The sequence below is a fragment of the Leucopleurus acutus genome, assembly GCF_964270905.1.
Source record: "Leucopleurus acutus genome assembly, chromosome: 7".
NCBI lineage: Eukaryota > Metazoa > Chordata > Mammalia > Artiodactyla > Delphinidae > Leucopleurus > Leucopleurus acutus.
This window is the reverse complement of record NC_139150.1, coordinates 91493592-91563421: the sequence shown is the minus strand read 5'-3', so window position 1 is coordinate 91563421 and position 69830 is coordinate 91493592.

The following is a 69830-nucleotide window of genomic DNA, read 5'->3' as shown; positions in this document are numbered from 1 at the left end:
AAGGACACTGAGGACCCCCGGGCTCCCCTGAGCTGAAGAGCCACATTCACACCCCTAGACACTTCGGAGTACCCGTGTGCGTGCCGAGTGAAGGGCAGCAGCTTTCACGCTGCCTCGGGGGAGCTAGATTGCCTCAGCTCACCAACAGCCTCAGGAACATATTCGTAGCTCTAGTTGCAGAAGGCCATGGAAGTGTGCCTCATTACCGTAGTCAGAGCTGTACTGAGAGAAGCACTTTGCTTACAATTCCCTCCAGGACCTCATACCTGAAGTCAACCTAACTCAAGGAGAATGTCGGCTTGGGGAGGGCGGGGGTGGTGGGGGGAGGGATTCCAAGTGCAACCAGAGCACAGTTTCTGGTGTAAAGCCACAGGCTTTGGGACGATTCGCAGGACCCAAGAAACCTAGCGCATTCTTTCGTTCAGGCCGTTCACCTCAGGAAGAATACCCTGCATAGAAAAGTTGACTGTGGAAGGACTCCGTGAGAAGCTAGGTCTCTTTGACTTGGTAGAAACCACGGAAGAGTCTGCCCCATGTCAACCTGGAAATGGCCGTTTGAGACAAGCCTTGCTTTCCCGCCTTGAAAGCTGCATTTATGCGGCCCCGAAGCTACCTGGAAAGCACTGCTGTGGCCCGGATTCTCATCCGTGCAGGCGTGGCTCTGAGAAGAGAAAGAGTTTCCATGAAAGAAACAGGGTGCCTTCCCGTTGCTGTTTGGGAGCTCATCCTCCCTGCCCTATAGTTACCTTAAAACTCCACTGAGCAGAAGCCTCAAATGAAGGCCCTGAATTGCAGGCAGAATGGTAGGCGCGCGGCAGTTTCCATGAGGCAGTAGTCGTTGCCCTTCCTTAGTGTAACGCTGCTAAGCTTCTCAGGATTCCTAGGCGCCTCGCGTCGGCCCGTGTCTCTGTACGAGGACGCTGTGTAGTCCACGGACCCCTGGGCCTCCCGAGCAACGTCCAGCCCAGGAAGCCCTTCGGAGTACCCCTGTGCGTACGCCTATTGATCGGCAGCATTTGCACACGCCCTTGGGAGAGCTAGATTTCCTCAGCTCTCCAGCAGCTTGCGGAACACGGTTCTAGCCAGTGCAGCGTGCCGTGGACTTCGGCCTCATCGCCCTTGTCTGAGCTGCACTGAGAAAATCCCTCTGCTTTTCAGTATCCCTAGCACCTCATCTCTGAAGTCACCCCACCGCAAGGAGGCATTCAACTAGTGCTCCCACTGCAACTAGAGCACCGTTCTCCGTGTAACACGGCCGGACTTTGGAAGCTGCCCTTCTAGGAACTCATACCCGAAGTCACCGTATCTCAGGGGGAAAGGCGGGCTTGCCTTCCAACTTCCACGAAAGCACAGGTCTCTGTGTAACACTTCAGGCTTTTAGTAGAGGCAAGGGAGCCTAGGAGACCAAAGGCATTCCTTGGTCTAGGCAGTTTGGTACACCCAGAGCACCCTGTGAAGAACGCTTGAAGCAAGTATGTACTAGGTCGCTTTTGCCTTGGATAGAAAGCACAGATACTTATGCTCCGTGTCATCCTGGGGCTGGTGCCCGATGGGACCAGCCTTGTTTCCGCACCTTGAAGAATCCTCTATTGCGCCTTGAAGCTCCCTGAGAAACACTGCTGTTGCCGGGCCTCTTCTCACGGCAGGCATGGCTGTGAGAGGGAAGAGACGGTTTCACATGGAACCGGGGCACTCCACTTTCTCGGTCAGAGCTCATCCTGGCCTGTTGTATAGCTAAGGGGAAACTCCAAGTGAGGCCTAGCTTCGAAGGAGCACCCTGATATGCCACGCAGCAGGGTAGGAGTGCAGCAGCTTCCCTGAGGCCTTAGTTCTCTCTTCTGCTTCAGTGGAAGGGTTGGAAGCTCTTCGGGACTCCTAGACTCCTCCCGGCGGCACCCGTTTCCGTACAAGGACACGGAGTACCCCGAGGCTCTCCCGAGTCGAAGAGCAACATTCAGACCCGGAGGCACTTTGGAATACTCGCGTGTGTGCCGAGCGAAGGGCAGCAGCTTGCACACCGCCTCGGGGGAGCTAGATTTCCTCAGCACACCAACAGCCTCGGGAACACTGTGGTAGCTTGGGCAGCAGGCCACGGAAGGCTGCATCATTACTGTAGTCGGAGCTGCGCTGAGCAAAACGTCTTGCTTACAATTCCTTCTAGGACCTCATGCCTGAAGTCAGCCTACCTCAAGGAGTAAGTCGGCTTGCCGTCCAAGGGCCTCTAGAGCACAGTTTCTAGGGTAACGCTGCAGGCATTCGGAAGATGCACGTGGGCCTACGACACCTAAGGCGTTCTTTCATTTAAGCAGTTCGCTACACGCGGGGCACCCTGCCTAGAGAAGATGATTCTCGAGGGACCCAGTGAGCAGCTAGGTCTCTTTGGACTTGTTAGAAACCACAGACGCTTCTTCTGCACGTAAACCTGGAAAAGGCAGCCCTCTGAGGCAAGCCTGGTCTTCCCGGCTTGAAAGCTCCATTCATGCGGCCTTGAAGCTTCCTGAACAACGCTGTGGTTGCTGGACTTGTACTCACTGCAGGCATGGCTCTGGAAGCAGCAGAGTTTTCTCGAAAGGAAGAGGGTGCTTTCAGGCCCTGGGCGGGAGCATACCCTGCCCTGCTCTAGAGCGAAGGGGAATCCCGACGTGGGCCGTAGCCTCTACCTAAGGCCCTGATTTGCCATCCAGAAGGGTAGTTTTGCGGCCTTTTCCTTGAGGCCTTTGTCGCACTCCTGCCCTCGTGTAACGGTACTAATCCTGTCAGGACTCCTGGCCCCCTCGCGTCAGCACCCGTGTCCCTACAAGAACTCTGAGTACCCTCAGGCTCCCCTGGGCCTGCTGGGCCACACTCAGACACGTAGGCCCTTCTGGGTGCCCCTGGCTAGGCCCAGTGAAGCGTAACACGCTGCACTCTCTCCTGGGGGGAGCTAGATTGCTTCAGCTCACCAACGGATTCAGGAACACGGTTCTAGCAAGTCCAGCATGCCACGGAAGTCGGCCACATTGCCCTGGTCCGAGCTGTACTGAGAAGAACTCTGCGCTTGCTAGTCCCTCTAGGCACTCACACCTGAAGTCACCGTAGCTCAGGTGCAAAGGCGGCCCGCGTTACAAATTCCGCCAAAGCGCAGATCTCTGTGGAACACTTCAGGGTTTCGGTAGATGCACGGGACCCTGCGAGACCTAGGGCACTCTGTGGTCCCGGCAGTTCGCTACACGCAGAACGTCCTGTGTAAGGAAAGTTGAATCAGGGAAGAGCCAAGTATGTCGCTAGGTCTCTTTTGACTTGACAGAAGTGCCTTGACAGGCACTTACGCTGCGTGTCTTCCTGGAGCTGCTGCCTGATGGGTCTGGCCTCGTTTCGGCACCTTGAGAGGTCCTGTTAACGCGCCTCGCAGCTCCCTGGAAAACACTGCTGTTGTCGGGCCTCCTCTCACGGCAGGCATGGCTGCGAGAGGGAAAAGACGGTTTCGCGAGGAACCGGGGCATTCCAGTTTCTCGGTCAGAGCTCATCCTGTCCTGTTCGGTAGCTAAGGGGAAGCTCCAAGTGAGGCCTAGCTTCGAAGGAGGGCCCTGACATGCCGTGCAGCAGGGTAGGAGTGCAGCAGCTCCCAGGAGGCCTTAGCTCTCTCTTCTGCTTCAGTGGAACGGTAGTAAGCTTTCCGGGTCTCCCAGACTCCTCGCGGCAGCACCCGTTTCCGTACAAGGACACTGAGGACCCCCGGGCTCCCCTGAGCTGAAGAGCCACATTCACACCCCTAGACACTTCGGAGTACCCGTGTGCGTGCCGAGTGAAGGGCAGCAGCTTTCACGCTGCCTCGGGGGAGCTAGATTGCCTCAGCTCACCAACAGCCTCAGGAACATATTCGTAGCTCTAGTTGCAGAAGGCCATGGAAGTGTGCCTCATTACCGTAGTCAGAGCTGTACTGAGAGAAGCACTTTGCTTACAATTCCCTCCAGGACCTCATACCTGAAGTCAACCTAACTCAAGGAGAATGTCGGCTTGGGGAGGGCGGGGGTGGTGGGGGGAGGGATTCCAAGTGCAACCAGAGCACAGTTTCTGGTGTAAAGCCGCAGGCTTTGGGACGATTCGCAGGACCCAAGAAACCTAGCGCATTCTTTCGTTCAGGCCGTTCACCTCAGGAAGAATACCCTGCATAGAAAAGTTGACTGTGGAAGGACTCCGTGAGAAGCTAGGTCTCTTTGACTTGGTAGAAACCACGGAAGAGTCTGCCCCATGTCAACCTGGAAATGGCCGTTTGAGACAAGCCTTGCTTTCCCGCCTTGAAAGCTGCATTTATGCGGCCCCGAAGCTACCTGGAAAGCACTGCTGTGGCCCGGATTCTCATCCGTGCAGGCGTGGCTCTGAGAAGAGAAAGAGTTTCCATGAAAGAAACAGGGTGCCTTCCCGTTGCTGTTTGGGAGCTCATCCTCCCTGCCCTATAGTTACCTTAAAACTCCACTGAGCAGAAGCCTCAAATGAAGGCCCTGAATTGCAGGCAGAATGGTAGGCGCGCGGCAGTTTCCATGAGGCAGTAGTCGTTGCCCTTCCTTAGTGTAACGCTGCTAAGCTTCTCAGGATTCCTAGGCGCCTCGCGTCGGCCCGTGTCTCTGTACGAGGACGCTGTGTAGTCCACGGACCCCTGGGTCTCCCGAGCAACGTCCAGCCCAGGAAGCCCTTCGGAGTACCCCTGTGCGTACGCCTATTGATCGGCAGCATTTGCACACGCCCTTGGGAGAGCTAGATTTCCTCAGCTCTCCAGCAGCTTGCGGAACACGGTTCTAGCCAGTGCAGCGTGCCGTGGACTTCGGCCTCATCGCCCTTGTCTGAGCTGCACTGAGAAAATCCCTCTGCTTTTCAGTATCCCTAGCACCTCATCTCTGAAGTCACCCCACCGCAAGGAGGCATTCAACTAGTGCTCCCACTGCAACTAGAGCACCGTTCTCCGTGTAACACGGCCGGACTTTGGAAGCTGCCCTTCTAGGAACTCATACCCGAAGTCACCGTATCTCAGGGGGAAAGGCGGGCTTGCCTTCCAACTTCCACGAAAGCACAGGTCTCTGTGTAACACTTCAGGCTTTTAGTAGAGGCAAGGGAGCCTAGGAGACCAAAGGCATTCCTTGGTCTAGGCAGTTTGGTACACCCAGAGCACCCTGTGAAGAACGCTTGAAGCAAGTATGTACTAGGTCGCTTTTGCCTTGGATAGAAAGCACAGATACTTATGCTCCGTGTCATCCTGGGGCTGGTGCCCGATGGGACCAGCCTTGTTTCCGCACCTTGAAGAATCCTCTATTGCGCCTTGAAGCTCCCTGAGAAACACTGCTGTTGCCGGGCCTCTTCTCACGGCAGGCATGGCTGTGAGAGGGAAGAGACGGTTTCACATGGAACCGGGGCACTCCACTTTCTCGGTCAGAGCTCATCCTGGCCTGTTGTATAGCTAAGGGGAAACTCCAAGTGAGGCCTAGCTTCGAAGGAGCACCCTGATATGCCACGCAGCAGGGTAGGAGTGCAGCAGCTTCCCTGAGGCCTTAGTTCTCTCTTCTGCTTCAGTGGAAGGGTTGGAAGCTCTTCGGGACTCCTAGACTCCTCCCGGCGGCACCCGTTTCCGTACAAGGACACGGAGTACCCCGAGGCTCTCCCGAGTCGAAGAGCAACATTCAGACCCGGAGGCACTTTGGAATACTCGCGTGTGTGCCGAGCGAAGGGCAGCAGCTTGCACACCGCCTCGGGGGAGCTAGATTTCCTCAGCACACCAACAGCCTCGGGAACACTGTGGTAGCTTGGGCAGCAGGCCACGGAAGGCTGCATCATTACTGTAGTCGGAGCTGCGCTGAGCAAAACGTCTTGCTTACAATTCCTTCTAGGACCTCATGCCTGAAGTCAGCCTACCTCAAGGAGTAAGTCGGCTTGCCGTCCAAGGGCCTCTAGAGCACAGTTTCTAGGGTAACGCTGCAGGCATTCGGAAGATGCACGTGGGCCTACGACACCTAAGGCGTTCTTTCATTTAAGCAGTTCGCTACACGCGGGGCACCCTGCCTAGAGAAGATGATTCTCGAGGGACCCAGTGAGCAGCTAGGTCTCTTTGGACTTGTTAGAAACCACAGACGCTTCTTCTGCACGTAAACCTGGAAAAGGCAGCCCTCTGAGGCAAGCCTGGTCTTCCCGGCTTGAAAGCTCCATTCATGCGGCCTTGAAGCTTCCTGAACAACGCTGTGGTTGCTGGACTTGTACTCACTGCAGGCATGGCTCTGGAAGCAGCAGAGTTTTCTCGAAAGGAAGAGGGTGCTTGCAGGCCCTGGGCGGGAGCATACCCTGCCCTGCTCTAGAGCGAAGGGGAATCCCGACGTGGGCCGTAGCCTCTACCTAAGGCCCTGATTTGCCATCCAGAAGGGTAGTTTTGCGGCCTTTTCCTTGAGGTCTTTGTCGCACTCCTGCCCTCGTGTAACGGTACTAATCCTGTCAGGACTCCTGGCCCCCTCGCGTCAGCACCCGTGTCCCTACAAGAACTCTGAGTACCCTCAGGCTCCCCTGGGCCTGCTGGGCCACACTCAGACACGTAGGCCCTTCTGGGTGCCCCTGGCTAGGCCCAGTGAAGCGTAACACGCTGCACTCTCTCCTGGGGGGAGCTAGATTGCTTCAGCTCACCAACGGATTCAGGAACACGGTTCTAGCAAGTCCAGCATGCCACGGAAGTCGGCCACATTGCCCTGGTCCGAGCTGTACTGAGAAGAACTCTGCGCTTGCTAGTCCCTCTAGGCACTCATACCTGAAGTCACCGTAGCTCAGGTGCAAAGGCGGCCCGCGTTACAAATTCCGCCAAAGCGCAGATCTCTGTGGAACACTTCAGGGTTTCGGTAGATGCACGGGACCCTGCGAGACCTAGGGCACTCTGTGGTCCCGGCAGTTCGCTACACGCAGAACGTCCTGTGTAAGGAAAGTTGAATCAGGGAAGAGCCAAGTATGTCGCTAGGTCTCTTTTGACTTGACAGAAGTGCCTTGACAGGCACTTACGCTGCGTGTCTTCCTGGAGCTGCTGCCTGATGGGTCTGGCCTCGTTTCGGCACCTTGAGAGGTCCTGTTAACGCGCCTCGCAGCTCCCTGGAAAACACTGCTGTTGTCGGGCCTCCTCTCACGGCAGGCATGGCTGCGAGAGGGAAAAGACGGTTTCGCGAGGAACCGGGGCATTCCAGTTTCTCGGTCAGAGCTCATCCTGTCCTGTTCGGTAGCTAAGGGGAAGCTCCAAGTGAGGCCTAGCTTCGAAGGAGGGCCCTGACATGCCGTGCAGCAGGGTAGGAGTGCAGCAGCTCCCAGGAGGCCTTAGCTCTCTCTTCTGCTTCAGTGGAACGGTAGTAAGCTTTCCGGGTCTCCCAGACTCCTCGCGGCAGCACCCGTTTCCGTACAAGGACACTGAGGACCCCCGGGCTCCCCTGAGCTGAAGAGCCACATTCACACCCCTAGACACTTCGGAGTACCCGTGTGCGTGCCGAGTGAAGGGCAGCAGCTTTCACGCTGCCTCGGGGGAGCTAGATTGCCTCAGCTCACCAACAGCCTCAGGAACATATTCGTAGCTCTAGTTGCAGAAGGCCATGGAAGTGTGCCTCATTACCGTAGTCAGAGCTGTACTGAGAGAAGCACTTTGCTTACAATTCCCTCCAGGACCTCATACCTGAAGTCAACCTAACTCAAGGAGAATGTCGGCTTGGGGAGGGCGGGGGTGGTGGGGGGAGGGATTCCAAGTGCAACCAGAGCACAGTTTCTGGTGTAAAGCCGCAGGCTTTGGGACGATTCGCAGGACCCAAGAAACCTAGCGCATTCTTTCGTTCAGGCCGTTCACCTCAGGAAGAATACCCTGCATAGAAAAGTTGACTGTGGAAGGACTCCGTGAGAAGCTAGGTCTCTTTGACTTGGTAGAAACCACGGAAGAGTCTGCCCCATGTCAACCTGGAAATGGCCGTTTGAGACAAGCCTTGCTTTCCCGCCTTGAAAGCTGCATTTATGCGGCCCCGAAGCTACCTGGAAAGCACTGCTGTGGCCCGGATTCTCATCCGTGCAGGCGTGGCTCTGAGAAGAGAAAGAGTTTCCATGAAAGAAACAGGGTGCCTTCCCGTTGCTGTTTGGGAGCTCATCCTCCCTGCCCTATAGTTACCTTAAAACTCCACTGAGCAGAAGCCTCAAATGAAGGCCCTGAATTGCAGGCAGAATGGTAGGCGCGCGGCAGTTTCCATGAGGCAGTAGTCGTTGCCCTTCCTTAGTGTAACGCTGCTAAGCTTCTCAGGATTCCTAGGCGCCTCGCGTCGGCCCGTGTCTCTGTACGAGGACGCTGTGTAGTCCACGGACCCCTGGGCCTCCCGAGCAACGTCCAGCCCAGGAAGCCCTTCGGAGTACCCCTGTGCGTACGCCTATTGATCGGCAGCATTTGCACACGCCCTTGGGAGAGCTAGATTTCCTCAGCTCTCCAGCAGCTTGCGGAACACGGTTCTAGCCAGTGCAGCGTGCCGTGGACTTCGGCCTCATCGCCCTTGTCTGAGCTGCACTGAGAAAATCCCTCTGCTTTTCAGTATCCCTAGCACCTCATCTCTGAAGTCACCCCACCGCAAGGAGGCATTCAACTAGTGCTCCCACTGCAACTAGAGCACCGTTCTCCGTGTAACACGGCCGGACTTTGGAAGCTGCCCTTCTAGGAACTCATACCCGAAGTCACCGTATCTCAGGGGGAAAGGCGGGCTTGCCTTCCAACTTCCACGAAAGCACAGGTCTCTGTGTAACACTTCAGGCTTTTAGTAGAGGCAAGGGAGCCTAGGAGATCAAAGGCATTCCTTGGTCTAGGCAGTTTGGTACACCCAGAGCACCCTGTGAAGAACGCTTGAAGCAAGTATGTACTAGGTCGCTTTTGCCTTGGATAGAAAGCACAGATACTTATGCTCCGTGTCATCCTGGGGCTGGTGCCCGATGGGACCAGCCTTGTTTCCGCACCTTGAAGAATCCTCTATTGCGCCTTGAAGCTCCCTGAGAAACACTGCTGTTGCCGGGCCTCTTCTCACGGCAGGCATGGCTGTGAGAGGGAAGAGACGGTTTCACATGGAACCGGGGCACTCCACTTTCTCGGTCAGAGCTCATCCTGGCCTGTTGTATAGCTAAGGGGAAACTCCAAGTGAGGCCTAGCTTCGAAGGAGCACCCTGATATGCCACGCAGCAGGGTAGGAGTGCAGCAGCTTCCCTGAGGCCTTAGTTCTCTCTTCTGCTTCAGTGGAAGGGTTGGAAGCTCTTCGGGACTCCTAGACTCCTCCCGGCGGCACCCGTTTCCGTACAAGGACACGGAGTACCCCGAGGCTCTCCCGAGTCGAAGAGCAACATTCAGACCCGGAGGCACTTTGGAATACTCGCGTGTGTGCCGAGTGAAGGGCAGCAGCTTGCACACCGCCTCGGGGGAGCTAGATTTCCTCAGCACACCAACAGCCTCGGGAACACTGTGGTAGCTTGGGCAGCAGGCCACGGAAGGCTGCATCATTACTGTAGTCGGAGCTGCGCTGAGCAAAACGTCTTGCTTACAATTCCTTCTAGGACCTCATGCCTGAAGTCAGCCTACCTCAAGGAGTAAGTCGGCTTGCCGTCCAAGGGCCTCTAGAGCACAGTTTCTAGGGTAACGCTGCAGGCATTCGGAAGATGCACGTGGGCCTACGACACCTAAGGCGTTCTTTCATTTAAGCAGTTCGCTACACGCGGGGCACCCTGCCTAGAGAAGATGATTCTCGAGGGACCCAGTGAGCAGCTAGGTCTCTTTGGACTTGTTAGAAACCACAGACGCTTCTTCTGCACGTAAACCTGGAAAAGGCAGCCCTCTGAGGCAAGCCTGGTCTTCCCGGCTTGAAAGCTCCATTCATGCGGCCTTGAAGCTTCCTGAACAACGCTGTGGTTGCTGGACTTGTACTCACTGCAGGCATGGCTCTGGAAGCAGCAGAGTTTTCTCGAAAGGAAGAGGGTGCTTGCAGGCCCTGGGCGGGAGCATACCCTGCCCTGCTCTAGAGCGAAGGGGAATCCCGACGTGGGCCGTAGCCTCTACCTAAGGCCCTGATTTGCCATCCAGAAGGGTAGTTTTGCGGCCTTTTCCTTGAGGCCTTTGTCGCACTCCTGCCCTCGTGTAACGGTACTAATCCTGTCAGGACTCCTGGCCCCCTCGCGTCAGCACCCGTGTCCCTACAAGAACTCTGAGTACCCTCAGGCTCCCCTGGGCCTGCTGGGCCACACTCAGACACGTAGGCCCTTCTGGGTGCCCCTGGCTAGGCCCAGTGAAGCGTAACACGCTGCACTCTCTCCTGGGGGGAGCTAGATTGCTTCAGCTCACCAACGGATTCAGGAAGACGGTTCTAGCAAGTCCAGCATGCCACGGAAGTCGGCCACATTGCCCTGGTCCGAGCTGTACTGAGAAGAACTCTGCGCTTGCTAGTCCCTCTAGGCACTCACACCTGAAGTCACCGTAGCTCAGGTGCAAAGGCGGCCTGCGTTACAAATTCCGCCAAAGCGCAGATCTCTGTGGAACACTTCAGGGTTTCGGTAGATGCACGGGACCCTGCGAGACCTAGGGCACTCTGTGGTCCCGGCAGTTCGCTACACGCAGAACGTCCTGTGTAAGGAAAGTTGAATCAGGGAAGAGCCAAGTATGTCGCTAGGTCTCTTTTGACTTGACAGAAGTGCCTTGACAGGCACTTACGCTGCGTGTCTTCCTGGAGCTGCTGCCTGATGGGACTGGCCTCGTTTCGGCACCTTGAGAGGTCCTGTTAACGCGCCTCGCAGCTCCCTGGAAAACACTGCTGTTGTCGGGCCTCCTCTCACGGCAGGCATGGCTGCGAGAGGGAAAAGACGGTTTCGCGAGGAACCGGGGCATTCCAGTTTCTCGGTCAGAGCTCATCCTGTCCTGTTCGGTAGCTAAGGGGAAGCTCCAAGTGAGGCCTAGCTTCGAAGGAGGGCCCTGACATGCCGTGCAGCAGGGTAGGAGTGCAGCAGCTCCCAGGAGGCCTTAGCTCTCTCTTCTGCTTCAGTGGAACGGTAGTAAGCTTTCCGGGTCTCCCAGACTCCTCGCGGCAGCACCCGTTTCCGTACAAGGACACTGAGGACCCCCGGGCTCCCCTGAGCTGAAGAGCCACATTCACACCCCTAGACACTTCGGAGTACCCGTGTGCGTGCCGAGTGAAGGGCAGCAGCTTTCACGCTGCCTCGGGGGAGCTAGATTGCCTCAGCTCACCAACAGCCTCAGGAACATATTCGTAGCTCTAGTTGCAGAAGGCCATGGAAGTGTGCCTCATTACCGTAGTCAGAGCTGTACTGAGAGAAGCACTTTGCTTACAATTCCCTCCAGGACCTCATACCTGAAGTCAACCTAACTCAAGGAGAATGTCGGCTTGGGGAGGGCGGGGGTGGTGGGGGGAGGGATTCCAAGTGCAACCAGAGCACAGTTTCTGGTGTAAAGCCGCAGGCTTTGGGACGATTCGCAGGACCCAAGAAACCTAGCGCATTCTTTCGTTCAGGCCGTTCACCTCAGGAAGAATACCCTGCATAGAAAAGTTGACTGTGGAAGGACTCCGTGAGAAGCTAGGTCTCTTTGACTTGGTAGAAACCACGGAAGAGTCTGCCCCATGTCAACCTGGAAATGGCCGTTTGAGACAAGCCTTGCTTTCCCGCCTTGAAAGCTGCATTTATGCGGCCCCGAAGCTACCTGGAAAGCACTGCTGTGGCCCGGATTCTCATCCGTGCAGGCGTGGCTCTGAGAAGAGAAAGAGTTTCCATGAAAGAAACAGGGTGCCTTCCCGTTGCTGTTTGGGAGCTCATCCTCCCTGCCCTATAGTTACCTTAAAACTCCACTGAGCAGAAGCCTCAAATGAAGGCCCTGAATTGCAGGCAGAATGGTAGGCGCGCGGCAGTTTCCATGAGGCAGTAGTCGTTGCCCTTCCTTAGTGTAACGCTGCTAAGCTTCTCAGGATTCCTAGGCGCCTCGCGTCGGCCCGTGTCTCTGTACGAGGACGCTGTGTAGTCCACGGACCCCTGGGCCTCCCGAGCAACGTCCAGCCCAGGAAGCCCTTCGGAGTACCCCTGTGCGTACGCCTATTGATCGGCAGCATTTGCACACGCCCTTGGGAGAGCTAGATTTCCTCAGCTCTCCAGCAGCTTGCGGAACACGGTTCTAGCCAGTGCAGCGTGCCGTGGACTTCGGCCTCATCGCCCTTGTCTGAGCTGCACTGAGAAAATCCCTCTGCTTTTCAGTATCCCTAGCACCTCATCTCTGAAGTCACCCCACCGCAAGGAGGCATTCAACTAGTGCTCCCACTGCAACTAGAGCACCGTTCTCCGTGTAACACGGCCGGACTTTGGAAGCTGCCCTTCTAGGAACTCATACCCGAAGTCACCGTATCTCAGGGGGAAAGGCGGGCTTGCCTTCCAACTTCCACGAAAGCACAGGTCTCTGTGTAACACTTCAGGCTTTTAGTAGAGGCAAGGGAGCCTAGGAGACCAAAGGCATTCCTTGCTCTAGGCAGTTTGGTACACCCAGAGCACCCTGTGAAGAACGCTTGAAGCAAGTATGTACTAGGTCGCTTTTGCCTTGGATAGAAAGCACAGATACTTATGCTCCGTGTCATCCTGGGGCTGGTGCCCGATGGGACCAGCCTTGTTTCCGCACCTTGAAGAATCCTCTATTGCGCCTTGAAGCTCCCTGAGAAACACTGCTGTTGCCGGGCCTCTTCTCACGGCAGGCATGGCTGTGAGAGGGAAGAGACGGTTTCACATGGAACCGGGGCACTCCACTTTCTCGGTCAGAGCTCATCCTGGCCTGTTGTATAGCTAAGGGGAAACTCCAAGTGAGGCCTAGCTTCGAAGGAGCACCCTGATATGCCACGCAGCAGGGTAGGAGTGCAGCAGCTTCCCTGAGGCCTTAGTTCTCTCTTCTGCTTCAGTGGAAGGGTTGGAAGCTCTTCGGGACTCCTAGACTCCTCCCGGCGGCACCCGTTTCCGTACAAGGACACGGAGTACCCCGAGGCTCTCCCGAGTCGAAGAGCAACATTCAGACCCGGAGGCACTTTGGAATACTCGCGTGTGTGCCGAGCGAAGGGCAGCAGCTTGCACACCGCCTCGGGGGAGCTAGATTTCCTCAGCACACCAACAGCCTCGGGAACACTGTGGTAGCTTGGGCAGCAGGCCACGGAAGGCTGCATCATTACTGTAGTCGGAGCTGCGCTGAGCAAAACGTCTTGCTTACAATTCCTTCTAGGACCTCATGCCTGAAGTCAGCCTACCTCAAGGAGTAAGTCGGCTTGCCGTCCAAGGGCCTCTAGAGCACAGTTTCTAGGGTAACGCTGCAGGCATTCGGAAGATGCACGTGGGCCTACGACACCTAAGGCGTTCTTTCATTTAAGCAGTTCGCTACACGCGGGGCACCCTGCCTAGAGAAGATGATTCTCGAGGGACCCAGTGAGCAGCTAGGTCTCTTTGGACTTGTTAGAAACCACAGACGCTTCTTCTGCACGTAAACCTGGAAAAGGCAGCCCTCTGAGGCAAGCCTGGTCTTCCCGGCTTGAAAGCTCCATTCATGCGGCCTTGAAGCTTCCTGAACAACGCTGTGGTTGCTGGACTTGTACTCACTGCAGGCATGGCTCTGGAAGCAGCAGAGTTTTCTCGAAAGGAAGAGGGTGCTTGCAGGCCCTGGGCGGGAGCATACCCTGCCCTGCTCTAGAGCGAAGGGGAATCCCGACGTGGGCCGTAGCCTCTACCTAAGGCCCTGATTTGCCATCCAGAAGGGTAGTTTTGCGGCCTTTTCCTTGAGGCCTTTGTCGCACTCCTGCCCTCGTGTAACGGTACTAATCCTGTCAGGACTCCTGGCCCCCTCGCGTCAGCACCCGTGTCCCTACAAGAACTCTGAGTACCCTCAGGCTCCCCTGGGCCTGCTGGGCCACACTCAGACACGTAGGCCCTTCTGGGTGCCCCTGGCTAGGCCCAGTGAAGCGTAACACGCTGCACTCTCTCCTGGGGGGAGCTAGATTGCTTCAGCTCACCAACGGATTCAGGAACACGGTTCTAGCAAGTCCAGCATGCCACGGAAGTCGGCCACATTGCCCTGGTCCGAGCTGTACTGAGAAGAACTCTGCGCTTGCTAGTCCCTCTAGGCACTCATACCTGAAGTCACCGTAGCTCAGGTGCAAAGGCGGCCCGCGTTACAAATTCCGCCAAAGCGCAGATCTCTGTGGAACACTTCAGGGTTTCGGTAGATGCACGGGACCCTGCGAGACCTAGGGCACTCTGTGGTCCCGGCAGTTCGCTACACGCAGAACGTCCTGTGTAAGGAAAGTTGAATCAGGGAAGAGCCAAGTATGTCGCTAGGTCTCTTTTGACTTGACAGAAACCACAGGCACTTACGCTGCGTCTCTTCCTGGAGCTGCTGCCTGATGGGACTGGCCTCGTTTCGGCACCTTGAGAGGTCCTGTTAACGCGCCTCGCAGCTCCCTGGAAAACACTGCTGTTGTCGGGCCTCCTCTCACGGCAGGCATGGCTGCGAGAGGGAAAAGACGGTTTCGCGAGGAACCGGGGCATTCCAGTTTCTCGGTCAGAGCTCATCCTGTCCTGTTCGGTAGCTAAGGGGAAGCTCCAAGTGAGGCCTAGCTTCGAAGGAGGGCCCTGACATGCCGTGCAGCAGGGTAGGAGTGCAGCAGCTCCCAGGAGGCCTTAGCTCTCTCTTCTGCTTCAGTGGAACGGTAGTAAGCTTTCCGGGTCTCCCAGACTCCTCGCGGCAGCACCCGTTTCCGTACAAGGACACTGAGGACCCCCGGGCTCCCCTGAGCTGAAGAGCCACATTCACACCCCTAGACACTTTGGAGTACCCGTGTGCGTGCCGAGTGAAGGGCAGCAGCTTTCACGCTGCCTCGGGGGAGCTAGATTGCCTCAGCTCACCAACAGCCTCAGGAACATATTCGTAGCTCTAGTTGCAGAAGGCCATGGAAGTGTGCCTCATTACCGTAGTCAGAGCTGTACTGAGAGAAGCACTTTGCTTACAATTCCCTCCAGGACCTCATACCTGAAGTCAACCTAACTCAAGGAGAATGTCGGCTTGGGGAGGGCGGGGGTGGTGGGGGGAGGGATTCCAAGTGCAACCAGAGCACAGTTTCTGGTGTAAAGCCGCAGGCTTTGGGACGATTCGCAGGACCCAAGAAACCTAGCGCATTCTTTCGTTCAGGCCGTTCACCTCAGGAAGAATACCCTGCATAGAAAAGTTGACTGTGGAAGGACTCCGTGAGAAGCTAGGTCTCTTTGACTTGGTAGAAACCACGGAAGAGTCTGCCCCATGTCAACCTGGAAATGGCCGTTTGAGACAAGCCTTGCTTTCCCGCCTTGAAAGCTGCATTTATGCGGCCCCGAAGCTACCTGGAAAGCACTGCTGTGGCCCGGATTCTCATCCGTGCAGGCGTGGCTCTGAGAAGAGAAAGAGTTTCCATGAAAGAAACAGGGTGCCTTCCCGTTGCTGTTTGGGAGCTCATCCTCCCTGCCCTATAGTTACCTTAAAACTCCACTGAGCAGAAGCCTCAAATGAAGGCCCTGAATTGCAGGCAGAATGGTAGGCGCGCGGCAGTTTCCATGAGGCAGTAGTCGTTGCCCTTCCTTAGTGTAACGCTGCTAAGCTTCTCAGGATTCCTAGGCGCCTCGCGTCGGCCCGTGTCTCTGTACGAGGACGCTGTGTAGTCCACGGACCCCTGGGCCTCCCGAGCAACGTCCAGCCCAGGAAGCCCTTCGGAGTACCCCTGTGCGTACGCCTATTGATCGGCAGCATTTGCACACGCCCTTGGGAGAGCTAGATTTCCTCAGCTCTCCAGCAGCTTGCGGAACACGGTTCTAGCCAGTGCAGCGTGCCGTGGACTTCGGCCTCATCGCCCTTGTCTGAGCTGCACTGAGAAAATCCCTCTGCTTTTCAGTATCCCTAGCACCTCATCTCTGAAGTCACCCCACCGCAAGGAGGCATTCAACTAGTGCTCCCACTGCAACTAGAGCACCGTTCTCCGTGTAACACGGCCGGACTTTGGAAGCTGCCCTTCTAGGAACTCATACCCGAAGTCACCGTATCTCAGGGGGAAAGGCGGGCTTGCCTTCCAACTTCCACGAAAGCACAGGTCTCTGTGTAACACTTCAGGCTTTTAGTAGAGGCAAGGGAGCCTAGGAGACCAAAGGCATTCCTTGGTCTAGGCAGTTTGGTACACCCAGAGCACCCTGTGAAGAACGCTTGAAGCAAGTATGTACTAGGTCGCTTTTGCCTTGGATAGAAAGCACAGATACTTATGCTCCGTGTCATCCTGGGGCTGGTGCCCGATGGGACCAGCCTTGTTTCCGCACCTTGAAGAATCCTCTATTGCGCCTTGAAGCTCCCTGAGAAACACTGCTGTTGCCGGGCCTCTTCTCACGGCAGGCATGGCTGTGAGAGGGAAGAGACGGTTTCACATGGAACCGGGGCACTCCACTTTCTCGGTCAGAGCTCATCCTGGCCTGTTGTATAGCTAAGGGGAAACTCCAAGTGAGGCCTAGCTTCGAAGGAGCACCCTGATATGCCACGCAGCAGGGTAGGAGTGCAGCAGCTTCCCTGAGGCCTTAGTTCTCTCTTCTGCTTCAGTGGAAGGGTTGGAAGCTCTTCGGGACTCCTAGACTCCTCCCGGCGGCACCCGTTTCCGTACAAGGACACGGAGTACCCCGAGGCTCTCCCGAGTCGAAGAGCAACATTCAGACCCGGAGGCACTTTGGAATACTCGCGTGTGTGCCGAGCGAAGGGCAGCAGCTTGCACACCGCCTCGGGGGAGCTAGATTTCCTCAGCACACCAACAGCCTCGGGAACACTGTGGTAGCTTGGGCAGCAGGCCACGGAAGGCTGCATCATTACTGTAGTCGGAGCTGCGCTGAGCAAAACGTCTTGCTTACAATTCCTTCTAGGACCTCATGCCTGAAGTCAGCCTACCTCAAGGAGTAAGTCGGCTTGCCGTCCAAGGGCCTCTAGAGCACAGTTTCTAGGGTAACGCTGCAGGCATTCGGAAGATGCACGTGGGCCTACGACACCTAAGGCGTTCTTTCATTTAAGCAGTTCGCTACACGCGGGGCACCCTGCCTAGAGAAGATGATTCTCGAGGGACCCAGTGAGCAGCTAGGTCTCTTTGGACTTGTTAGAAACCACAGACGCTTCTTCTGCACGTAAACCTGGAAAAGGCAGCCCTCTGAGGCAAGCCTGGTCTTCCCGGCTTGAAAGCTCCATTCATGCGGCCTTGAAGCTTCCTGAACAACGCTGTGGTTGCTGGACTTGTACTCACTGCAGGCATGGCTCTGGAAGCAGCAGAGTTTTCTCGAAAGGAAGAGGGTGCTTGCAGGCCCTGGGCGGGAGCATACCCTGCCCTGCTCTAGAGCGAAGGGGAATCCCGACGTGGGCCGTAGCCTCTACCTAAGGCCCTGATTTGCCATCCAGAAGGGTAGTTTTGCGGCCTTTTCCTTGAGGCCTTTGTCGCACTCCTGCCCTCGTGTAACGGTACTAATCCTGTCAGGACTCCTGGCCCCCTCGCGTCAGCACCCGTGTCCCTACAAGAACTCTGAGTACCCTCAGGCTCCCCTGGGCCTGCTGGGCCACACTCAGACACGTAGGCCCTTCTGGGTGCCCCTGGCTAGGCCCAGTGAAGCGTAACACGCTGCACTCTCTCCTGGGGGGAGCTAGATTGCTTCAGCTCACCAACGGATTCAGGAAGACGGTTCTAGCAAGTCCAGCATGCCACGGAAGTCGGCCACATTGCCCTGGTCCGAGCTGTACTGAGAAGAACTCTGCGCTTGCTAGTCCCTCTAGGCACTCACACCTGAAGTCACCGTAGCTCAGGTGCAAAGGCGGCCTGCGTTACAAATTCCGCCAAAGCGCAGATCTCTGTGGAACACTTCAGGGTTTCGGTAGATGCACGGGACCCTGCGAGACCTAGGGCACTCTGTGGTCCCGGCAGTTCGCTACACGCAGAACGTCCTGTGTAAGGAAAGTTGAATCAGGGAAGAGCCAAGTATGTCGCTAGGTCTCTTTTGACTTGACAGAAGTGCCTTGACAGGCACTTACGCTGCGTGTCTTCCTGGAGCTGCTGCCTGATGGGTCTGGCCTCGTTTCGGCACCTTGAGAGGTCCTGTTAACGCGCCTCGCAGCTCCCTGGAAAACACTGCTGTTGTCGGGCCTCCTCTCACGGCAGGCATGGCTGCGAGAGGGAAAAGACGGTTTCGCGAGGAACCGGGGCATTCCAGTTTCTCGGTCAGAGCTCATCCTGTCCTGTTCGGTAGCTAAGGGGAAGCTCCAAGTGAGGCCTAGCTTCGAAGGAGGGCCCTGACATGCCGTGCAGCAGGGTAGGAGTGCAGCAGCTCCCAGGAGGCCTTAGCTCTCTCTTCTGCTTCAGTGGAACGGTAGTAAGCTTTCCGGGTCTCCCAGACTCCTCGCGGCAGCACCCGTTTCCGTACAAGGACACTGAGGACCCCCGGGCTCCCCTGAGCTGAAGAGCCACATTCACACCCCTAGACACTTTGGAGTACCCGTGTGCGTGCCGAGTGAAGGGCAGCAGCTTTCACGCTGCCTCGGGGGAGCTAGATTGCCTCAGCTCACCAACAGCCTCAGGAACATATTCGTAGCTCTAGTTGCAGAAGGCCATGAAAGTGTGCCTCATTACCGTAGTCAGAGCTGTACTGAGAGAAGCACTTTGCTTACAATTCCCTCCAGGACCTCATACCTGAAGTCAACCTAACTCAAGGAGAATGTCGGCTTGGGGAGGGCGGGGGTGGTGGGGGGAGGGATTCCAAGTGCAACCAGAGCACAGTTTCTGGTGTAAAGCCGCAGGCTTTGGGACGATTCGCAGGACCCAAGAAACCTAGCGCATTCTTTCGTTCAGGCCGTTCACCTCAGGAAGAATACCCTGCATAGAAAAGTTGACTGTGGAAGGACTCCGTGAGAAGCTAGGTCTCTTTGACTTGGTAGAAACCACGGAAGAGTCTGCCCCATGTCAACCTGGAAATGGCCGTTTGAGACAAGCCTTGCTTTCCCGCCTTGAAAGCTGCATTTATGCGGCCCCGAAGCTACCTGGAAAGCACTGCTGTGGCCCGGATTCTCATCCGTGCAGGCGTGGCTCTGAGAAGAGAAAGAGTTTCCATGAAAGAAACAGGGTGCCTTCCCGTTGCTGTTTGGGAGCTCATCCTCCCTGCCCTATAGTTACCTTAAAACTCCACTGAGCAGAAGCCTCAAATGAAGGCCCTGAATTGCAGGCAGAATGGTAGGCGCGCGGCAGTTTCCATGAGGCAGTAGTCGTTGCCCTTCCTTAGTGTAACGCTGCTAAGCTTCTCAGGGTTCCTAGGCGCCTCGCGTCGGCCCGTGTCTCTGTACGAGGACGCTGTGTAGTCCACGGACCCCTGGGCCTCCCGAGCAACGTCCAGCCCAGGAAGCCCTTCGGAGTACCCCTGTGCGTACGCCTATTGATCGGCAGCATTTGCACACGCCCTTGGGAGAGCTAGATTTCCTCAGCTCTCCAGCAGCTTGCGGAACACGGTTCTAGCCAGTGCAGCGTGCCGTGGACTTCGGCCTCATCGCCCTTGTCTGAGCTGCACTGAGAAAATCCCTCTGCTTTTCAGTATCCCTAGCACCTCATCTCTGAAGTCACCCCACCGCAAGGAGGCATTCAACTAGTGCTCCCACTGCAACTAGAGCACCGTTCTCCGTGTAACACGGCCGGACTTTGGAAGCTGCCCTTCTAGGAACTCATACCCGAAGTCACCGTATCTCAGGGGGAAAGGCGGGCTTGCCTTCCAACTTCCACGAAAGCACAGGTCTCTGTGTAACACTTCAGGCTTTTAGTAGAGGCAAGGGAGCCTAGGAGACCAAAGGCATTCCTTGCTCTAGGCAGTTTGGTACACCCAGAGCACCCTGTGAAGAACGCTTGAAGCAAGTATGTACTAGGTCGCTTTTGCCTTGGATAGAAAGCACAGATACTTATGCTCCGTGTCATCCTGGGGCTGGTGCCCGATGGGACCAGCCTTGTTTCCGCACCTTGAAGAATCCTCTATTGCGCCTTGAAGCTCCCTGAGAAACACTGCTGTTGCCGGGCCTCTTCTCACGGCAGGCATGGCTGTGAGAGGGAAGAGACGGTTTCACATGGAACCGGGGCACTCCACTTTCTCGGTCAGAGCTCATCCTGGCCTGTTGTATAGCTAAGGGGAAACTCCAAGTGAGGCCTAGCTTCGAAGGAGCACCCTGATATGCCACGCAGCAGGGTAGGAGTGCAGCAGCTTCCCTGAGGCCTTAGTTCTCTCTTCTGCTTCAGTGGAAGGGTTGGAAGCTCTTCGGGACTCCTAGACTCCTCCCGGCGGCACCCGTTTCCGTACAAGGACACGGAGTACCCCGAGGCTCTCCCGAGTCGAAGAGCAACATTCAGACCCGGAGGCACTTTGGAATACTCGCGTGTGTGCCGAGCGAAGGGCAGCAGCTTGCACACCGCCTCGGGGGAGCTAGATTTCCTCAGCACACCAACAGCCTCGGGAACACTGTGGTAGCTTGGGCAGCAGGCCACGGAAGGCTGCATCATTACTGTAGTCGGAGCTGCGCTGAGCAAAACGTCTTGCTTACAATTCCTTCTAGGACCTCATGCCTGAAGTCAGCCTACCTCAAGGAGTAAGTCGGCTTGCCGTCCAAGGGCCTCTAGAGCACAGTTTCTAGGGTAACGCTGCAGGCATTCGGAAGATGCACGTGGGCCTACGACACCTAAGGCGTTCTTTCATTTAAGCAGTTCGCTACACGCGGGGCACCCTGCCTAGAGAAGATGATTCTCGAGGGACCCAGTGAGCAGCTAGGTCTCTTTGGACTTGTTAGAAACCACAGACGCTTCTTCTGCACGTAAACCTGGAAAAGGCAGCCCTCTGAGGCAAGCCTGGTCTTCCCGGCTTGAAAGCTCCATTCATGCGGCCTTGAAGCTTCCTGAACAACGCTGTGGTTGCTGGACTTGTACTCACTGCAGGCATGGCTCTGGAAGCAGCAGAGTTTTCTCGAAAGGAAGAGGGTGCTTGCAGGCCCTGGGCGGGAGCATACCCTGCCCTGCTCTAGAGCGAAGGGGAATCCCGACGTGGGCCGTAGCCTCTACCTAAGGCCCTGATTTGCCATCCAGAAGGGTAGTTTTGCGGCCTTTTCCTTGAGGCCTTTGTCGCACTCCTGCCCTCGTGTAACGGTACTAATCCTGTCAGGACTCCTGGCCCCCTCGCGTCAGCACCCGTGTCCCTACAAGAACTCTGAGTACCCTCAGGCTCCCCTGGGCCTGCTGGGCCACACTCAGACACGTAGGCCCTTCTGGGTGCCCCTGGCTAGGCCCAGTGAAGCGTAACACGCTGCACTCTCTCCTGGGGGGAGCTAGATTGCTTCAGCTCACCAACGGATTCAGGAAGACGGTTCTAGCAAGTCCAGCATGCCACGGAAGTCGGCCACATTGCCCTGGTCCGAGCTGTACTGAGAAGAACTCTGCGCTTGCTAGTCCCTCTAGGCACTCACACCTGAAGTCACCGTAGCTCAGGTGCAAAGGCGGCCTGCGTTACAAATTCCGCCAAAGCGCAGATCTCTGTGGAACACTTCAGGGTTTCGGTAGATGCACGGGACCCTGCGAGACCTAGGGCACTCTGTGGTCCCGGCAGTTCGCTACACGCAGAACGTCCTGTGTAAGGAAAGTTGAATCAGGGAAGAGCCAAGTATGTCGCTAGGTCTCTTTTGACTTGACAGAAGTGCCTTGACAGGCACTTACGCTGCGTGTCTTCCTGGAGCTGCTGCCTGATGGGACTGGCCTCGTTTCGGCACCTTGAGAGGTCCTGTTAACGCGCCTCGCAGCTCCCTGGAAAACACTGCTGTTGTCGGGCCTCCTCTCACGGCAGGCATGGCTGCGAGAGGGAAAAGACGGTTTCGCGAGGAACCGGGGCATTCCAGTTTCTCGGTCAGAGCTCATCCTGTCCTGTTCGGTAGCTAAGGGGAAGCTCCAAGTGAGGCCTAGCTTCGAAGGAGGGCCCTGACATGCCGTGCAGCAGGGTAGGAGTGCAGCAGCTCCCAGGAGGCCTTAGCTCTCTCTTCTGCTTCAGTGGAACGGTAGTAAGCTTTCCGGGTCTCCCAGACTCCTCGCGGCAGCACCCGTTTCCGTACAAGGACACTGAGGACCCCCGGGCTCCCCTGAGCTGAAGAGCCACATTCACACCCCTAGACACTTTGGAGTACCCGTGTGCGTGCCGAGTGAAGGGCAGCAGCTTTCACGCTGCCTCGGGGGAGCTAGATTGCCTCAGCTCACCAACAGCCTCAGGAACATATTCGTAGCTCTAGTTGCAGAAGGCCATGGAAGTGTGCCTCATTACCGTAGTCAGAGCTGTACTGAGAGAAGCACTTTGCTTACAATTCCCTCCAGGACCTCATACCTGAAGTCAACCTAACTCAAGGAGAATGTCGGCTTGGGGAGGGCGGGGGTGGTGGGGGGAGGGATTCCAAGTGCAACCAGAGCACAGTTTCTGGTGTAAAGCCGCAGGCTTTGGGACGATTCGCAGGACCCAAGAAACCTAGCGCATTCTTTCGTTCAGGCCGTTCACCTCAGGAAGAATACCCTGCATAGAAAAGTTGACTGTGGAAGGACTCCGTGAGAAGCTAGGTCTCTTTGACTTGGTAGAAACCACGGAAGAGTCTGCCCCATGTCAACCTGGAAATGGCCGTTTGAGACAAGCCTTGCTTTCCCGCCTTGAAAGCTGCATTTATGCGGCCCCGAAGCTACCTGGAAAGCACTGCTGTGGCCCGGATTCTCATCCGTGCAGGCGTGGCTCTGAGAAGAGAAAGAGTTTCCATGAAAGAAACAGGGTGCCTTCCCGTTGCTGTTTGGGAGCTCATCCTCCCTGCCCTATAGTTACCTTAAAACTCCACTGAGCAGAAGCCTCAAATGAAGGCCCTGAATTGCAGGCAGAATGGTAGGCGCGCGGCAGTTTCCATGAGGCAGTAGTCGTTGCCCTTCCTTAGTGTAACGCTGCTAAGCTTCTCAGGATTCCTAGGCGCCTCGCGTCGGCCCGTGTCTCTGTACGAGGACGCTGTGTAGTCCACGGACCCCTGGGCCTCCCGAGCAACGTCCAGCCCAGGAAGCCCTTCGGAGTACCCCTGTGCGTACGCCTATTGATCGGCAGCATTTGCACACGCCCTTGGGAGAGCTAGATTTCCTCAGCTCTCCAGCAGCTTGCGGAACACGGTTCTAGCCAGTGCAGCGTGCCGTGGACTTCGGCCTCATCGCCCTTGTCTGAGCTGCACTGAGAAAATCCCTCTGCTTTTCAGTATCCCTAGCACCTCATCTCTGAAGTCACCCCACCGCAAGGAGGCATTCAACTAGTGCTCCCACTGCAACTAGAGCACCGTTCTCCGTGTAACACGGCCGGACTTTGGAAGCTGCCCTTCTAGGAACTCATACCCGAAGTCACCGTATCTCAGGGGGAAAGGCGGGCTTGCCTTCCAACTTCCACGAAAGCACAGGTCTCTGTGTAACACTTCAGGCTTTTAGTAGAGGCAAGGGAGCCTAGGAGACCAAAGGCATTCCTTGGTCTAGGCAGTTTGGTACACCCAGAGCACCCTGTGAAGAACGCTTGAAGCAAGTATGTACTAGGTCGCTTTTGCCTTGGATAGAAAGCACAGATACTTATGCTCCGTGTCATCCTGGGGCTGGTGCCCGATGGGACCAGCCTTGTTTCCGCACCTTGAAGAATCCTCTATTGCGCCTTGAAGCTCCCTGAGAAACACTGCTGTTGCCGGGCCTCTTCTCACGGCAGGCATGGCTGTGAGAGGGAAGAGACGGTTTCACATGGAACCGGGGCACTCCACTTTCTCGGTCAGAGCTCATCCTGGCCTGTTGTATAGCTAAGGGGAAACTCCAAGTGAGGCCTAGCTTCGAAGGAGCACCCTGATATGCCACGCAGCAGGGTAGGAGTGCAGCAGCTTCCCTGAGGCCTTAGTTCTCTCTTCTGCTTCAGTGGAAGGGTTGGAAGCTCTTCGGGACTCCTAGACTCCTCCCGGCGGCACCCGTTTCCGTACAAGGACACGGAGTACCCCGAGGCTCTCCCGAGTCGAAGAGCAACATTCAGACCCGGAGGCACTTTGGAATACTCGCGTGTGTGCCGAGCGAAGGGCAGCAGCTTGCACACCGCCTCGGGGGAGCTAGATTTCCTCAGCACACCAACAGCCTCGGGAACACTGTGGTAGCTTGGGCAGCAGGCCACGGAAGGCTGCATCATTACTGTAGTCGGAGCTGCGCTGAGCAAAACGTCTTGCTTACAATTCCTTCTAGGACCTCATGCCTGAAGTCAGCCTACCTCAAGGAGTAAGTCGGCTTGCCGTCCAAGGGCCTCTAGAGCACAGTTTCTAGGGTAACGCTGCAGGCATTCGGAAGATGCACGTGGGCCTACGACACCTAAGGCGTTCTTTCATTTAAGCAGTTCGCTACACGCGGGGCACCCTGCCTAGAGAAGATGATTCTCGAGGGACCCAGTGAGCAGCTAGGTCTCTTTGGACTTGTTAGAAACCACAGACGCTTCTTCTGCACGTAAACCTGGAAAAGGCAGCCCTCTGAGGCAAGCCTGGTCTTCCCGGCTTGAAAGCTCCATTCATGCGGCCTTGAAGCTTCCTGAACAACGCTGTGGTTGCTGGACTTGTACTCACTGCAGGCATGGCTCTGGAAGCAGCAGAGTTTTCTCGAAAGGAAGAGGGTGCTTGCAGGCCCTGGGCGGGAGCATACCCTGCCCTGCTCTAGAGCGAAGGGGAATCCCGACGTGGGCCGTAGCCTCTACCTAAGGCCCTGATTTGCCATCCAGAAGGGTAGTTTTGCGGCCTTTTCCTTGAGGCCTTTGTCGCACTCCTGCCCTCGTGTAACGGTACTAATCCTGTCAGGACTCCTGGCCCCCTCGCGTCAGCACCCGTGTCCCTACAAGAACTCTGAGTACCCTCAGGCTCCCCTGGGCCTGCTGGGCCACACTCAGACACGTAGGCCCTTCTGGGTGCCCCTGGCTAGGCCCAGTGAAGCGTAACACGCTGCACTCTCTCCTGGGGGGAGCTAGATTGCTTCAGCTCACCAACGGATTCAGGAAGACGGTTCTAGCAAGTCCAGCATGCCACGGAAGTCGGCCACATTGCCCTGGTCCGAGCTGTACTGAGAAGAACTCTGCGCTTGCTAGTCCCTCTAGGCACTCACACCTGAAGTCACCGTAGCTCAGGTGCAAAGGCGGCCTGCGTTACAAATTCCGCCAAAGCGCAGATCTCTGTGGAACACTTCAGGGTTTCGGTAGATGCACGGGACCCTGCGAGACCTAGGGCACTCTGTGGTCCCGGCAGTTCGCTACACGCAGAACGTCCTGTGTAAGGAAAGTTGAATCAGGGAAGAGCCAAGTATGTCGCTAGGTCTCTTTTGACTTGACAGAAGTGCCTTGACAGGCACTTACGCTGCGTGTCTTCCTGGAGCTGCTGCCTGATGGGACTGGCCTCGTTTCGGCACCTTGAGAGGTCCTGTTAACGCGCCTCGCAGCTCCCTGGAAAACACTGCTGTTGTCGGGCCTCCTCTCACGGCAGGCATGGCCGCGAGAGGGAAAAGACGGTTTCGCGAGGAACCGGGGCATTCCAGTTTCTCGGTCAGAGCTCATCCTGTCCTGTTCGGTAGCTAAGGGGAAGCTCCAAGTGAGGCCTAGCTTCGAAGGAGGGCCCTGACATGCCGTGCAGCAGGGTAGGAGTGCAGCAGCTCCCAGGAGGCCTTAGCTCTCTCTTCTGCTTCAGTGGAACGGTAGTAAGCTTTCCGGGTCTCCCAGACTCCTCGCGGCAGCACCCGTTTCCGTACAAGGACACTGAGGACCCCCGGGCTCCCCTGAGCTGAAGAGCCACATTCACACCCCTAGACACTTCGGAGTACCCGTGTGCGTGCCGAGTGAAGGGCAGCAGCTTTCACGCTGCCTCGGGGGAGCTAGATTGCCTCAGCTCACCAACAGCCTCAGGAACATATTCGTAGCTCTAGTTGCAGAAGGCCATGGAAGTGTGCCTCATTACCGTAGTCAGAGCTGTACTGAGAGAAGCACTTTGCTTACAATTCCCTCCAGGACCTCATACCTGAAGTCAACCTAACTCAAGGAGAATGTCGGCTTGGGGAGGGCGGGGGTGGTGGGGGGAGGGATTCCAAGTGCAACCAGAGCACAGTTTCTGGTGTAAAGCCGCAGGCTTTGGGACGATTCGCAGGACCCAAGAAACCTAGCGCATTCTTTCGTTCAGGCCGTTCACCTCAGGAAGAATACCCTGCATAGAAAAGTTGACTGTGGAAGGACTCCGTGAGAAGCTAGGTCTCTTTGACTTGGTAGAAACCACGGAAGAGTCTGCCCCATGTCAACCTGGAAATGGCCGTTTGAGACAAGCCTTGCTTTCCCGCCTTGAAAGCTGCATTTATGCGGCCCCGAAGCTACCTGGAAAGCACTGCTGTGGCCCGGATTCTCATCCGTGCAGGCGTGGCTCTGAGAAGAGAAAGAGTTTCCATGAAAGAAACAGGGTGCCTTCCCGTTGCTGTTTGGGAGCTCATCCTCCCTGCCCTATAGTTACCTTAAAACTCCACTGAGCAGAAGCCTCAAATGAAGGCCCTGAATTGCAGGCAGAATGGTAGGCGCGCGGCAGTTTCCATGAGGCAGTAGTCGTTGCCCTTCCTTAGTGTAACGCTGCTAAGCTTCTCAGGATTCCTAGGCGCCTCGCGTCGGCCCGTGTCTCTGTACGAGGACGCTGTGTAGTCCACGGACCCCTGGGCCTCCCGAGCAACGTCCAGCCCAGGAAGCCCTTCGGAGTACCCCTGTGCGTACGCCTATTGATCGGCAGCATTTGCACACGCCCTTGGGAGAGCTAGATTTCCTCAGCTCTCCAGCAGCTTGCGGAACACGGTTCTAGCCAGTGCAGCGTGCCGTGGACTTCGGCCTCATCGCCCTTGTCTGAGCTGCACTGAGAAAATCCCTCTGCTTTTCAGTATCCCTAGCACCTCATCTCTGAAGTCACCCCACCGCAAGGAGGCATTCAACTAGTGCTCCCACTGCAACTAGAGCACCGTTCTCCGTGTAACACGGCCGGACTTTGGAAGCTGCCCTTCTAGGAACTCATACCCGAAGTCACCGTATCTCAGGGGGAAAGGCGGGCTTGCCTTCCAACTTCCACGAAAGCACAGGTCTCTGTGTAACACTTCAGGCTTTTAGTAGAGGCAAGGGAGCCTAGGAGACCAAAGGCATTCCTTGCTCTAGGCAGTTTGGTACACCCAGAGCACCCTGTGAAGAACGCTTGAAGCAAGTATGTACTAGGTCGCTTTTGCCTTGGATAGAAAGCACAGATACTTATGCTCCGTGTCATCCTGGGGCTGGTGCCCGATGGGACCAGCCTTGTTTCCGCACCTTGAAGAATCCTCTGTTGCGCCTTGAAGCTCCCTGAGAAACACTGCTGTTGCCGGGCCTCTTCTCACGGCAGGCATGGCTGTGAGAGGGAAGAGACGGTTTCACATGGAACCGGGGCACTCCACTTTCTCGGTCAGAGCTCATCCTGGCCTGTTGTATAGCTAAGGGGAAACTCCAAGTGAGGCCTAGCTTCGAAGGAGCACCCTGATATGCCACGCAGCAGGGTAGGAATGCAGCAGCTTCCCTGAGGCCTTAGTTCTCTCTTCTGCTTCAGTGGAAGGGTTGGAAGCTCTTCGGGACTCCTAGACTCCTCCCGGCGGCACCCGTTTCCGTACAAGGACACGGAGTACCCCGAGGCTCTCCCGAGTCAAAGAGCAACATTCAGACCCGGAGGCACTTTGGAATACTCGCGTGTGTGCCGAGCGAAGGGCAGCAGCTTGCACACCGCCTCGGGGGAGCTAGATTTCCTCAGCACACCAACAGCCTCGGGAACACTGTGGTAGCTTGGGCAGCAGGCCACGGAAGGCTGCATCATTACTGTAGTCGGAGCTGCGCTGAGCAAAACGTCTTGCTTACAATTCCTTCTAGGACCTCATGCCTGAAGTCAGCCTACCTCAAGGAGTAAGTCGGCTTGCCGTCCAAGGGCCTCTAGAGCACAGTTTCTAGGGTAACGCTGCAGGCATTCGGAAGATGCACGTGGGCCTACGACACCTAAGGCGTTCTTTCATTTAAGCAGTTCGCTACACGCGGGGCACCCTGCCTAGAGAAGATGATTCTCGAGGGACCCAGTGAGCAGCTAGGTCTCTTTGGACTTGTTAGAAACCACAGACGCTTCTTCTGCACGTAAACCTGGAAAAGGCAGCCCTCTGAGGCAAGCCTGGTCTTCCCGGCTTGAAAGCTCCATTCATGCGGCCTTGAAGTTTCCTGAACAACGCTGTGGTTGCTGGACTTGTACTCACTGCAGGCATGGCTCTGGAAGCAGCAGAGTTTTCTCGAAAGGAAGAGGGTGCTTGCAGGCCCTGGGCGGGAGCATACCCTGCCCTGCTCTAGAGCGAAGGGGAATCCCGACGTGGGCCGTAGCCTCTACCTAAGGCCCTGATTTGCCATCCAGAAGGGTAGTTTTGCGGCCTTTTCCTTGAGGCCTTTGTCGCACTCCTGCCCTCGTGTAACGGTACTAATCCTGTCAGGACTCCTGGCCCCCTCGCGTCAGCACCCGTGTCCCTACAAGAACTCTGAGTACCCTCAGGCTCCCCTGGGCCTGCTGGGCCACACTCAGACACGTAGGCCCTTCTGGGTGCCCCTGGCTAGGCCCAGTGAAGCGTAACATGCTGCACTCTCTCCTGGGGGGAGCTAGATTGCTTCAGCTCACCAACGGATTCAGGAAGACGGTTCTAGCAAGTCCAGCATGCCACGGAAGTCGGCCACATTGCCCTGGTCCGAGCTGTACTGAGAAGAACTCTGCGCTTGCTAGTCCCTCTAGGCACTCACACCTGAAGTCACCGTAGCTCAGGTGCAAAGGCGGCCTGCGTTACAAATTCCGCCAAAGCGCAGATCTCTGTGGAACACTTCAGGGTTTCGGTAGATGCACGGGACCCTGCGAGACCTAGGGCACTCTGTGGTCCCGGCAGTTCGCTACACGCAGAACGTCCTGTGTAAGGAAAGTTGAATCAGGGAAGAGCCAAGTATGTCGCTAGGTCTCTTTTGACTTGACAGAAGTGCCTTGACAGGCACTTACGCTGCGTGTCTTCCTGGAGCTGCTGCCTGATGGGACTGGCCTCGTTTCGGCACCTTGAGAGGTCCTGTTAACGCGCCTCGCAGCTCCCTGGAAAACACTGCTGTTGTCGGGCCTCCTCTCACGGCAGGCATGGCCGCGAGAGGGAAAAGACGGTTTCGCGAGGAACCGGGGCATTCCAGTTTCTCGGTCAGAGCTCATCCTGTCCTGTTCGGTAGCTAAGGGGAAGCTCCAAGTGAGGCCTAGCTTCGAAGGAGGGCCCTGACATGCCGTGCAGCAGGGTAGGAGTGCAGCAGCTCCCAGGAGGCCTTAGCTCTCTCTTCTGCTTCAGTGGAACGGTAGTAAGCTTTCCGGGTCTCCCAGACTCCTCGCGGCAGCACCCGTTTCCGTACAAGGACACTGAGGACCCCCGGGCTCCCCTGAGCTGAAGAGCCACATTCACACCCCTAGACACTTCGGAGTACCCGTGTGCGTGCCGAGTGAAGGGCAGCAGCTTTCACGCTGCCTCGGGGGAGCTAGATTGCCTCAGCTCACCAACAGCCTCAGGAACATATTCGTAGCTCTAGTTGCAGAAGGCCATGAAAGTGTGCCTCATTACCGTAGTCAGAGCTGTACTGAGAGAAGCACTTTGCTTACAATTCCCTCCAGGACCTCATACCTGAAGTCAACCTAACTCAAGGAGAATGTCGGCTTGGGGAGGGCGGGGGTGGTGGGGGGAGGGATTCCAAGTGCAACCAGAGCACAGTTTCTGGTGTAAAGCCGCAGGCTTTGGGACGATTCGCAGGACCCAAGAAACCTAGCGCATTCTTTCGTTCAGGCCGTTCACCTCAGGAAGAATACCCTGCATAGAAAAGTTGACTGTGGAAGGACTCCGTGAGAAGCTAGGTCTCTTTGACTTGGTAGAAACCACGGAAGAGTCTGCCCCATGTCAACCTGGAAATGGCCGTTTGAGACAAGCCTTGCTTTCCCGCCTTGAAAGCTGCATTTATGCGGCCCCGAAGCTACCTGGAAAGCACTGCTGTGGCCCGGATTCTCATCCGTGCAGGCGTGGCTCTGAGAAGAGAAAGAGTTTCCATGAAAGAAACAGGGTGCCTTCCCGTTGCTGTTTGGGAGCTCATCCTCCCTGCCCTATAGTTACCTTAAAACTCCACTGAGCAGAAGCCTCAAATGAAGGCCCTGAATTGCAGGCAGAATGGTAGGCGCGCGGCAGTTTCCATGAGGCAGTAGTCGTTGCCCTTCCTTAGTGTAACGCTGCTAAGCTTCTCAGGATTCCTAGGCGCCTCGCGTCGGCCCGTGTCTCTGTACGAGGACGCTGTGTAGTCCACGGACCCCTGGGCCTCCCGAGCAACGTCCAGCCCAGGAAGCCCTTCGGAGTACCCCTGTGCGTACGCCTATTGATCGGCAGCATTTGCACACGCCCTTGGGAGAGCTAGATTTCCTCAGCTCTCCAGCAGCTTGCGGAACACGGTTCTAGCCAGTGCAGCGTGCCGTGGACTTCGGCCTCATCGCCCTTGTCTGAGCTGCACTGAGAAAATCCCTCTGCTTTTCAGTATCCCTAGCACCTCATCTCTGAAGTCACCCCACCGCAAGGAGGCATTCAACTAGTGCTCCCACTGCAACTAGAGCACCGTTCTCCGTGTAACACGGCCGGACTTTGGAAGCTGCCCTTCTAGGAACTCATACCCGAAGTCACCGTATCTCAGGGGGAAAGGCGGGCTTGCCTTCCAACTTCCACGAAAGCACAGGTCTCTGTGTAACACTTCAGGCTTTTAGTAGAGGCAAGGGAGCCTAGGAGACCAAAGGCATTCCTTGGTCTAGGCAGTTTGGTACACCCAGAGCACCCTGTGAAGAACGCTTGAAGCAAGTATGTACTAGGTCGCTTTTGCCTTGGATAGAAAGCACAGATACTTATGCTCCGTGTCATCCTGGGGCTGGTGCCCAATGGGACCAGCCTTGTTTCCGCACCTTGAAGAATCCTCTATTGCGCCTTGAAGCTCCCTGAGAAACACTGCTGTTGCCGGGCCTCTTCTCACGGCAGGCATGGCTGTGAGAGGGAAGAGACGGTTTCACATGGAACCGGGGCACTCCACTTTCTCGGTCAGAGCTCATCCTGGCCTGTTGTATAGCTAAGGGGAAACTCCAAGTGAGGCCTAGCTTCGAAGGAGCACCCTGATATGCCACGCAGCAGGGTAGGAGTGCAGCAGCTTCCCTGAGGCCTTAGTTCTCTCTTCTGCTTCAGTGGAAGGGTTGGAAGCTCTTCGGGACTCCTAGACTCCTCCCGGCGGCACCCGTTTCCGTACAAGGACACGGAGTACCCCGAGGCTCTCCCGAGTCGAAGAGCAACATTCAGACCCGGAGGCACTTTGGAATACTCGCGTGTGTGCCGAGCGAAGGGCAGCAGCTTGCACACCGCCTCGGGGGAGCTAGATTTCCTCAGCACACCAACAGCCTCGGGAACACTGTGGTAGCTTGGGCAGCAGGCCACGGAAGGCTGCATCATTACTGTAGTCGGAGCTGCGCTGAGCAAAACGTCTTGCTTACAATTCCTTCTAGGACCTCATGCCTGAAGTCAGCCTACCTCAAGGAGTAAGTCGGCTTGCCGTCCAAGGGCCTCTAGAGCACAGTTTCTAGGGTAACGCTGCAGGCATTCGGAAGATGCACGTGGGCCTACGACACCTAAGGCGTTCTTTCATTTAAGCAGTTCGCTACACGCGGGGCACCCTGCCTAGAGAAGATGATTCTCGAGGGACCCAGTGAGCAGCTAGGTCTCTTTGGACTTGTTAGAAACCACAGACGCTTCTTCTGCACGTAAACCTGGAAAAGGCAGCCCTCTGAGGCAAGCCTGGTCTTCCCGGCTTGAAAGCTCCATTCATGCGGCCTTGAAGCTTCCTGAACAACGCTGTGGTTGCTGGACTTGTACTCACTGCAGGCATGGCTCTGGAAGCAGCAGAGTTTTCTCGAAAGGAAGAGGGTGCTTGCAGGCCCTGGGCGGGAGCATACCCTGCCCTGCTCTAGAGCGAAGGGGAATCCCGACGTGGGCCGTAGCCTCTACCTAAGGCCCTGATTTGCCATCCAGAAGGGTAGTTTTGCGGCCTTTTCCTTGAGGCCTTTGTCGCACTCCTGCCCTCGTGTAACGGTACTAATCCTGTCAGGACTCCTGGCCCCCTCGCGTCAGCACCCGTGTCCCTACAAGAACTCTGAGTACCCTCAGGCTCCCCTGGGCCTGCTGGGCCACACTCAGACACGTAGGCCCTTCTGGGTGCCCCTGGCTAGGCCCAGTGAAGCGTAACACGCTGCACTCTCTCCTGGGGGGAGCTAGATTGCTTCAGCTCACCAACGGATTCAGGAAGACGGTTCTAGCAAGTCCAGCATGCCACGGAAGTCGGCCACATTGCCCTGGTCCGAGCTGTACTGAGAAGAACTCTGCGCTTGCTAGTCCCTCTAGGCACTCACACCTGAAGTCACCGTAGCTCAGGTGCAAAGGCGGCCTGCGTTACAAATTCCGCCAAAGCGCAGATCTCTGTGGAACACTTCAGGGTTTCGGTAGATGCACGGGACCCTGCGAGACCTAGGGCACTCTGTGGTCCCGGCAGTTCGCTACACGCAGAACGTCCTGTGTAAGGAAAGTTGAATCAGGGAAGAGCCAAGTATGTCGCTAGGTCTCTTTTGACTTGACAGAAGTGCCTTGACAGGCACTTACGCTGCGTGTCTTCCTGGAGCTGCTGCCTGATGGGACTGGCCTCGTTTCGGCACCTTGAGAGGTCCTGTTAACGCGCCTCGCAGCTCCCTGGAAAACACTGCTGTTGTCGGGCCTCCTCTCACGGCAGGCATGGCTGCGAGAGGGAAAAGACGGTTTCGCGAGGAACCGGGGCATTCCAGTTTCTCGGTCAGAGCTCATCCTGTCCTGTTCGGTAGCTAAGGGGAAGCTCCAAGTGAGGCCTAGCTTCGAAGGAGGGCCCTGACATGCCGTGCAGCAGGGTAGGAGTGCAGCAGCTCCCAGGAGGCCTTAGCTCTCTCTTCTGCTTCAGTGGAACGGTAGTAAGCTTTCCGGGTCTCCCAGACTCCTCGCGGCAGCACCCGTTTCCGTACAAGGACACTGAGGACCCCCGGGCTCCCCTGAGCTGAAGAGCCACATTCACACCCCTAGACACTTTGGAGTACCCGTGTGCGTGCCGAGTGAAGGGCAGCAGCTTTCACGCTGCCTCGGGGGAGCTAGATTGCCTCAGCTCACCAACAGCCTCAGGAACATATTCGTAGCTCTAGTTGCAGAAGGCCATGGAAGTGTGCCTCATTACCGTAGTCAGAGCTGTACTGAGAGAAGCACTTTGCTTACAATTCCCTCCAGGACCTCATACCTGAAGTCAACCTAACTCAAGGAGAATGTCGGCTTGGGGAGGGCGGGGGTGGTGGGGGGAGGGATTCCAAGTGCAACCAGAGCACAGTTTCTGGTGTAAAGCCGCAGGCTTTGGGACGATTCGCAGGACCCAAGAAACCTAGCGCATTCTTTCGTTCAGGCCGTTCACCTCAGGAAGAATACCCTGCATAGAAAAGTTGACTGTGGAAGGACTCCGTGAGAAGCTAGGTCTCTTTGACTTGGTAGAAACCACGGAAGAGTCTGCCCCATGTCAACCTGGAAATGGCCGTTTGAGACAAGCCTTGCTTTCCCGCCTTGAAAGCTGCATTTATGCGGCCCCGAAGCTACCTGGAAAGCACTGCTGTGGCCCGGATTCTCATCCGTGCAGGCGTGGCTCTGAGAAGAGAAAGAGTTTCCATGAAAGAAACAGGGTGCCTTCCCGTTGCTGTTTGGGAGCTCATCCTCCCTGCCCTATAGTTACCTTAAAACTCCACTGAGCAGAAGCCTCAAATGAAGGCCCTGAATTGCAGGCAGAATGGTAGGCGCGCGGCAGTTTCCATGAGGCAGTAGTCGTTGCCCTTCCTTAGTGTAACGCTGCTAAGCTTCTCAGGATTCCTAGGCGCCTCGCGTCGGCCCGTGTCTCTGTACGAGGACGCTGTGTAGTCCACGGACCCCTGGGCCTCCCGAGCAACGTCCAGCCCAGGAAGCCCTTCGGAGTACCCCTGTGCGTACGCCTATTGATCGGCAGCATTTGCACACGCCCTTGGGAGAGCTAGATTTCCTCAGCTCTCCAGCAGCTTGCGGAACACGGTTCTAGCCAGTGCAGCGTGCCGTGGACTTCGGCCTCATCGCCCTTGTCTGAGCTGCACTGAGAAAATCCCTCTGCTTTTCAGTATCCCTAGCACCTCATCTCTGAAGTCACCCCACCGCAAGGAGGCATTCAACTAGTGCTCCCACTGCAACTAGAGCACCGTTCTCCGTGTAACACGGCCGGACTTTGGAAGCTGCCCTTCTAGGAACTCATACCCGAAGTCACCGTATCTCAGGGGGAAAGGCGGGCTTGCCTTCCAACTTCCACGAAAGCACAGGTCTCTGTGTAACACTTCAGGCTTTTAGTAGAGGCAAGGGAGCCTAGGAGACCAAAGGCATTCCTTGGTCTAGGCAGTTTGGTACACCCAGAGCACCCTGTGAAGAACGCTTGAAGCAAGTATGTACTAGGTCGCTTTTGCCTTGGATAGAAAGCACAGATACTTATGCTCCGTGTCATCCTGGGGCTGGTGCCCAATGGGACCAGCCTTGTTTCCGCACCTTGAAGAATCCTCTATTGCGCCTTGAAGCTCCCTGAGAAACACTGCTGTTGCCGGGCCTCTTCTCACGGCAGGCATGGCTGTGAGAGGGAAGAGACGGTTTCACATGGAACCGGGGCACTCCACTTTCTCGGTCAGAGCTCATCCTGGCCTGTTGTATAGCTAAGGGGAAACTCCAAGTGAGGCCTAGCTTCGAAGGAGCACCCTGATATGCCACGCAGCAGGGTAGGAGTGCAGCAGCTTCCCTGAGGCCTTAGTTCTCTCTTCTGCTTCAGTGGAAGGGTTGGAAGCTCTTCGGGACTCCTAGACTCCTCCCGGCGGCACCCGTTTCCGTACAAGGACACGGAGTACCCCGAGGCTCTCCCGAGTCGAAGAGCAACATTCAGACCCGGAGGCACTTTGGAATACTCGCGTGTGTGCCGAGCGAAGGGCAGCAGCTTGCACACCGCCTCGGGGGAGCTAGATTTCCTCAGCACACCAACAGCCTCGGGAACACTGTGGTAGCTTGGGCAGCAGGCCACGGAAGGCTGCATCATTACTGTAGTCGGAGCTGCGCTGAGCAAAACGTCTTGCTTACAATTCCTTCTAGGACCTCATGCCTGAAGTCAGCCTACCTCAAGGAGTAAGTCGGCTTGCCGTCCAAGGGCCTCTAGAGCACAGTTTCTAGGGTAACGCTGCAGGCATTCGGAAGATGCACGTGGGCCTACGACACCTAAGGCGTTCTTTCATTTAAGCAGTTCGCTACACGCGGGGCACCCTGCCTAGAGAAGATGATTCTCGAGGGACCCAGTGAGCAGCTAGGTCTCTTTGGACTTGTTAGAAACCACAGACGCTTCTTCTGCACGTAAACCTGGAAAAGGCAGCCCTCTGAGGCAAGCCTGGTCTTCCCGGCTTGAAAGCTCCATTCATGCGGCCTTGAAGCTTCCTGAACAACGCTGTGGTTGCTGGACTTGTACTCACTGCAGGCATGGCTCTGGAAGCAGCAGAGTTTTCTCGAAAGGAAGAGGGTGCTTGCAGGCCCTGGGCGGGAGCATACCCTGCCCTGCTCTAGAGCGAAGGGGAATCCCGACGTGGGCCGTAGCCTCTACCTAAGGCCCTGATTTGCCATCCAGAAGGGTAGTTTTGCGGCCTTTTCCTTGAGGCCTTTGTCGCACTCCTGCCCTCGTGTAACGGTACTAATCCTGTCAGGACTCCTGGCCCCCTCGCGTCAGCACCCGTGTCCCTACAAGAACTCTGAGTACCCTCAGGCTCCCCTGGGCCTGCTGGGCCACACTCAGACACGTAGGCCCTTCTGGGTGCCCCTGGCTAGGCCCAGTGAAGCGTAACACGCTGCACTCTCTCCTGGGGGGAGCTAGATTGCTTCAGCTCACCAACGGATTCAGGAAGACGGTTCTAGCAAGTCCAGCATGCCACGGAAGTCGGCCACATTGCCCTGGTCCGAGCTGTACTGAGAAGAACTCTGCGCTTGCTAGTCCCTCTAGGCACTCACACCTGAAGTCACCGTAGCTCAGGTGCAAAGGCGGCCTGCGTTACAAATTCCGCCAAAGCGCAGATCTCTGTGGAACACTTCAGGGTTTCGGTAGATGCACGGGACCCTGCGAGACCTAGGGCACTCTGTGGTCCCGGCAGTTCGCTACACGCAGAACGTCCTGTGTAAGGAAAGTTGAATCAGGGAAGAGCCAAGTATGTCGCTAGGTCTCTTTTGACTTGACAGAAGTGCCTTGACAGGCACTTACGCTGCGTGTCTTCCTGGAGCTGCTGCCTGATGGGACTGGCCTCGTTTCGGCACCTTGAGAGGTCCTGTTAACGCGCCTCGCAGCTCCCTGGAAAACACTGCTGTTGTCGGGCCTCCTCTCACGGCAGGCATGGCTGCGAGAGGGAAAAGACGGTTTCGCGAGGAACCGGGGCATTCCAGTTTCTCGGTCAGAGCTCATCCTGTCCTGTTCGGTAGCTAAGGGGAAGCTCCAAGTGAGGCCTAGCTTCGAAGGAGGGCCCTGACATGCCGTGCAGCAGGGTAGGAGTGCAGCAGCTCCCAGGAGGCCTTAGCTCTCTCTTCTGCTTCAGTGGAACGGTAGTAAGCTTTCCGGGTCTCCCAGACTCCTCGCGGCAGCACCCGTTTCCGTACAAGGACACTGAGGACCCCCGGGCTCCCCTGAGCTGAAGAGCCACATTCACACCCCTAGACACTTTGGAGTACCCGTGTGCGTGCCGAGTGAAGGGCAGCAGCTTTCACGCTGCCTCGGGGGAGCTAGATTGCCTCAGCTCACCAACAGCCTCAGGAACATATTCGTAGCTCTAGTTGCAGAAGGCCATGGAAGTGTGCCTCATTACCGTAGTCAGAGCTGTACTGAGAGAAGCACTTTGCTTACAATTCCCTCCAGGACCTCATACCTGAAGTCAACCTAACTCAAGGAGAATGTCGGCTTGGGGAGGGCGGGGGTGGTGGGGGGAGGGATTCCAAGTGCAACCAGAGCACAGTTTCTGGTGTAAAGCCGCAGGCTTTGGGACGATTCGCAGGACCCAAGAAACCTAGCGCATTCTTTCGTTCAGGCCGTTCACCTCAGGAAGAATACCCTGCATAGAAAAGTTGACTGTGGAAGGACTCCGTGAGAAGCTAGGTCTCTTTGACTTGGTAGAAACCACGGAAGAGTCTGCCCCATGTCAACCTGGAAATGGCCGTTTGAGACAAGCCTTGCTTTCCCGCCTTGAAAGCTGCATTTATGCGGCCCCGAAGCTACCTGGAAAGCACTGCTGTGGCCCGGATTCTCATCCGTGCAGGCGTGGCTCTGAGAAGAGAAAGAGTTTCCATGAAAGAAACAGGGTGCCTTCCCGTTGCTGTTTGGGAGCTCATCCTCCCTGCCCTATAGTTACCTTAAAACTCCACTGAGCAGAAGCCTCAAATGAAGGCCCTGAATTGCAGGCAGAATGGTAGGCGCGCGGCAGTTTCCATGAGGCAGTAGTCGTTGCCCTTCCTTAGTGTAACGCTGCTAAGCTTCTCAGGATTCCTAGGCGCCTCGCGTCGGCCCGTGTCTCTGTACGAGGACGCTGTGTAGTCCACGGACCCCTGGGCCTCCCGAGCAACGTCCAGCCCAGGAAGCCCTTCGGAGTACCCCTGTGCGTACGCCTATTGATCGGCAGCATTTGCACACGCCCTTGGGAGAGCTAGATTTCCTCAGCTCTCCAGCAGCTTGCGGAACACGGTTCTAGCCAGTGCAGCGTGCCGTGGACTTCGGCCTCATCGCCCTTGTCTGAGCTGCACTGAGAAAATCCCTCTGCTTTTCAGTATCCCTAGCACCTCATCTCTGAAGTCACCCCACCGCAAGGAGGCATTCAACTAGTGCTCCCACTGCAACTAGAGCACCGTTCTCCGTGTAACACGGCCGGACTTTGGAAGCTGCCCTTCTAGGAACTCATACCCGAAGTCACCGTATCTCAGGGGGAAAGGCGGGCTTGCCTTCCAACTTCCACGAAAGCACAGGTCTCTGTGTAACACTTCAGGCTTTTAGTAGAGGCAAGGGAGCCTAGGAGACCAAAGGCATTCCTTGGTCTAGGCAGTTTGGTACACCCAGAGCACCCTGTGAAGAACGCTTGAAGCAAGTATGTACTAGGTCGCTTTTGCCTTGGATAGAAAGCACAGATACTTATGCTCCGTGTCATCCTGGGGCTGGTGCCCGATGGGACCAGCCTTGTTTCCGCACCTTGAAGAATCCTCTGTTGCGCCTTGAAGCTCCCTGAGAAACACTGCTGTTGCCGGGCCTCTTCTCACGGCAGGCATGGCTGTGAGAGGGAAGAGACGGTTTCACATGGAACCGGGGCACTCCACTTTCTCGGTCAGAGCTCATCCTGGCCTGTTGTATAGCTAAGGGGAAACTCCAAGTGAGGCCTAGCTTCGAAGGAGCACCCTGATATGCCACGCAGCAGGGTAGGAATGCAGCAGCTTCCCTGAGGCCTTAGTTCTCTCTTCTGCTTCAGTGGAAGGGTTGGAAGCTCTTCGGGACTCCTAGACTCCTCCCGGCGGCACCCGTTTCCGTACAAGGACACGGAGTACCCCGAGGCTCTCCCGAGTCAAAGAGCAACATTCAGACCCGGAGGCACTTTGGAATACTCGCGTGTGTGCCGAGCGAAGGGCAGCAGCTTGCACACCGCCTCGGGGGAGCTAGATTTCCTCAGCACACCAACAGCCTCGGGAACACTGTGGTAGCTTGGGCAGCAGGCCACGGAAGGCTGCATCATTACTGTAGTCGGAGCTGCGCTGAGCAAAACGTCTTGCTTACAATTCCTTCTAGGACCTCATGCCTGAAGTCAGCCTACCTCAAGGAGTAAGTCGGCTTGCCGTCCAAGGGCCTCTAGAGCACAGTTTCTAGGGTAACGCTGCAGGCATTCGGAAGATGCACGTGGGCCTACGACACCTAAGGCGTTCTTTCATTTAAGCAGTTCGCTACACGCGGGGCACCCTGCCTAGAGAAGATGATTCTCGAGGGACCCAGTGAGCAGCTAGGTCTCTTTGGACTTGTTAGAAACCACAGACGCTTCTTCTGCACGTAAACCTGGAAAAGGCAGCCCTCTGAGGCAAGCCTGGTCTTCCCGGCTTGAAAGCTCCATTCATGCGGCCTTGAAGTTTCCTGAACAACGCTGTGGTTGCTGGACTTGTACTCACTGCAGGCATGGCTCTGGAAGCAGCAGAGTTTTCTCGAAAGGAAGAGGGTGCTTGCAGGCCCTGGGCGGGAGCATACCCTGCCCTGCTCTAGAGCGAAGGGGAATCCCGACGTGGGCCGTAGCCTCTACCTAAGGCCCTGATTTGCCATCCAGAAGGGTAGTTTTGCGGCCTTTTCCTTGAGGCCTTTGTCGCACTCCTGCCCTCGTGTAACGGTACTAATCCTGTCAGGACTCCTGGCCCCCTCGCGTCAGCACCCGTGTCCCTACAAGAACTCTGAGTACCCTCAGGCTCCCCTGGGCCTGCTGGGCCACACTCAGACACGTAGGCCCTTCTGGGTGCCCCTGGCTAGGCCCAGTGAAGCGTAACATGCTGCACTCTCTCCTGGGGGGAGCTAGATTGCTTCAGCTCACCAACGGATTCAGGAAGACGGTTCTAGCAAGTCCAGCATGCCACGGAAGTCGGCCACATTGCCCTGGTCCGAGCTGTACTGAGAAGAACTCTGCGCTTGCTAGTCCCTCTAGGCACTCACACCTGAAGTCACCGTAGCTCAGGTGCAAAGGCGGCCTGCGTTACAAATTCCGCCAAAGCGCAGATCTCTGTGGAACACTTCAGGGTTTCGGTAGATGCACGGGACCCTGCGAGACCTAGGGCACTCTGTGGTCCCGGCAGTTCGCTACACGCAGAACGTCCTGTGTAAGGAAAGTTGAATCAGGGAAGAGCCAAGTATGTCGCTAGGTCTCTTTTGACTTGACAGAAGTGCCTTGACAGGCACTTACGCTGCGTGTCTTCCTGGAGCTGCTGCCTGATGGGACTGGCCTCGTTTCGGCACCTTGAGAGGTCCTGTTAACGCGCCTCGCAGCTCCCTGGAAAACACTGCTGTTGTCGGGCCTCCTCTCACGGCAGGCATGGCCGCGAGAGGGAAAAGACGGTTTCGCGAGGAACCGGGGCATTCCAGTTTCTCGGTCAGAGCTCATCCTGTCCTGTTCGGTAGCTAAGGGGAAGCTCCAAGTGAGGCCTAGCTTCGAAGGAGGGCCCTGACATGCCGTGCAGCAGGGTAGGAGTGCAGCAGCTCCCAGGAGGCCTTAGCTCTCTCTTCTGCTTCAGTGGAACGGTAGTAAGCTTTCCGGGTCTCCCAGACTCCTCGCGGCAGCACCCGTTTCCGTACAAGGACACTGAGGACCCCCGGGCTCCCCTGAGCTGAAGAGCCACATTCACACCCCTAGACACTTCGGAGTACCCGTGTGCGTGCCGAGTGAAGGGCAGCAGCTTTCACGCTGCCTCGGGGGAGCTAGATTGCCTCAGCTCACCAACAGCCTCAGGAACATATTCGTAGCTCTAGTTGCAGAAGGCCATGAAAGTGTGCCTCATTACCGTAGTCAGAGCTGTACTGAGAGAAGCACTTTGCTTACAATTCCCTCCAGGACCTCATACCTGAAGTCAACCTAACTCAAGGAGAATGTCGGCTTGGGGAGGGCGGGGGTGGTGGGGGGAGGGATTCCAAGTGCAACCAGAGCACAGTTTCTGGTGTAAAGCCGCAGGCTTTGGGACGATTCGCAGGACCCAAGAAACCTAGCGCATTCTTTCGTTCAGGCCGTTCACCTCAGGAAGAATACCCTGCATAGAAAAGTTGACTGTGGAAGGACTCCGTGAGAAGCTAGGTCTCTTTGACTTGGTAGAAACCACGGAAGAGTCTGCCCCATGTCAACCTGGAAATGGCCGTTTGAGACAAGCCTTGCTTTCCCGCCTTGAAAGCTGCATTTATGCGGCCCCGAAGCTACCTGGAAAGCACTGCTGTGGCCCGGATTCTCATCCGTGCAGGCGTGGCTCTGAGAAGAGAAAGAGTTTCCATGAAAGAAACAGGGTGCCTTCCCGTTGCTGTTTGGGAGCTCATCCTCCCTGCCCTATAGTTACCTTAAAACTCCACTGAGCAGAAGCCTCAAATGAAGGCCCTGAATTGCAGGCAGAATGGTAGGCGCGCGGCAGTTTCCATGAGGCAGTAGTCGTTGCCCTTCCTTAGTGTAACGCTGCTAAGCTTCTCAGGGTTCCTAGGCGCCTCGCGTCGGCCCGTGTCTCTGTACGAGGACGCTGTGTAGTCCACGGACCCCTGGGCCTCCCGAGCAACGTCCAGCCCAGGAAGCCCTTCGGAGTACCCCTGTGCGTACGCCTATTGATCGGCAGCATTTGCACACGCCCTTGGGAGAGCTAGATTTCCTCAGCTCTCCAGCAGCTTGCGGAACACGGTTCTAGCCAGTGCAGCGTGCCGTGGACTTCGGCCTCATCGCCCTTGTCTGAGCTGCACTGAGAAAATCCCTCTGCTTTTCAGTATCCCTAGCACCTCATCTCTGAAGTCACCCCACCGCAAGGAGGCATTCAACTAGTGCTCCCACTGCAACTAGAGCACCGTTCTCCGTGTAACACGGCCGGACTTTGGAAGCTGCCCTTCTAGGAACTCATACCCGAAGTCACCGTATCTCAGGGGGAAAGGCGGGCTTGCCTTCCAACTTCCACGAAAGCACAGGTCTCTGTGTAACACTTCAGGCTTTTAGTAGAGGCAAGGGAGCCTAGGAGACCAAAGGCATTCCTTGGTCTAGGCAGTTTGGTACACCCAGAGCACCCTGTGAAGAACGCTTGAAGCAAGTATGTACTAGGTCGCTTTTGCCTTGGATAGAAAGCACAGATACTTATGCTCCGTGTCATCCTGGGGCTGGTGCCCGATGGGACCAGCCTTGTTTCCGCACCTTGAAGAATCCTCTATTGCGCCTTGAAGCTCCCTGAGAAACACTGCTGTTGCCGGGCCTCTTCTCACGGCAGGCATGGCTGTGAGAGGGAAGAGACGGTTTCACATGGAACCGGGGCACTCCACTTTCTCGGTCAGAGCTCATCCTGGCCTGTTGTATAGCTAAGGGGAAACTCCAAGTGAGGCCTAGCTTCGAAGGAGCACCCTGATATGCCACGCAGCAGGGTAGGAGTGCAGCAGCTTCCCTGAGGCCTTAGTTCTCTCTTCTGCTTCAGTGGAAGGGTTGGAAGCTCTTCGGGACTCCTAGACTCCTCCCGGCGGCACCCGTTTCCGTACAAGGACACGGAGTACCCCGAGGCTCTCCCGAGTCGAAGAGCAACATTCAGACCCGGAGGCACTTTGGAATACTCGCGTGTGTGCCGAGCGAAGGGCAGCAGCTTGCACACCGCCTCGGGGGAGCTAGATTTCCTCAGCACACCAACAGCCTCGGGAACACTGTGGTAGCTTGGGCAGCAGGCCACGGAAGGCTGCATCATTACTGTAGTCGGAGCTGCGCTGAGCAAAACGTCTTGCTTACAATTCCTTCTAGGACCTCATGCCTGAAGTCAGCCTACCTCAAGGAGTAAGTCGGCTTGCCGTCCAAGGGCCTCTAGAGCACAGTTTCTAGGGTAACGCTGCAGGCATTCGGAAGATGCACGTGGGCCTACGACACCTAAGGCGTTCTTTCATTTAAGCAGTTCGCTACACGCGGGGCACCCTGCCTAGAGAAGATGATTCTCGAGGGACCCAGTGAGCAGCTAGGTCTCTTTGGACTTGTTAGAAACCACAGACGCTTCTTCTGCACGTAAACCTGGAAAAGGCAGCCCTCTGAGGCAAGCCTGGTCTTCCCGGCTTGAAAGCTCCATTCATGCGGCCTTGAAGCTTCCTGAACAACGCTGTGGTTGCTGGACTTGTACTCACTGCAGGCATGGCTCTGGAAGCAGCAGAGTTTTCTCGAAAGGAAGAGGGTGCTTGCAGGCCCTGGGCGGGAGCATACCCTGCCCTGCTCTAGAGCGAAGGGGAATCCCGACGTGGGCCGTAGCCTCTACCTAAGGCCCTGATTTGCCATCCAGAAGGGTAGTTTTGCGGCCTTTTCCTTGAGGCCTTTGTCGCACTCCTGCCCTCGTGTAACGGTACTAATCCTGTCAGGACTCCTGGCCCCCTCGCGTCAGCACCCGTGTCCCTACAAGAACTCTGAGTACCCTCAGGCTCCCCTGGGCCTGCTGGGCCACACTCAGACACGTAGGCCCTTCTGGGTGCCCCTGGCTAGGCCCAGTGAAGCGTAACACGCTGCACTCTCTCCTGGGGGGAGCTAGATTGCTTCAGCTCACCAACGGATTCAGGAAGACGGTTCTAGCAAGTCCAGCATGCCACGGAAGTCGGCCACATTGCCCTGGTCCGAGCTGTACTGAGAAGAACTCTGCGCTTGCTAGTCCCTCTAGGCACTCACACCTGAAGTCACCGTAGCTCAGGTGCAAAGGCGGCCTGCGTTACAAATTCCGCCAAAGCGCAGATCTCTGTGGAACACTTCAGGGTTTCGGTAGATGCACGGGACCCTGCGAGACCTAGGGCACTCTGTGGTCCCGGCAGTTCGCTACACGCAGAACGTCCTGTGTAAGGAAAGTTGAATCAGGGAAGAGCCAAGTATGTCGCTAGGTCTCTTTTGACTTGACAGAAGTGCCTTGACAGGCACTTACGCTGCGTGTCTTCCTGGAGCTGCTGCCTGATGGGACTGGCCTCGTTTCGGCACCTTGAGAGGTCCTGTTAACGCGCCTCGCAGCTCCCTGGAAAACACTGCTGTTGTCGGGCCTCCTCTCACGGCAGGCATGGCTGCGAGAGGGAAAAGACGGTTTCGCGAGGAACCGGGGCATTCCAGTTTCTCGGTCAGAGCTCATCCTGTCCTGTTCGGTAGCTAAGGGGAAGCTCCAAGTGAGGCCTAGCTTCGAAGGAGGGCCCTGACATGCCGTGCAGCAGGGTAGGAGTGCAGCAGCTCCCAGGAGGCCTTAGCTCTCTCTTCTGCTTCAGTGGAACGGTAGTAAGCTTTCCGGGTCTCCCAGACTCCTCGCGGCAGCACCCGTTTCCGTACAAGGACACTGAGGACCCCCGGGCTCCCCTGAGCTGAAGAGCCACATTCACACCCCTAGACACTTTGGAGTACCCGTGTGCGTGCCGAGTGAAGGGCAGCAGCTTTCACGCTGCCTCGGGGGAGCTAGATTGCCTCAGCTCACCAACAGCCTCAGGAACATATTCGTAGCTCTAGTTGCAGAAGGCCATGGAAGTGTGCCTCATTACCGTAGTCAGAGCTGTACTGAGAGAAGCACTTTGCTTACAATTCCCTCCAGGACCTCATACCTGAAGTCAACCTAACTCAAGGAGAATGTCGGCTTGGGGAGGGCGGGGGTGGTGGGGGGAGGGATTCCAAGTGCAACCAGAGCACAGTTTCTGGTGTAAAGCCGCAGGCTTTGGGACGATTCGCAGGACCCAAGAAACCTAGCGCATTCTTTCGTTCAGGCCGTTCACCTCAGGAAGAATACCCTGCATAGAAAAGTTGACTGTGGAAGGACTCCGTGAGAAGCTAGGTCTCTTTGACTTGGTAGAAACCACGGAAGAGTCTGCCCCATGTCAACCTGGAAATGGCCGTTTGAGACAAGCCTTGCTTTCCCGCCTTGAAAGCTGCATTTATGCGGCCCCGAAGCTACCTGGAAAGCACTGCTGTGGCCCGGATTCTCATCCGTGCAGGCGTGGCTCTGAGAAGAGAAAGAGTTTCCATGAAAGAAACAGGGTGCCTTCCCGTTGCTGTTTGGGAGCTCATCCTCCCTGCCCTATAGTTACCTTAAAACTCCACTGAGCAGAAGCCTCAAATGAAGGCCCTGAATTGCAGGCAGAATGGTAGGCGCGCGGCAGTTTCCATGAGGCAGTAGTCGTTGCCCTTCCTTAGTGTAACGCTGCTAAGCTTCTCAGGATTCCTAGGCGCCTCGCGTCGGCCCGTGTCTCTGTACGAGGACGCTGTGTAGTCCACGGACCCCTGGGCCTCCCGAGCAACGTCCAGCCCAGGAAGCCCTTCGGAGTACCCCTGTGCGTACGCCTATTGATCGGCAGCATTTGCACACGCCCTTGGGAGAGCTAGATTTCCTCAGCTCTCCAGCAGCTTGCGGAACACGGTTCTAGCCAGTGCAGCGTGCCGTGGACTTCGGCCTCATCGCCCTTGTCTGAGCTGCACTGAGAAAATCCCTCTGCTTTTCAGTATCCCTAGCACCTCATCTCTGAAGTCACCCCACCGCAAGGAGGCATTCAACTAGTGCTCCCACTGCAACTAGAGCACCGTTCTCCGTGTAACACGGCCGGACTTTGGAAGCTGCCCTTCTAGGAACTCATACCCGAAGTCACCGTATCTCAGGGGGAAAGGCGGGCTTGCCTTCCAACTTCCACGAAAGCACAGGTCTCTGTGTAACACTTCAGGCTTTTAGTAGAGGCAAGGGAGCCTAGGAGACCAAAGGCATTCCTTGGTCTAGGCAGTTTGGTACACCCAGAGCACCCTGTGAAGAACGCTTGAAGCAAGTATGTACTAGGTCGCTTTTGCCTTGGATAGAAAGCACAGATACTTATGCTCCGTGTCATCCTGGGGCTGGTGCCCGATGGGACCAGCCTTGTTTCCGCACCTTGAAGAATCCTCTGTTGCGCCTTGAAGCTCCCTGAGAAACACTGCTGTTGCCGGGCCTCTTCTCACGGCAGGCATGGCTGTGAGAGGGAAGAGACGGTTTCACATGGAACCGGGGCACTCCACTTTCTCGGTCAGAGCTCATCCTGGCCTGTTGTATAGCTAAGGGGAAACTCCAAGTGAGGCCTAGCTTCGAAGGAGCACCCTGATATGCCACGCAGCAGGGTAGGAATGCAGCAGCTTCCCTGAGGCCTTAGTTCTCTCTTCTGCTTCAGTGGAAGGGTTGGAAGCTCTTCGGGACTCCTAGACTCCTCCCGGCGGCACCCGTTTCCGTACAAGGACACGGAGTACCCCGAGGCTCTCCCGAGTCAAAGAGCAACATTCAGACCCGGAGGCACTTTGGAATACTCGCGTGTGTGCCGAGCGAAGGGCAGCAGCTTGCACACCGCCTCGGGGGAGCTAGATTTCCTCAGCACACCAACAGCCTCGGGAACACTGTGGTAGCTTGGGCAGCAGGCCACGGAAGGCTGCATCATTACTGTAGTCGGAGCTGCGCTGAGCAAAACGTCTTGCTTACAATTCCTTCTAGGACCTCATGCCTGAAGTCAGCCTACCTCAAGGAGTAAGTCGGCTTGCCGTCCAAGGGCCTCTAGAGCACAGTTTCTAGGGTAACGCTGCAGGCATTCGGAAGATGCACGTGGGCCTACGACACCTAAGGCGTTCTTTCATTTAAGCAGTTCGCTACACGCGGGGCACCCTGCCTAGAGAAGATGATTCTCGAGGGACCCAGTGAGCAGCTAGGTCTCTTTGGACTTGTTAGAAACCACAGACGCTTCTTCTGCACGTAAACCTGGAAAAGGCAGCCCTCTGAGGCAAGCCTGGTCTTCCCGGCTTGAAAGCTCCATTCATGCGGCCTTGAAGCTTCCTGAACAACGCTGTGGTTGCTGGACTTGTACTCACTGCAGGCATGGCTCTGGAAGCAGCAGAGTTTTCTCGAAAGGAAGAGGGTGCTTGCAGGCCCTGGGCGGGAGCATACCCTGCCCTGCTCTAGAGCGAAGGGGAATCCCGACGTGGGCCGTAGCCTCTACCTAAGGCCCTGATTTGCCATCCAGAAAGGTAGTTTTGCGGCCTTTTCCTTGAGGCCTTTGTCGCACTCCTGCCCTCGTGTAACGGTACTAATCCTGTCAGGACTCCTGGCCCCCTCGCGTCAGCACCCGTGTCCCTACAAGAACTCTGAGTACCCTCAGGCTCCCCTGGGCCTGCTGGGCCACACTCAGACACGTAGGCCCTTCTGGGTGCCCCTGGCTAGGCCCAGTGAAGCGTAACACGCTGCACTCTCTCCTGGGGGGAGCTAGATTGCTTCAGCTCACCAACGGATTCAGGAAGACGGTTCTAGCAAGTCCAGCATGCCACGGAAGTCGGCCACATTGCCCTGGTCCGAGCTGTACTGAGAAGAACTCTGCGCTTGCTAGTCCCTCTAGGCACTCACACCTGAAGTCACCGTAGCTCAGGTGCAAAGGCGGCCTGCGTTACAAATTCCGCCAAAGCGCAGATCTCTGTGGAACACTTCAGGGTTTCGGTAGATGCACGGGACCCTGCGAGACCTAGGGCACTCTGTGGTCCCGGCAGTTCGCTACACGCAGAACGTCCTGTGTAAGGAAAGTTGAATCAGGGAAGAGCCAAGTATGTCGCTAGGTCTCTTTTGACTTGACAGAAGTGCCTTGACAGGCACTTACGCTGCGTGTCTTCCTGGAGCTGCTGCCTGATGGGACTGGCCTCGTTTCGGCACCTTGAGAGGTCCTGTTAACGCGCCTCGCAGCTCCCTGGAAAACACTGCTGTTGTCGGGCCTCCTCTCACGGCAGGCATGGCCGCGAGAGGGAAAAGACGGTTTCGCGAGGAACCGGGGCATTCCAGTTTCTCGGTCAGAGCTCATCCTGTCCTGTTCGGTAGCTAAGGGGAAGCTCCAAGTGAGGCCTAGCTTCGAAGGAGGGCCCTGACATGCCGTGCAGCAGGGTAGGAGTGCAGCAGCTCCCAGGAGGCCTTAGCTCTCTCTTCTGCTTCAGTGGAACGGTAGTAAGCTTTCCGGGTCTCCCAGACTCCTCGCGGCAGCACCCGTTTCCGTACAAGGACACTGAGGACCCCCGGGCTCCCCTGAGCTGAAGAGCCACATTCACACCCCTAGACACTTTGGAGTACCCGTGTGCGTGCCGAGTGAAGGGCAGCAGCTTTCACGCTGCCTCGGGGGAGCTAGATTGCCTCAGCTCACCAACAGCCTCAGGAACATATTCGTAGCTCTAGTTGCAGAAGGCCATGGAAGTGTGCCTCATTACCGTAGTCAGAGCTGTACTGAGAGAAGCACTTTGCTTACAATTCCCTCCAGGACCTCATACCTGAAGTCAACCTAACTCAAGGAGAATGTCGGCTTGGGGAGGGCGGGGGTGGTGGGGGGAGGGATTCCAAGTGCAACCAGAGCACAGTTTCTGGTGTAAAGCCGCAGGCTTTGGGACGATTCGCAGGACCCAAGAAACCTAGCGCATTCTTTCGTTCAGGCCGTTCACCTCAGGAAGAATACCCTGCATAGAAAAGTTGACTGTGGAAGGACTCCGTGAGAAGCTAGGTCTCTTTGACTTGGTAGAAACCACGGAAGAGTCTGCCCCATGTCAACCTGGAAATGGCCGTTTGAGACAAGCCTTGCTTTCCCGCCTTGAAAGCTGCATTTATGCGGCCCCGAAGCTACCTGGAAAGCACTGCTGTGGCCCGGATTCTCATCCGTGCAGGCGTGGCTCTGAGAAGAGAAAGAGTTTCCATGAAAGAAACAGGGTGCCTTCCCGTTGCTGTTTGGGAGCTCATCCTCCCTGCCCTATAGTTACCTTAAAACTCCACTGAGCAGAAGCCTCAAATGAAGGCCCTGAATTGCAGGCAGAATGGTAGGCGCGCGGCAGTTTCCATGAGGCAGTAGTCGTTGCCCTTCCTTAGTGTAACGCTGCTAAGCTTCTCAGGATTCCTAGGCGCCTCGCGTCGGCCCGTGTCTCTGTACGAGGACGCTGTGTAGTCCACGGACCCCTGGGCCTCCCGAGCAACGTCCAGCCCAGGAAGCCCTTCGGAGTACCCCTGTGCGTACGCCTATTGATCGGCAGCATTTGCACACGCCCTTGGGAGAGCTAGATTTCCTCAGCTCTCCAGCAGCTTGCGGAACACGGTTCTAGCCAGTGCAGCGTGCCGTGGACTTCGGCCTCATCGCCCTTGTCTGAGCTGCACTGAGAAAATCCCTCTGCTTTTCAGTATCCCTAGCACCTCATCTCTGAAGTCACCCCACCGCAAGGAGGCATTCAACTAGTGCTCCCACTGCAACTAGAGCACCGTTCTCCGTGTAACACGGCCGGACTTTGGAAGCTGCCCTTCTAGGAACTCATACCCGAAGTCACCGTATCTCAGGGGGAAAGGCGGGCTTGCCTTCCAACTTCCACGAAAGCACAGGTCTCTGTGTAACACTTCAGGCTTTTAGTAGAGGCAAGGGAGCCTAGGAGACCAAAGGCATTCCTTGCTCTAGGCAGTTTGGTACACCCAGAGCACCCTGTGAAGAACGCTTGAAGCAAGTATGTACTAGGTCGCTTTTGCCTTGGATAGAAAGCACAGATACTTATGCTCCGTGTCATCCTGGGGCTGGTGCCCGATGGGACCAGCCTTGTTTCCGCACCTTGAAGAATCCTCTGTTGCGCCTTGAAGCTCCCTGAGAAACACTGCTGTTGCCGGGCCTCTTCTCACGGCAGGCATGGCTGTGAGAGGGAAGAGACGGTTTCACATGGAACCGGGGCACTCCACTTTCTCGGTCAGAGCTCATCCTGGCCTGTTGTATAGCTAAGGGGAAACTCCAAGTGAGGCCTAGCTTCGAAGGAGCACCCTGATATGCCACGCAGCAGGGTAGGAATGCAGCAGCTTCCCTGAGGCCTTAGTTCTCTCTTCTGCTTCAGTGGAAGGGTTGGAAGCTCTTCGGGACTCCTAGACTCCTCCCGGCGGCACCCGTTTCCGTACAAGGACACGGAGTACCCCGAGGCTCTCCCGAGTCAAAGAGCAACATTCAGACCCGGAGGCACTTTGGAATACTCGCGTGTGTGCCGAGCGAAGGGCAGCAGCTTGCACACCGCCTCGGGGGAGCTAGATTTCCTCAGCACACCAACAGCCTCGGGAACACTGTGGTAGCTTGGGCAGCAGGCCACGGAAGGCTGCATCATTACTGTAGTCGGAGCTGCGCTGAGCAAAACGTCTTGCTTACAATTCCTTCTAGGACCTCATGCCTGAAGTCAGCCTACCTCAAGGAGTAAGTCGGCTTGCCGTCCAAGGGCCTCTAGAGCACAGTTTCTAGGGTAACGCTGCAGGCATTCGGAAGATGCACGTGGGCCTACGACACCTAAGGCGTTCTTTCATTTAAGCAGTTCGCTACACGCGGGGCACCCTGCCTAGAGAAGATGATTCTCGAGGGACCCAGTGAGCAGCTAGGTCTCTTTGGACTTGTTAGAAACCACAGACGCTTCTTCTGCACGTAAACCTGGAAAAGGCAGCCCTCTGAGGCAAGCCTGGTCTTCCCGGCTTGAAAGCTCCATTCATGCGGCCTTGAAGTTTCCTGAACAACGCTGTGGTTGCTGGACTTGTACTCACTGCAGGCATGGCTCTGGAAGCAGCAGAGTTTTCTCGAAAGGAAGAGGGTGCTTGCAGGCCCTGGGCGGGAGCATACCCTGCCCTGCTCTAGAGCGAAGGGGAATCCCGACGTGGGCCGTAGCCTCTACCTAAGGCCCTGATTTGCCATCCAGAAGGGTAGTTTTGCGGCCTTTTCCTTGAGGCCTTTGTCGCACTCCTGCCCTCGTGTAACGGTACTAATCCTGTCAGGACTCCTGGCCCCCTCGCGTCAGCACCCGTGTCCCTACAAGAACTCTGAGTACCCTCAGGCTCCCCTGGGCCTGCTGGGCCACACTCAGACACGTAGGCCCTTCTGGGTGCCCCTGGCTAGGCCCAGTGAAGCGTAACATGCTGCACTCTCTCCTGGGGGGAGCTAGATTGCTTCAGCTCACCAACGGATTCAGGAAGACGGTTCTAGCAAGTCCAGCATGCCACGGAAGTCGGCCACATTGCCCTGGTCCGAGCTGTACTGAGAAGAACTCTGCGCTTGCTAGTCCCTCTAGGCACTCACACCTGAAGTCACCGTAGCTCAGGTGCAAAGGCGGCCTGCGTTACAAATTCCGCCAAAGCGCAGATCTCTGTGGAACACTTCAGGGTTTCGGTAGATGCACGGGACCCTGCGAGACCTAGGGCACTCTGTGGTCCCGGCAGTTCGCTACACGCAGAACGTCCTGTGTAAGGAAAGTTGAATCAGGGAAGAGCCAAGTATGTCGCTAGGTCTCTTTTGACTTGACAGAAGTGCCTTGACAGGCACTTACGCTGCGTGTCTTCCTGGAGCTGCTGCCTGATGGGACTGGCCTCGTTTCGGCACCTTGAGAGGTCCTGTTAACGCGCCTCGCAGCTCCCTGGAAAACACTGCTGTTGTCGGGCCTCCTCTCACGGCAGGCATGGCCGCGAGAGGGAAAAGACGGTTTCGCGAGGAACCGGGGCATTCCAGTTTCTCGGTCAGAGCTCATCCTGTCCTGTTCGGTAGCTAAGGGGAAGCTCCAAGTGAGGCCTAGCTTCGAAGGAGGGCCCTGACATGCCGTGCAGCAGGGTAGGAGTGCAGCAGCTCCCAGGAGGCCTTAGCTCTCTCTTCTGCTTCAGTGGAACGGTAGTAAGCTTTCCGGGTCTCCCAGACTCCTCGCGGCAGCACCCGTTTCCGTACAAGGACACTGAGGACCCCCGGGCTCCCCTGAGCTGAAGAGCCACATTCACACCCCTAGACACTTCGGAGTACCCGTGTGCGTGCCGAGTGAAGGGCAGCAGCTTTCACGCTGCCTCGGGGGAGCTAGATTGCCTCAGCTCACCAACAGCCTCAGGAACATATTCGTAGCTCTAGTTGCAGAAGGCCATGGAAGTGTGCCTCATTACCGTAGTCAGAGCTGTACTGAGAGAAGCACTTTGCTTACAATTCCCTCCAGGACCTCATACCTGAAGTCAACCTAACTCAAGGAGAATGTCGGCTTGGGGAGGGCGGGGGTGGTGGGGGGAGGGATTCCAAGTGCAACCAGAGCACAGTTTCTGGTGTAAAGCCGCAGGCTTTGGGACGATTCGCAGGACCCAAGAAACCTAGCGCATTCTTTCGTTCAGGCCGTTCACCTCAGGAAGAATACCCTGCATAGAAAAGTTGACTGTGGAAGGACTCCGTGAGAAGCTAGGTCTCTTTGACTTGGTAGAAACCACGGAAGAGTCTGCCCCATGTCAACCTGGAAATGGCCGTTTGAGACAAGCCTTGCTTTCCCGCCTTGAAAGCTGCATTTATGCGGCCCCGAAGCTACCTGGAAAGCACTGCTGTGGCCCGGATTCTCATCCGTGCAGGCGTGGCTCTGAGAAGAGAAAGAGTTTCCATGAAAGAAACAGGGTGCCTTCCCGTTGCTGTTTGGGAGCTCATCCTCCCTGCCCTATAGTTACCTTAAAACTCCACTGAGCAGAAGCCTCAAATGAAGGCCCTGAATTGCAGGCAGAATGGTAGGCGCGCGGCAGTTTCCATGAGGCAGTAGTCGTTGCCCTTCCTTAGTGTAACGCTGCTAAGCTTCTCAGGATTCCTAGGCGCCTCGCGTCGGCCCGTGTCTCTGTACGAGGACGCTGTGTAGTCCACGGACCCCTGGGCCTCCCGAGCAACGTCCAGCCCAGGAAGCCCTTCGGAGTACCCCTGTGCGTACGCCTATTGATCGGCAGCATTTGCACACGCCCTTGGGAGAGCTAGATTTCCTCAGCTCTCCAGCAGCTTGCGGAACACGGTTCTAGCCAGTGCAGCGTGCCGTGGACTTCGGCCTCATCGCCCTTGTCTGAGCTGCACTGAGAAAATCCCTCTGCTTTTCAGTATCCCTAGCACCTCATCTCTGAAGTCACCCCACCGCAAGGAGGCATTCAACTAGTGCTCCCACTGCAACTAGAGCACCGTTCTCCGTGTAACACGGCCGGACTTTGGAAGCTGCCCTTCTAGGAACTCATACCCGAAGTCACCGTATCTCAGGGGGAAAGGCGGGCTTGCCTTCCAACTTCCACGAAAGCACAGGTCTCTGTGTAACACTTCAGGCTTTTAGTAGAGGCAAGGGAGCCTAGGAGACCAAAGGCATTCCTTGCTCTAGGCAGTTTGGTACACCCAGAGCAACCTGTGAAGAACGCTTGAAGCAAGTATGTACTAGGTCGCTTTTGCCTTGGATAGAAAGCACAGATACTTATGCTCCGTGTCATCCTGGGGCTGGTGCCCGATGGGACCAGCCTTGTTTCCGCACCTTGAAGAATCCTCTATTGCGCCTTGAAGCTCCCTGAGAAACACTGCTGTTGCCGGGCCTCTTCTCACGGCAGGCATGGCTGTGAGAGGGAAGAGACGGTTTCACATGGAACCGGGGCACTCCACTTTCTCGGTCAGAGCTCATCCTGGCCTGTTGTATAGCTAAGGGGAAACTCCAAGTGAGGCCTAGCTTCGAAGGAGCACCCTGATATGCCACGCAGCAGGGTAGGAGTGCAGCAGCTTCCCTGAGGCCTTAGTTCTCTCTTCTGCTTCAGTGGAAGGGTTGGAAGCTCTTCGGGACTCCTAGACTCCTCCCGGCGGCACCCGTTTCCGTACAAGGACACGGAGTACCCCGAGGCTCTCCCGAGTCGAAGAGCAACATTCAGACCCGGAGGCACTTTGGAATACTCGCGTGTGTGCCGAGCGAAGGGCAGCAGCTTGCACACCGCCTCGGGGGAGCTAGATTTCCTCAGCACACCAACAGCCTCGGGAACACTGTGGTAGCTTGGGCAGCAGGCCACGGAAGGCTGCATCATTACTGTAGTCGGAGCTGCGCTGAGCAAAACGTCTTGCTTACAATTCCTTCTAGGACCTCATGCCTGAAGTCAGCCTACCTCAAGGAGTAAGTCGGCTTGCCGTCCAAGGGCCTCTAGAGCACAGTTTCTAGGGTAACGCTGCAGGCATTCGGAAGATGCACGTGGGCCTACGACACCTAAGGCGTTCTTTCATTTAAGCAGTTCGCTACACGCGGGGCACCCTGCCTAGAGAAGATGATTCTCGAGGGACCCAGTGAGCAGCTAGGTCTCTTTGGACTTGTTAGAAACCACAGACGCTTCTTCTGCACGTAAACCTGGAAAAGGCAGCCCTCTGAGGCAAGCCTGGTCTTCCCGGCTTGAAAGCTCCATTCATGCGGCCTTGAAGCTTCCTGAACAACGCTGTGGTTGCTGGACTTGTACTCACTGCAGGCATGGCTCTGGAAGCAGCAGAGTTTTCTCGAAAGGAAGAGGGTGCTTTCAGGCCCTGGGCGGGAGCATACCCTGCCCTGCTCTAGAGCGAAGGGGAATCCCGACGTGGGCCGTAGCCTCTACCTAAGGCCCTGATTTGCCATCCAGAAGGGTAGTTTTGCGGCCTTTTCCTTGAGGCCTTTGTCGCACTCCTGCCCTCGTGTAACGGTACTAATCCTGTCAGGACTCCTGGCCCCCTCGCGTCAGCACCCGTGTCCCTACAAGAACTCTGAGTACCCTCAGGCTCCCCTGGGCCTGCTGGGCCACACTCAGACACGTAGGCCCTTCTGGGTGCCCCTGGCTAGGCCCAGTGAAGTGTAACACGCTGCACTCTCTCCTGGGGGGAGCTAGATTGCTTCAGCTCACCAACGGATTCAGGAACACGGTTCTAGCAAGTCCAGCATGCCACGGAAGTCGGCCACATTGCCCTGGTCCGAGCTGTACTGAGAAGAACTCTGCGCTTGCTAGTCCCTCTAGGCACTCACACCTGAAGTCACCGTAGCTCAGGTGCAAAGGCGGCCTGCGTTACAAATTCCGCCAAAGCGCAGATCTCTGTGGAACACTTCAGGGTTTCGGTAGATGCACGGGACCCTGCGAGACCTAGGGCACTCTGTGGTCCCGGCAGTTCGCTACACGCAGAACGTCCTGTGTAAGGAAAGTTGAATCAGGGAAGAGCCAAGTATGTCGCTAGGTCTCTTTTGACTTGACAGAAACCACAGGCACTTACGCTGCGTCTCTTCCTGGAGCTGCTGCCTGATGGGACTGGCCTCGTTTCGGCACCTTGAGAGGTCCTGTTAACGCGCCTCGCAGCTCCCTGGAAAACACTGCTGTTGTCGGGCCTCCTCTCACGGCAGGCATGGCTGCGAGAGGGAAAAGACGGTTTCGCGAGGAACCGGGGCATTCCAGTTTCTCGGTCAGAGCTCATCCTGTCCTGTTCGGTAGCTAAGGGGAAGCTCCAAGTGAGGCCTAGCTTCGAAGGAGGGCCCTGACATGCCGTGCAGCAGGGTAGGAGTGCAGCAGCTCCCAGGAGGCCTTAGCTCTCTCTTCTGCTTCATTGGAACGGTAGTAAGCTTTCCGGGTCTCCCAGACTCCTCGCGGCAGCACCCGTTTCCGTACAAGGACACTGAGGACACCCGGGCTCCCCTGAGCTGAAGAGCCACATTCACACCCCTAGACACTTCGGAGTACCCGTGTGCGTGCCGAGTGAAGGGCAGCAGCTTTCACGCTGCCTCGGGGGAGCTAGATTGCCTCAGCTCACCAACAGCCTCAGGAACATATTCGTAGCTCTAGTTGCAGAAGGCCATGGAAGTGTGCCTCATTACCGTAGTCAGAGCTGTACTGAGAGAAGCACTTTGCTTACAATTCCCTCCAGGACCTCATACCTGAAGTCAACCTAACTCAAGGAGAATGTCGGCTTGGGGAGGGCGGGGGTGGTGGGGGGAGGGATTCCAAGTGCAACCAGAGCACAGTTTCTGGTGTAAAGCCGCAGGCTTTGGGACGATTCGCAGGACCCAAGAAACCTAGCGCATTCTTTCGTTCAGGCCGTTCACCTCAGGAAGAATACCCTGCATAGAAAAGTTGACTGTGGAAGGACTCCGTGAGAAGCTAGGTCTCTTTGACTTGGTAGAAACCACGGAAGAGTCTGCCCCATGTCAACCTGGAAATGGCCGTTTGAGACAAGCCTTGCTTTCCCGCCTTGAAAGCTGCATTTATGCGGCCCCGAAGCTACCTGGAAAGCACTGCTGTGGCCCGGATTCTCATCCGTGCAGGCGTGGCTCTGAGAAGAGAAAGAGTTTCCATGAAAGAAACAGGGTGCCTTCCCGTTGCTGTTTGGGAGCTCATCCTCCCTGCCCTATAGTTACCTTAAAACTCCACTGAGCAGAAGCCTCAAATGAAGGCCCTGAATTGCAGGCAGAATGGTAGGCGCGCGGCAGTTTCCATGAGGCAGTAGTCGTTGCCCTTCCTTAGTGTAACGCTGCTAAGCTTCTCAGGATTCCTAGGCGCCTCGCGTCGGCCCGTGTCTCTGTACGAGGACGCTGTGTAGTCCACGGACCCCTGGGCCTCCCGAGCAACGTCCAGCCCAGGAAGCCCTTCGGAGTACCCCTGTGCGTACGCCTATTGATCGGCAGCATTTGCACACGCCCTTGGGAGAGCTAGATTTCCTCAGCTCTCCAGCAGCTTGCGGAACACGGTTCTAGCCAGTGCAGCGTGCCGTGGACTTCGGCCTCATCGCCCTTGTCTGAGCTGCACTGAGAAAATCCCTCTGCTTTTCAGTATCCCTAGCACCTCATCTCTGAAGTCACCCCACCGCAAGGAGGCATTCAACTAGTGCTCCCACTGCAACTAGAGCACCGTTCTCCGTGTAACACGGCCGGACTTTGGAAGCTGCCCTTCTAGGAACTCATACCCGAAGTCACCGTATCTCAGGGGGAAAGGCGGGCTTGCCTTCCAACTTCCACGAAAGCACAGGTCTCTGTGTAACACTTCAGGCTTTTAGTAGAGGCAAGGGAGCCTAGGAGACCAAAGGCATTCCTTGCTCTAGGCAGTTTGGTACACCCAGAGCACCCTGTGAAGAACGCTTGAAGCAAGTATGTACTAGGTCGCTTTTGCCTTGGATAGAAAGCACAGATACTTATGCTCCGTGTCATCCTGGGGCTGGTGCCCGATGGGACCAGCCTTGTTTCCGCACCTTGAAGAATCCTCTATTGCGCCTTGAAGCTCCCTGAGAAACACTGCTGTTGCCGGGCCTCTTCTCACGGCAGGCATGGCTGTGAGAGGGAAGAGACGGTTTCACATGGAACCGGGGCACTCCACTTTCTCGGTCAGAGCTCATCCTGGCCTGTTGTATAGCTAAGGGGAAACTCCAAGTGAGGCCTAGCTTCGAAGGAGCACCCTGATATGCCACGCAGCAGGGTAGGAGTGCAGCAGCTTCCCTGAGGCCTTAGTTCTCTCTTCTGCTTCAGTGGAAGGGTTGGAAGCTCTTCGGGACTCCTAGACTCCTCCCGGCGGCACCCGTTTCCGTACAAGGACACGGAGTACCCCGAGGCTCTCCCGAGTCGAAGAGCAACATTCAGACCCGGAGGCACTTTGGAATACTCGCGTGTGTGCCGAGCGAAGGGCAGCAGCTTGCACACCGCCTCGGGGGAGCTAGATTTCCTCAGCACACCAACAGCCTCGGGAACACTGTGGTAGCTTGGGCAGCAGGCCACGGAAGGCTGCATCATTACTGTAGTCGGAGCTGCGCTGAGCAAAACGTCTTGCTTACAATTCCTTCTAGGACCTCATGCCTGAAGTCAGCCTACCTCAAGGAGTAAGTCGGCTTGCCGTCCAAGGGCCTCTAGAGCACAGTTTCTAGGGTAACGCTGCAGGCATTCGGAAGATGCACGTGGGCCTACGACACCTAAGGCGTTCTTTCATTTAAGCAGTTCGCTACACGCGGGGCACCCTGCCTAGAGAAGATGATTCTCGAGGGACCCAGTGAGCAGCTAGGTCTCTTTGGACTTGTTAGAAACCACAGACGCTTCTTCTGCACGTAAACCTGGAAAAGGCAGCCCTCTGAGGCAAGCCTGGTCTTCCCGGCTTGAAAGCTCCATTCATGCGGCCTTGAAGCTTCCTGAACAACGCTGTGGTTGCTGGACTTGTACTCACTGCAGGCATGGCTCTGGAAGCAGCAGAGTTTTCTCGAAAGGAAGAGGGTGCTTTCAGGCCCTGGGCGGGAGCATACCCTGCCCTGCTCTAGAGCGAAGGGGAATCCCGACGTGGGCCGTAGCCTCTACCTAAGGCCCTGATTTGCCATCCAGAAGGGTAGTTTTGCGGCCTTTTCCTTGAGGCCTTTGTCGCACTCCTGCCCTCGTGTAACGGTACTAATCCTGTCAGGACTCCTGGCCCCCTCGCGTCAGCACCCGTGTCCCTACAAGAACTCTGAGTACCCTCAGGCTCCCCTGGGCCTGCTGGGCCACACTCAGACACGTAGGCCCTTCTGGGTGCCCCTGGCTAGGCCCAGTGAAGCGTAACACGCTGCACTCTCTCCTGGGGGGAGCTAGATTGCTTCAGCTCACCAACGGATTCAGGAAGACGGTTCTAGCAAGTCCAGCATGCCACGGAAGTCGGCCACATTGCCCTGGTCCGAGCTGTACTGAGAAGAACTCTGCGCTTGCTAGTCCCTCTAGGCACTCACACCTGAAGTCACCGTAGCTCAGGTGCAAAGGCGGCCTGCGTTACAAATTCCGCCAAAGCGCAGATCTCTGTGGAACACTTCAGGGTTTCGGTAGATGCACGGGACCCTGCGAGACCTAGGGCACTCTGTGGTCCCGGCAGTTCGCTACACGCAGAACGTCCTGTGTAAGGAAAGTTGAATCAGGGAAGAGCCAAGTATGTCGCTAGGTCTCTTTTGACTTGACAGAAGTGCCTTGACAGGCACTTACGCTGCGTGTCTTCCTGGAGCTGCTGCCTGATGGGACTGGCCTCGTTTCGGCACCTTGAGAGGTCCTGTTAACGCGCCTCGCAGCTCCCTGGAAAACACTGCTGTTGTCGGGCCTCCTCTCACGGCAGGCATGGCTGCGAGAGGGAAAAGACGGTTTCGCGAGGAACCGGGGCATTCCAGTTTCTCGGTCAGAGCTCATCCTGTCCTGTTCGGTAGCTAAGGGGAAGCTCCAAGTGAGGCCTAGCTTCGAAGGAGGGCCCTGACATGCCGTGCAGCAGGGTAGGAGTGCAGCAGCTCCCAGGAGGCCTTAGCTCTCTCTTCTGCTTCAGTGGAACGGTAGTAAGCTTTCCGGGTCTCCCAGACTCCTCGCGGCAGCACCCGTTTCCGTACAAGGACACTGAGGACCCCCGGGCTCCCCTGAGCTGAAGAGCCACATTCACACCCCTAGACACTTCGGAGTACCCGTGTGCGTGCCGAGTGAAGGGCAGCAGCTTTCACGCTGCCTCGGGGGAGCTAGATTGCCTCAGCTCACCAACAGCCTCAGGAACATATTCGTAGCTCTAGTTGCAGAAGGCCATGGAAGTGTGCCTCATTACCGTAGTCAGAGCTGTACTGAGAGAAGCACTTTGCTTACAATTCCCTCCAGGACCTCATACCTGAAGTCAACCTAACTCAAGGAGAATGTCGGCTTGGGGAGGGCGGGGGTGGTGGGGGGAGGGATTCCAAGTGCAACCAGAGCACAGTTTCTGGTGTAAAGCCGCAGGCTTTGGGACGATTCGCAGGACCCAAGAAACCTAGCGCATTCTTTCGTTCAGGCCGTTCACCTCAGGAAGAATACCCTGCATAGAAAAGTTGACTGTGGAAGGACTCCGTGAGAAGCTAGGTCTCTTTGACTTGGTAGAAACCACGGAAGAGTCTGCCCCATGTCAACCTGGAAATGGCCGTTTGAGACAAGCCTTGCTTTCCCGCCTTGAAAGCTGCATTTATGCGGCCCCGAAGCTACCTGGAAAGCACTGCTGTGGCCCGGATTCTCATCCGTGCAGGCGTGGCTCTGAGAAGAGAAAGAGTTTCCATGAAAGAAACAGGGTGCCTTCCCGTTGCTGTTTGGGAGCTCATCCTCCCTGCCCTATAGTTACCTTAAAACTCCACTGAGCAGAAGCCTCAAATGAAGGCCCTGAATTGCAGGCAGAATGGTAGGCGCGCGGCAGTTTCCATGAGGCAGTAGTCGTTGCCCTTCCTTAGTGTAACGCTGCTAAGCTTCTCAGGATTCCTAGGCGCCTCGCGTCGGCCCGTGTCTCTGTACGAGGACGCTGTGTAGTCCACGGACCCCTGGGCCTCCCGAGCAACGTCCAGCCCAGGAAGCCCTTCGGAGTACCCCTGTGCGTACGCCTATTGATCGGCAGCATTTGCACACGCCCTTGGGAGAGCTAGATTTCCTCAGCTCTCCAGCAGCTTGCGGAACACGGTTCTAGCCAGTGCAGCGTGCCGTGGACTTCGGCCTCATCGCCCTTGTCTGAGCTGCACTGAGAAAATCCCTCTGCTTTTCAGTATCCCTAGCACCTCATCTCTGAAGTCACCCCACCGCAAGGAGGCATTCAACTAGTGCTCCCACTGCAACTAGAGCACCGTTCTCCGTGTAACACGGCCGGACTTTGGAAGCTGCCCTTCTAGGAACTCATACCCGAAGTCACCGTATCTCAGGGGGAAAGGCGGGCTTGCCTTCCAACTTCCACGAAAGCACAGGTCTCTGTGTAACACTTCAGGCTTTTAGTAGAGGCAAGGGAGCCTAGGAGACCAAAGGCATTCCTTGCTCTAGGCAGTTTGGTACACCCAGAGCACCCTGTGAAGAACGCTTGAAGCAAGTATGTACTAGGTCGCTTTTGCCTTGGATAGAAAGCACAGATACTTATGCTCCGTGTCATCCTGGGGCTGGTGCCCGATGGGACCAGCCTTGTTTCCGCACCTTGAAGAATCCTCTATTGCGCCTTGAAGCTCCCTGAGAAACACTGCTGTTGCCGGGCCTCTTCTCACGGCAGGCATGGCTGTGAGAGGGAAGAGACGGTTTCACATGGAACCGGGGCACTCCACTTTCTCGGTCAGAGCTCATCCTGGCCTGTTGTATAGCTAAGGGGAAACTCCAAGTGAGGCCTAGCTTCGAAGGAGCACCCTGATATGCCACGCAGCAGGGTAGGAGTGCAGCAGCTTCCCTGAGGCCTTAGTTCTCTCTTCTGCTTCAGTGGAAGGGTTGGAAGCTCTTCGGGACTCCTAGACTCCTCCCGGCGGCACCCGTTTCCGTACAAGGACACGGAGTACCCCGAGGCTCTCCCGAGTCGAAGAGCAACATTCAGACCCGGAGGCACTTTGGAATACTCGCGTGTGTGCCGAGCGAAGGGCAGCAGCTTGCACACCGCCTCGGGGGAGCTAGATTTCCTCAGCACACCAACAGCCTCGGGAACACTGTGGTAGCTTGGGCAGCAGGCCACGGAAGGCTGCATCATTACTGTAGTCGGAGCTGCGCTGAGCAAAACGTCTTGCTTACAATTCCTTCTAGGACCTCATGCCTGAAGTCAGCCTACCTCAAGGAGTAAGTCGGCTTGCCGTCCAAGGGCCTCTAGAGCACAGTTTCTAGGGTAACGCTGCAGGCATTCGGAAGATGCACGTGGGCCTACGACACCTAAGGCGTTCTTTCATTTAAGCAGTTCGCTACACGCGGGGCACCCTGCCTAGAGAAGATGATTCTCGAGGGACCCAGTGAGCAGCTAGGTCTCTTTGGACTTGTTAGAAACCACAGACGCTTCTTCTGCACGTAAACCTGGAAAAGGCAGCCCTCTGAGGCAAGCCTGGTCTTCCCGGCTTCAAAGCTCCATTCATGCGGCCTTGAAGCTTCCTGAACAACGCTGTGGTTGCTGGACTTGTACTCACTGCAGGCATGGCTCTGGAAGCAGCAGAGTTTTCTCGAAAGGAAGAGGGTGCTTGCAGGCCCTGGGCGGGAGCATACCCTGCCCTGCTCTAGAGCGAAGGGGAATCCCGACGTGGGCCGTAGCCTCTACCTAAGGCCCTGATTTGCCATCCAGAAGGGTAGTTTTGCGGCCTTTTCCTTGAGGCCTTTGTCGCACTCCTGCCCTCGTGTAACGGTACTAATCCTGTCAGGACTCCTGGCCCCCTCGCGTCAGCACCCGTGTCCCTACAAGAACTCTGAGTACCCTCAGGCTCCCCTGGGCCTGCTGGGCCACACTCAGACACGTAGGCCCTTCTGGGTGCCCCTGGCTAGGCCCAGTGAAGCGTAACACGCTGCACTCTCTCCTGGGGGGAGCTAGATTGCTTCAGCTCACCAACGGATTCAGGAACACGGTTCTAGCAAGTCCAGCATGCCACGGAAGTCGGCCACATTGCCCTGGTCCGAGCTGTACTGAGAAGAACTCTGCGCTTGCTAGTCCCTCTAGGCACTCATACCTGAAGTCACCGTAGCTCAGGTGCAAAGGCGGCCCGCGTTACAAATTCCGCCAAAGCGCAGATCTCTGTGGAACACTTCAGGGTTTCGGTAGATGCACGGGACCCTGCGAGACCTAGGGCACTCTGTGGTCCCGGCAGTTCGCTACACGCAGAACGTCCTGTGTAAGGAAAGTTGAATCAGGGAAGAGCCAAGTATGTCGCTAGGTCTCTTTTGACTTGACAGAAACCACAGGCACTTACGCTGCGTGTCTTCCTGGAGCTGCTGCCTGATGGGACTGGCCTCGTTTCGGCACCTTGAGAGGTCCTGTTAACGCGCCTCGCAGCTCCCTGGAAAACACTGCTGTTGTCGGGCCTCCTCTCACGGCAGGCATGGCTGCGAGAGGGAAAAGACGGTTTCGCGAGGAACCGGGGCATTCCAGTTTCTCGGTCAGAGCTCATCCTGTCCTGTTCGGTAGCTAAGGGGAAGCTCCAAGTGAGGCCTAGCTTCGAAGGAGGGCCCTGACATGCCGTGCAGCAGGGTAGGAGTGCAGCAGCTCCCAGGAGGCCTTAGCTCTCTCTTCTGCTTCATTGGAACGGTAGTAAGCTTTCCGGGTCTCCCAGACTCCTCGCGGCAGCACCCGTTTCCGTACAAGGACACTGAGGACCCCCGGGCTCCCCTGAGCTGAAGAGCCACATTCACACCCCTAGACACTTCGGAGTACCCGTGTGCGTGCCGAGTGAAGGGCAGCAGCTTTCACGCTGCCTCGGGGGAGCTAGATTGCCTCAGCTCACCAACAGCCTCAGGAACATATTCGTAGCTCTAGTTGCAGAAGGCCATGGAAGTGTGCCTCATTACCGTAGTCAGAGCTGTACTGAGAGAAGCACTTTGCTTACAATTCCCTCCAGGACCTCATACCTGAAGTCAACCTAACTCAAGGAGAATGTCGGCTTGGGGAGGGCGGGGGTGGTGGGGGGAGGGATTCCAAGTGCAACCAGAGCACAGTTTCTGGTGTAAAGCCGCAGGCTTTGGGACGATTCGCAGGACCCAAGAAACCTAGCGCATTCTTTCGTTCAGGCCGTTCACCTCAGGAAGAATACCCTGCATAGAAAAGTTGACTGTGGAAGGACTCCGTGAGAAGCTAGGTCTCTTTGACTTGGTAGAAACCACGGAAGAGTCTGCCCCATGTCAACCTGGAAATGGCCGTTTGAGACAAGCCTTGCTTTCCCGCCTTGAAAGCTGCATTTATGCGGCCCCGAAGCTACCTGGAAAGCACTGCTGTGGCCCGGATTCTCATCCGTGCAGGCGTGGCTCTGAGAAGAGAAAGAGTTTCCATGAAAGAAACAGGGTGCCTTCCCGTTGCTGTTTGGGAGCTCATCCTCCCTGCCCTATAGTTACCTTAAAACTCCACTGAGCAGAAGCCTCAAATGAAGGCCCTGAATTGCAGGCAGAATGGTAGGCGCGCGGCAGTTTCCATGAGGCAGTAGTCGTTGCCCTTCCTTAGTGTAACGCTGCTAAGCTTCTCAGGATTCCTAGGCGCCTCGCGTCGGCCCGTGTCTCTGTACGAGGATGCTGTGTAGTCCACGGACCCCTGGGCCTCCCGAGCAACGTCCAGCCCAGGAAGCCCTTCGGAGTACCCCTGTGCGTACGCCTATTGATCGGCAGCATTTGCACACGCCCTTGGGAGAGCTAGATTTCCTCAGCTCTCCAGCAGCTTGCGGAACACGGTTCTAGCCAGTGCAGCGTGCCGTGGACTTCGGCCTCATCGCCCTTGTCTGAGCTGCACTGAGAAAATCCCTCTGCTTTTCAGTATCCCTAGCACCTCATCTCTGAAGTCACCCCACCGCAAGGAGGCATTCAACTAGTGCTCCCACTGCAACTAGAGCACCGTTCTCCGTGTAACACGGCCGGACTTTGGAAGCTGCCCTTCTAGGAACTCATACCCGAAGTCACCGTATCTCAGGGGGAAAGGCGGGCTTGCCTTCCAACTTCCACGAAAGCACAGGTCTCTGTGTAACACTTCAGGCTTTTAGTAGAGGCAAGGGAGCCTAGGAGACCAAAGGCATTCCTTGCTCTAGGCAGTTTGGTACACCCAGAGCACCCTGTGAAGAACGCTTGAAGCAAGTATGTACTAGGTCGCTTTTGCCTTGGATAGAAAGCACAGATACTTATGCTCCGTGTCATCCTGGGGCTGGTGCCCGATGGGACCAGCCTTGTTTCCGCACCTTGAAGAATCCTCTATTGCGCCTTGAAGCTCCCTGAGAAACACTGCTGTTGCCGGGCCTCTTCTCACGGCAGGCATGGCTGTGAGAGGGAAGAGACGGTTTCACATGGAACCGGGGCACTCCACTTTCTCGGTCAGAGCTCATCCTGGCCTGTTGTATAGCTAAGGGGAAACTCCAAGTGAGGCCTAGCTTCGAAGGAGCACCCTGATATGCCACGCAGCAGGGTAGGAGTGCAGCAGCTTCCCTGAGGCCTTAGTTCTCTCTTCTGCTTCAGTGGAAGGGTTGGAAGCTCTTCGGGACTCCTAGACTCCTCCCGGCGGCACCCGTTTCCGTACAAGGACACGGAGTACCCCGAGGCTCTCCCGAGTCGAAGAGCAACATTCAGACCCGGAGGCACTTTGGAATACTCGCGTGTGTGCCGAGCGAAGGGCAGCAGCTTGCACACCGCCTCGGGGGAGCTAGATTTCCTCAGCACACCAACAGCCTCGGGAACACTGTGGTAGCTTGGGCAGCAGGCCACGGAAGGCTGCATCATTACTGTAGTCGGAGCTGCGCTGAGCAAAACGTCTTGCTTACAATTCCTTCTAGGACCTCATGCCTGAAGTCAGCCTACCTCAAGGAGTAAGTCGGCTTGCCGTCCAAGGGCCTCTAGAGCACAGTTTCTAGGGTAACGCTGCAGGCATTCGGAAGATGCACGTGGGCCTACGACACCTAAGGCGTTCTTTCATTTAAGCAGTTCGCTACACGCGGGGCACCCTGCCTAGAGAAGATGATTCTCGAGGGACCCAGTGAGCAGCTAGGTCTCTTTGGACTTGTTAGAAACCACAGACGCTTCTTCTGCACGTAAACCTGGAAAAGGCAGCCCTCTGAGGCAAGCCTGGTCTTCCCGGCTTGAAAGCTCCATTCATGCGGCCTTGAAGCTTCCTGAACAACGCTGTGGTTGCTGGACTTGTACTCACTGCAGGCATGGCTCTGGAAGCAGCAGAGTTTTCTCGAAAGGAAGAGGGTGCTTTCAGGCCCTGGGCGGGAGCATACCCTGCCCTGCTCTAGAGCGAAGGGGAATCCCGACGTGGGCCGTAGCCTCTACCTAAGGCCCTGATTTGCCATCCAGAAGGGTAGTTTTGCGGCCTTTTCCTTGAGGCCTTTGTCGCACTCCTGCCCTCGTGTAACGGTACTAATCCTGTCAGGACTCCTGGCCCCCTCGCGTCAGCACCCGTGTCCCTACAAGAACTCTGAGTACCCTCAGGCTCCCCTGGGCCTGCTGGGCCACACTCAGACACGTAGGCCCTTCTGGGTGCCCCTGGCTAGGCCCAGTGAAGCGTAACACGCTGCACTCTCTCCTGGGGGGAGCTAGATTGCTTCAGCTCACCAACGAATTCAGGAACACGGTTCTAGCAAGTCCAGCATGCCACGGAAGTCGGCCACATTGCCCTGGTCCGAGCTGTACTGAGAAGAACTCTGCGCTTGCTAGTCCCTCTAGGCACTCATACCTGAAGTCACCGTAGCTCAGGTGCAAAGGCGGCCCGCGTTACAAATTCCGCCAAAGCGCAGATCTCTGTGGAACACTTCAGGGTTTCGGTAGATGCACGGGACCCTGCGAGACCTAGGGCACTCTGTGGTCCCGGCAGTTCGCTACACGCAGAACGTCCTGTGTAAGGAAAGTTGAATCAGGGAAGAGCCAAGTATGTCGCTAGGTCTCTTTTGACTTGACAGAAACCACAGGCACTTACGCTGCGTGTCTTCCTGGAGCTGCTGCCTGATGGGACTGGCCTCGTTTCGGCACCTTGAGAGGTCCTGTTAACGCGCCTCGCAGCTCCCTGGAAAACACTGCTGTTGTCGGGCCTCCTCTCACGGCAGGCATGGCTGCGAGAGGGAAAAGACGGTTTCGCGAGGAACCGGGGCATTCCAGTTTCTCGGTCAGAGCTCATCCTGTCCTGTTCGGTAGCTAAGGGGAAGCTCCAAGTGAGGCCTAGCTTCGAAGGAGGGCCCTGACATGCCGTGCAGCAGGGTAGGAGTGCAACAGCTCCCAGGAGGCCTTAGCTCTCTCTTCTGCTTCAGTGGAACGGTAGTAAGCTTTCCGGGTCTCCCAGACTCCTCGCGGCAGCACCCGTTTCCGTACAAGGACACTGAGGACCCCCGGGCTCCCCTGAGCTGAAGAGCCACATTCACACCCCTAGACACTTCGGAGTACCCGTGTGCGTGCCGAGTGAAGGGCAGCAGCTTTCACGCTGCCTCGGGGGAGCTAGATTGCCTCAGCTCACCAACAGCCTCAGGAACATATTCGTAGCTCTAGTTGCAGAAGGCCATGGAAGTGTGCCTCATTACCGTAGTCAGAGCTGTACTGAGAGAAGCACTTTGCTTACAATTCCCTCCAGGACCTCATACCTGAAGTCAACCTAACTCAAGGAGAATGTCGGCTTGGGGAGGGCGGGGGTGGTGGGGGGAGGGATTCCAAGTGCAACCAGAGCACAGTTTCTGGTGTAAAGCCGCAGGCTTTGGGACGATTCGCAGGACCCAAGAAACCTAGCGCATTCTTTCGTTCAGGCCGTTCACCTCAGGAAGAATACCCTGCATAGAAAAGTTGACTGTGGAAGGACTCCGTGAGAAGCTAGGTCTCTTTGACTTGGTAGAAACCACGGAAGAGTCTGCCCCATGTCAACCTGGAAATGGCCGTTTGAGACAAGCCTTGCTTTCCCGCCTTGAAAGCTGCATTTATGCGGCCCCGAAGCTACCTGGAAAGCACTGCTGTGGCCCGGATTCTCATCCGTGCAGGCGTGGCTCTGAGAAGAGAAAGAGTTTCCATGAAAGAAACAGGGTGCCTTCCCGTTGCTGTTTGGGAGCTCATCCTCCCTGCCCTATAGTTACCTTAAAACTCCACTGAGCAGAAGCCTCAAATGAAGGCCCTGAATTGCAGGCAGAATGGTAGACGCGCGGCAGTTTCCATGAGGCAGTAGTCGTTGCCCTTCCTTAGTGTAACGCTGCTAAGCTTCTCAGGATTCCTAGGCGCCTCGCGTCGGCCCGTGTCTCTGTACGAGGACGCTGTGTAGTCCACGGACCCCTGGGCCTCCCGAGCAACGTCCAGCCCAGGAAGCCCTTCGGAGTACCCCTGTGCGTACGCCTATTGATCGGCAGCATTTGCACACGCCCTTGGGAGAGCTAGATTTCCTCAGCTCTCCAGCAGCTTGCGGAACACGGTTCTAGCCAGTGCAGCGTGCCGTGGACTTCGGCCTCATCGCCCTTGTCTGAGCTGCACTGAGAAAATCCCTCTGCTTTTCAGTATCCCTAGCACCTCATCTCTGAAGTCACCCCACCGCAAGGAGGCATTCAACTAGTGCTCCCACTGCAACTAGAGCACCGTTCTCCGTGTAACACGGCCGGACTTTGGAAGCTGCCCTTCTAGGAACTCATACCCGAAGTCACCGTATCTCAGGGGGAAAGGCGGGCTTGCCTTCCAACTTCCACGAAAGCACAGGTCTCTGTGTAACACTTCAGGCTTTTAGTAGAGGCAAGGGAGCCTAGGAGACCAAAGGCATTCCTTGCTCTAGGCAGTTTGGTACACCCAGAGCACCCTGTGAAGAACGCTTGAAGCAAGTATGTGCTAGGTCGCTTTTGCCTTGGATAGAAAGCACAGATACTTATGCTCCGTGTCATCCTGGGGCTGGTGCCCGATGGGACCAGCCTTGTTTCCGCACCTTGAAGAATCCTCTATTGCGCCTTGAAGCTCCCTGAGAAACACTGCTGTTGCCGGGCCTCTTCTCACGGCAGGCATGGCTGTGAGAGGGAAGAGACGGTTTCACATGGAACCGGGGCACTCCACTTTCTCGGTCAGAGCTCATCCTGGCCTGTTGTATAGCTAAGGGGAAACTCCAAGTGAGGCCTAGCTTCGAAGGAGCACCCTGATATGCCACGCAGCAGGGTAGGAGTGCAGCAGCTTCCCTGAGGCCTTAGTTCTCTCTTCTGCTTCAGTGGAAGGGTTGGAAGCTCTTCGGGACTCCTAGACTCCTCCCGGCGGCACCCGTTTCCGTACAAGGACACGGAGTACCCCGAGGCTCTCCCGAGTCGAAGAGCAACATTCAGACCCGGAGGCACTTTGGAATACTCGCGTGTGTGCCGAGCGAAGGGCAGCAGCTTGCACACCGCCTCGGGGGAGCTAGATTTCCTCAGCACACCAACAGCCTCGGGAACACTGTGGTAGCTTGGGCAGCAGGCCACGGAAGGCTGCATCATTACTGTAGTCGGAGCTGCGCTGAGCAAAACGTCTTGCTTACAATTCCTTCTAGGACCTCATGCCTGAAGTCAGCCTACCTCAAGGAGTAAGTCGGCTTGCCGTCCAAGGGCCTCTAGAGCACAGTTTCTAGGGTAACGCTGCAGGCATTCGGAAGATGCACGTGGGCCTACGACACCTAAGGCGTTCTTTCATTTAAGCAGTTCGCTACACGCGGGGCACCCTGCCTAGAGAAGATGATTCTCGAGGCACCCAGTGAGCAGCTAGGTCTCTTTGGACTTGTTAGAAACCACAGACGCTTCTTCTGCACGTAAACCTGGAAAAGGCAGCCCTCTGAGGCAAGCCTGGTCTTCCCGGCTTGAAAGCTCCATTCATGCGGCCTTGAAGCTTCCTGAACAACGCTGTGGTTGCTGGACTTGTACTCACTGCAGGCATGGCTCTGGAAGCAGCAGAGTTTTCTCGAAAGGAAGAGGGTGCTTTCAGGCCCTGGGCGGGAGCATACCCTGCCCTGCTCTAGAGCGAAGGGGAATCCCGACGTGGGCCGTAGCCTCTACCTAAGGCCCTGATTTGCCATCCAGAAGGGTAGTTTTGCGGCCTTTTCCTTGAGGCCTTTGTCGCACTCCTGCCCTCGTGTAACGGTACTAATCCTGTCAGGACTCCTGGCCCCCTCGCGTCAGCACCCGTGTCCCTACAAGAACTCTGAGTACCCTCAGGCTCCCCTGGGCCTGCTGGGCCACACTCAGACACGTAGGCCCTTCTGGGTGCCCCTGGCTAGGCCCAGTGAAGCGTAACACGCTGCACTCTCTCCTGGGGGGAGCTAGATTGCTTCAGCTCACCAACGGATTCAGGAACACGGTTCTAGCAAGTCCAGCATGCCACGGAAGTCGGCCACATTGCCCTGGTCCGAGCTGTACTGAGAAGAACTCTGCGCTTGCTAGTCCCTCTAGGCACTCATACCTGAAGTCACCGTAGCTCAGGTGCAAAGGCGGCCCGCGTTACAAATTCCGCCAAAGCGCAGATCTCTGTGGAACACTTCAGGGTTTCGGTAGATGCACGGGACCCTGCGAGACCTAGGGCACTCTGTGGTCCCGGCAGTTCGCTACACGCAGAACGTCCTGTGTAAGGAAAGTTGAATCAGGGAAGAGCCAAGTATGTCGCTAGGTCTCTTTTGACTTGACAGAAACCACAGGCACTTACG